General features: G+C 36.2%; 1 protein-coding gene across 1 annotated transcript; it reads right to left on the bottom strand.

Annotated features, from left to right (window-relative positions):
* Nucleotides 1-4173: 4173 nt before the first annotated feature.
* On the bottom strand, nucleotides 4174-42127 carry LOC115439663 (pyroglutamylated RF-amide peptide receptor-like). The gene is given in 8 exon segments (XM_030163537.1): nucleotides 4174-4614; nucleotides 4617-4706; nucleotides 9661-9699; nucleotides 9702-9760; nucleotides 21578-21813; nucleotides 25437-25498; nucleotides 30087-30245; nucleotides 41761-42127. Coding segments are annotated over 8 exon segments (1317 nt in total). The 3' UTR covers nucleotides 4174-4309.
* Nucleotides 42128-60948: the final 18821 nt, after the last annotated feature.

Raw genomic sequence — 60948 nt, 5'->3', positions numbered from 1 at the left:
GCGCGAACCTCCCTTTCCCACAATGCACGTCACGACAAAATTTCGAAGATGCCCGAGTTACCTCCTGGCTCTGTTTGTAAACACATGGTTTGTTTATGGTGGATGGCACTAAGAAACCGTTCACCGTAATTCAAGAGATTCAGGTGAGTAATGACAGAAAGACTTATAGATTCATGATACTGAGGATATGACTGAGATTTGACAGATTTGATGAGAAATTGGTCACAAAAGTCTCCCGCACCTTTAACTTGCTGTTATACAGTCCTTTCCGATGGAGAACTGAAGTCCTGAAGTACCTTTCAAATTGACTTACCTGAAAATAATGGCAATTCAGTGACTGTTTTATTATCTGCCAGCCCACTTGTGTTACTGGGTTACTTTGGTGCTCTGGTGCATTTTTACATAAGATCTCAGGTCGATACGACGGCTTGGATTCAGACTTTCTGAGCTTCGTTTGCATCGGCCTACCCATGACCATCCTTCCCCCTTTTCATTCATTATCCGAACCCGCTTTATCCTCACTAGGGTCGCGGGGGTCGCTTGGAGCCTATCCCAGCTACTTACGGGTGAAATCGGGTACACCCTGGACATTTCGCCAGTTCATCACAGGGCTGAACATATAGAGACAAACACTCTCACATTCACACCTATGGGCAATTTAGATTAACCAATTAACCTATTAGTGCATGTGTTTGGATGGTGGGAGGAAGCCGGAGTACCCGGAGAAAACCCACGCAGACACGGGGAGAACATGCAACTCCGCACAGAAAGGTCCCACCCCCGTCGACTGGTGTCGGAATTGAACCCAGGACCTTCTTGCTGTGAGGCACGAGTGCTCCTCCCCTCTTTTGTCCAAATATTGTTACCATGTAGCAAAAGCCAAATTGCACCTCAGAAACCTATGGGTGGCACCACAGTCCATCCTTATTGTCCAAAGTCAATGGGTTAAAATCCGAGAATTGCGCATTAGTGTCCAAACGAAATGAATCACAATAACAACGCTTCAGTTCCCTACGAGGAAAAAGGAATGAGGTTTGACTCCCATGAAGGCGGTTTGGGTTAATACTGATGTCATGACATGGGGCGATCCCAAACAACTGATTCTGCGTCAGTGTCAGACTGGAAAGGCTCGGTCTGTCTTTGAAACTCGACCGTTTTCACCTGTAAATGTGTGATTTTAACCCATAAAGACCCAAAGACCAACCATCGACCAAAACCATCTTCTGCTATAAACGGTTTAATACCTGTTGAGCCACTAAACCTATTAATACATATAAATATTGGCGTAAAATGCAGTTTGTCGTCTTTTCATGGTCATCAGATATGACCCATTTGGACGTTCAGAGCTCCGTAGTTACCGTGGAAACACAATCATCTTCTACAGCATTGATTCACCAGTAAAACCCATGGAGTTGGGTCAATGACAGTGGATGAAGACACTTATTTTTATGTTTAGCTAATTATATTTTTGCTAAAACATATTTTTTTCCTCATTTTATTCTGTTTTGATGTAACCGTTGAATTTACTGAGTTTATATGAACATCTATATCACAAGTGTCAAACATGCGGCCCGGGGGCCACATCCGGCCCGCCAAAGGTTCCAATCTGGCCCGTGGGATGACTTTGCAAAGTGCAGAAGATATTAACAGTCAAGGACGTCAAACTCAAAAATAATAGCATAATAACCTAGAAGTAATGACTCCGAATGTTCTTCTTGGTTTAATGTGAAAAAATATGACATTATGCCTCTAAATAATGGCAACTCCAATTTCTTCTCTTTGATTTATTGCGAAGAACATTAAACTCTGATGTCTTTTAATAATAAAATGTCAATAACCTGAACAAATATGAACAACCTGAAATGTCTAAAGGAAAATAAGCATAATTTTGACACTATTCTGCCTGTTTTGTGTCTTGGTAGATCTGATCCGTAATGCACATGTAGAAATCAGAAGTTGAGGCATAATATTGATAAAATTTTTGTTATTATTTCATCTTATTTTTCTTCAGAAATTTCAGTTTTTTCAGGTTATTTACATCGTTTTTGTTTGGATGGTTTGTAAAATGTAAATGATTTCATAATTTAATGTGATTTTTTTGCATATAAAAAATTTGCAGTTGTCATTTATAGGCTATTATGCTATTATTTGACTGGTCCGGCCCACTGGAGGTCAAATTAGGCTGAATGTGGCCCCTGCACTAAACCTATCAATAGTTGTAAATAATTGGTGTTTTTTGCTGAAAACGTCATTTTTTCCTCAGTTTTTATGAACATCTACATGATCACCGCATTAAATATAGGATATACGTGATTTACACTGAAAAAATTTAAATAAGGAGGATAATATTACAATAAATGGTGATAAATCACTTAACCTCCAGAGACCCAGGAAAGGTCAGCAAAGTACAAGCTTTTTTTGTTTTTTATAAATAAGTGCCTATACTGGAAACATCAACAGTTTTTTCAGATGCAGTTTTTAAAATTTTTATGGAATGTCATTTGTGGTGGACAGTTTTTCTTTTCTTTTTTTTGTATAAAGTTGTGAAACTCTTGTCCACAAATGTGGACAGAAAACCCATAGCTGGATCTTAGGAGTTAAGAAAGGTGAAATTTATGCCCCATTTCCACTAAGTGGTATCTGCTCGACTCAACTTGACTCGGCCTTTTTGCATTTCCATTACGAAAGAGGTCCTGGAATCTAGTACCTGGTACTAGTTTTTTGGTGTCACCTCCGCCGAGGTTCCAGGACTGGGGACCAGATACTAAAAGGTGACGTATAAACACTGCAGACCACTGATTGGTCAGACAGTCGTCTCTGTGACCCGCCATTTTACAAAAACAGATTCGGAAGTTGACAGTAAATATAGCGGTAGGTTAACACTTTCATGCATAGTGGTCACTCCAGTGGACAGTTATTCTCCAGCTGTTCTCTTGTATTTTCATGGGTTTTGTTTTTTAGTTCCATATCAGCCAACACAGTGGACGCTTATGCACCATCCCATACACTGACATTCATACCATTACTATGACTTTGCTGTTCTAGATTAACCTGATCTGCAGTAACATGTTTGAGTGTAAATCAATTGCTAGTAAAAATTGGGAATATGATAAAATGTGAAAAAAACAAAACAAAAAAAACATCAGATTAGCTGCATTAAAAATGTTTTGATTTTGTATATCACTGTTTTATATTCAAAAATTAAACACATGGTGTCCAGCAGAGTGGACATTTTTGGAACTCCACAAAAAATTATGAAGGTAGATTTGTTTCTTTATTGCTTTAACCAAAAAAAAATTAAAAAATAAATAAATAAATAAAATAATAAAATTCACTTCAATCAAGGAAAAAATGGGTTCAAATGCAATTTTTTGGATCACAGTTTTTTTTTTTTTCATTCAAACACTTTTTTTTGTTAATTTTTTTTTTTTTAGTTAAAGCAATAAAGAAACAAATCTACCTTCATTAAAAATCAATTGCATTGTTTTTTCATGCCTAAACAGGAATAAAAACACTCAGGAAAAAAAATCTCGTCTAAGGTTCTCATAATTCGTGCATGAAAGGGTTAATCCACATGATAACAGCCCACAAAACTATTCCATGGTTTGTCGAGGAGGTTCAGACGTAAAATGCAGCATGAACTTGACGACAAGACACAACGAGCGAGTTTATCAGCAACTCTGAGCAAACGACACAGAAATAACGTGCCACATCGCTATGACGACCAGGTACTGTAAAGTTGGTAGTATCCTGTAATGGAAACGGTCTCCAGAAATAGGACCTGGTAGTTGAGTCGAGCCGAGTCGAGCCACTTCCAAGTAGTGGAAACATGGCAATAGACAAAAACAAAAGTAGCACTGGGTCTTTATGGGTTAATTTTTTTTTTACCATAATCACCATCTCATGGAATTAAGACATATTATCAGTTTGAAGCCCAAAAAGTGTGGTTTGTTATCACAGTTAGTGTCACCATTCCATTGTTTTTGCTGTAAAGCTCAGTGTAGTAGGCGAACTGTGTACAAGTTCATTTTGTAACGTTGACACAGTGTTTCCTTTTCACACCTGCTCCCCATTCTTTTCCTGACGTAACTGCCTCCATTGTCCTCCGTATGTCTTTTCCTTCCGTCCTCTGTGCTCCTGACCAGAATAAAAAATGCGTCTGGCGCTGTAGAGTGATGCGTTCAATCGTTGACCTTTTGAGTCTTTGAATCTGAATCGGTGACACTCCCACTGACGGCTGATCAACCTCCAGCCGGTCGTCTATAGCGTCAATACCTGACGAGAAAATGACGTTAAAACCGACGCCCTCTCATTTGACTTGAGAGGAGCTGGTCGCCGGGAGCTCGGTTTGAATCGTGGAGATTTTTTCCTCCACGATGCCGAGCAAACTTGGTCCGTGCATTGAAAGCAATGTGCCGTTGTCCGCCGAGTTCTGCTTGGAGCTGTTGCCTTCGTCCGATTCGATGAAAGCTTCTCGACTTTGGGGCTTGATAAACTGTACGCTCAGTTTGGGCACCACCTCGGCGCCACCCTGCTGGTTGGGTTTCCTGATGCAGTGGGAGAGGGTGGAAACGCAGCTCTTTTTAAACTTTTCGTTCATGAAGGCGTACACATGGGATTGTTGAAGCTGTTGAAAAAGCCGATGGCCTGAACGACTGCGATGATCATGTTCAGCGTGACTCCGTCGTATTTTGCCTCTAGGTCACCTGGAAGGGAAGGAGAATTAATCCACTTTATTTATTTATGTATTTATTTTCATATTTTATTGGTGATAGTTAACAAGACAATGTGGACAGAAAAACAACAACACATAACAAAAGGAAACTCAAACAAATAAACAAACAAAACAACAACAATGACAGAGTATTGACAAACAACGTCATATTACAATGAAAAAATCAGAAATGTAAATAGCAATATGATAATAATAATGATAACATGATGATAATGATAACAATAAAAATATTACTTTCTAATCCAAAAAAAAAAAGAAAAAAAAAAAAGCAAGGGGGGGGGGGGGGGGCTTGGTTGAAGAGCGAAAGAGGGGAGGGGAGAGAAAGGGGGAGAAAGAAGAGTAGGTGGGAATGAAGGGGAGCAGGGATCCTGGTTTGTCTGTATGTGGAGGTAGAGAGAAAGAATGAAGTTAATGTGGATGATGTAAATTAAAAAATGTTTGTTATGGGTTGGATGTGGTCTGATATGTGATCCTGTACACGGCTGTGGTTTTGGTTACTGCTTTGGTACGAGTTCTGGGTGGACTTTAGATAGTTTGTGAAAGGGTTCCATGTTTCCTCAAAGGCTGATATATTGTTTGTTTTGCAGGCTGTTATTTTTTCTGTTGATATGTGTTCTGAGAGTAAATTTGTCCAGCGGTGATATGGCTGGAGTGTTTGGATTTCTAGTTTTGAAAAATGATTTTCTTGGCGATGGTCAGAGAAATTAGTAATGGGTTATTGTGTTTAGTTGCAATTGTAATGTGTGTCAAGTCCCCCAGCAAACAGAGCGTTGGGGATGCTGGGATTCTGCAGCCCAAGATACACGAGTGTTTCTGTGACTGTTATCCAAAATGAAAGAACTGGCTGGCAAGACCAGGTGGCGTGAAGATAATCATCTGTGTGACCCAGGGTGCACTGGGAGCAGATATCTGAGCTAATCAGCCCCATTTTAAACATTTTCCCCTGAGTGTGTATTCTGTGAATGGTTTTATATTGTATGAGTTGTGAATTTGAATTGGTGGTCATGGAAAAGATGTTTTTATTGATTTGTATCCAGAAATCAGGGTTGGGAGGTAAAGCCAAGTCCTTTTCCCATTTGGTGTTGGGAGTGTTCTGGAGGTTTCTGACAATGAAAAAAGTTTATAAATTTTAATTAATCCACTTTAGCTACGACCAGTGTTCTGCAAGTTACTTCCAAACTGTAATCCATTACAGATTCCTTGTTACTGTTATTTAAAAGTAGAATAGAAGAGAATTTTATTGTCACTGTCACAGGAACAAAGAAAATCGGTTTAGCACAAGGGTCTCAAACATGCAGCCCGCCAAAGGTTCCAATCCGGCCCATGGGATGAATTTGCAAAGTGCAAAAATTCCACAGTCAAGGCTGTCGAATTTATTTTAGTTCAGGTTCCACATACAGACCAATGTGATCTACAGTAAAATAATAACAGCAGAATAACCTATAAAAAATAATGACTCCATATTTTTTTCTCAGTTTGATGTAAAAAAAAAAAAAAAAAAAAAAGATTACATTAAGTCTGTAAATAATGACAACTTCAAATGTTTGTCTTTATTTGAGTGCAAAAAAATAACATTAAATTTTGAAAATATTACATTTACAGACTATCCTGTAACAATAAAATATGAATAACCTGAACAAATATGAACAACCTGAAATATCTAAAGAAAATTAAGCACAATTTGAACTATTTTCTGCCTCTTGCTCAGTGTTTAGTGTCTTTGTAGATCCGATCCATAACGTACATGCAGAAATGATAAGATGAGGCATAATTGTTAAAATTACACTTAATTTCTTAGGAAATGTTTTTTTTTCAGGTTATTCACATCTTTTTTTGTTGGGATAGTTTATAAAAGTAAGTATTTTCATAATTTAATGTTTGTTTGTTTTTTTTGGCACTAAAACAAAAACAAAAATTTGGAGGTGTCATTATTTATAGGTTATTATGCTATTATTTTACTGGTTCGGCCCACTGGAGATCAAATCGGGCTGAATGTGGCCCCTGAAAGAAAATGAGTCTGACACCCCTGGTTTAGCAGCTCAATTCAATTTAGCAGCAAGACACTTAGTGCAAAAGGGGACTGTATAAGAACAATAAAATAAAATACGAATATCACAGTGTTAAGAAAAGTGAACTGGGCAAGGGCTTCAGAATAAAATATTAATACACATGTGCTACTAAGTTATGCTAGAACTCTGAAATGAACAAAATATAGAGAAATAATGTACAAAAGCTAACTCTATACAACAGATGAGAGACATGTACAACAAATAGGATATATACAGGGTGGGGAAGCAAAATTTACAATGAACATTTAGTTGTTTTTTCTCAGCAGGCACTACGTCAATTGTTTTGAAACCAAACATATATTGATGTCATAATCATACCTAACACTATATCCATACCTTTTCAGAAACTTTTGCCCATATGAGTAATCAGGAAAGCAAACGTCAAAGAGTGTGTGATTTGCTGAATGCACTCGTCACACCAAAGGAGATTTCAAAAATAGTTGGAGTGTCCATAAAGACTGTTTATAATGGAAAGAAGAGAATGACTATGAGCAAAACTATTACGAGAAAGTCTGGAAGATACTATTAAAGAAGAATGGGAGAAGTTGTCACCTGAATATTTGAGGAACACTTGCACAAGTTTCAGGAAGTGTGTGAAGGCAGTTATTGAGAAAGAAGGAGGACACATAGAATAAAAACATTTTCTATTATGTACATTTTCTTGTGGCAAATAAATTCTCATGACTTTCAATAAACTAATTGGTCATACACTGTCTTTCAATCCCTGCCTCAAAATATTGTAAATTTTGCTTCCCCACCCTGTACAGGTGCATGTGTTGTGGCTATTGCACTGAGGTAGGGTGAGTATTGTACTATAGGTGGAGGTTGTTCATTCCAGGAGGGGGGGGGGGGGGGGGGGGGTCACACATTTAACCGCTTGTGGGTAAAAACTGTGCTGAAGTCTAAGTAATTCCTTACCTTACAATATTACTGTCTCAGAATTGTAATGCGTTACATGAGTCCTGTAGTACTTTGGAGTTACATACAGAATCTCGTCATAGGTGGTGCGAGCACAGTACAAGCCAACCCCCCCTCCCCCCCGCCAAAGTAAAATAATACCCCCACACACACAAACACACCGATATAAACAGATAGAAGAGCCTTGGGACGCATACATTTACGCCACGAAGTACAGGTGGACGGATAGCTCGGGAAGTAACGCTATGGTGAAGTAGAGTCTGGTTTTGACCAACTCTATATATAAAGTGTCATGAGATAACTTTTGTGATCTGGCGCTATATAAACAAAATTTGATTGATTGTGGGATTTGATTGGTTTTCCCCTGTAAGTCGCTTTGGAAAAAAGCATCTGCCAAATGCATAAACATAAATATAAACATGGTCTACAACAGTGTTTCTCAACAGGCCGTACCACCCCCAGGGGGCGTTGGGACACCGTCATGGGGGCGTATGGAATGAAAGCTGAGAAGGGGGCGCTGAGACCAAAATAGGGGCGTTAGTCTGTATAAGTATCAATATCAAGCTGCATGTTATGTCAGCGGTAAATCACTGTGCCCCCCCACCCGGCAAGAAGGTACTGTTGCGGTACCCTGCGGTGGTAACGTCCGTCACTGGGCACTACTTATGCAACATATATAAGCTTGATCAGACCCACTCCCTGGCTTAGCGGAGTGCTATGACCGCATAATAATATACTTAGGATTTTTTTATTTTTTTTTTCAGGGGGGTCATGATAAGGGTTGCGAAACACTCGTCTACGATGTTTGAATCCCAGCAGAAACGTACATTTTTTTTCACATTCTATATGTTCAAACAGGGGCCCGGGGCACCGAGGACGCCAGTCGATTAATCCATAATCGATAAAGAATTCTTACTAGTCATAGAAACGTTAGCTTACCTTGTCATTGCTGATCACAGGGAGCATGCCTAATGCTAACTAGCTTCTGTAAAGCAGGGTAGCATAGTAATGAGCATACGTCCATGCCATGTGGACAATGGACTGTCTTCTATCGTCTTCACCCATTGGCTGGAACACAACAGGAAATAGAACTTTACAGATGAATTTTCTGATCCCGTTAAGGCAGGGGTGTCAAATAATAACAGTTAAAATAATAGCATAATAACCTACTAAATAATGACAACCTCCAAATTTTTTAGCGTTAAAAAAATCACATTAAATGATGAAAGTATTCTATCCAAAACAAAAAAGATGTGACTAACTGGAAAAAAACTAAAATTTCTGAAGAAAATAAGTTACAATTTGATCAATATTTTGCCTCAACTTATGATTTTCTACCTGTGCATTACAGATACGATCTACCAAGGCACAAAACGGGCAGAAGATTGTTAAAATTGCACTTAAGTTTCTTTAGACATTCCAGGTTGTTCCTATTTGTTCAGGTTATTGACCATTTTATTGTTAAAGGATATCAGAATTTAATGTTCTTCTGCAATAAATCAAAGAGAAAAAATTGGTGGTTGCCATTATTTAGAGGCATAATGTCATGTTATTTTTCTCACATTAACCCAGAAGAACATTTGGAGTCATTATTTTCTAGGTTATTATGCTGTTATTTTTGAGTTTGATGCCCTTAAGTGTTAATATCTTCAGGGTAATTTCTCATTTTGCACTTTGTAAATTCATCTCACCTGTGCCTTAAGGTTTCGCGATCTTGCTGGGGGGTTTTTGCGTTTGAGCAATTCAATTATGGGCAAAAAGTATGTTAACGCAAGCGCTATTGAACATATACCGAGTAAAATATGACTGGAAATGGATTAGTAAAGCCTTATACTACTGTAATCTGTTTGCTGTAATGCATTACTTTTGTAAACAGTTACTCCCAGCATTGGCTACGACTCTATTGAACTAGAACTGACTGTGTGAGGACTTCGATACTTACCGTATTCAAAAGCATGTGGACTGTGTGGAAGGGCCCCAGCAAACGGTGAACAGCAGAACGATGGTGATCATCATTTTAACCGCTCTTTTCTTTTTCCTGTAGATTTAAATCAGACATTAAATCCTGGCATTATTACAAAAAAAAAGGGCACAGATACAGGAGAATGTTTGTGGTCGCCTTAAACCTCCTCAAAGACTACATGAATTTCCATCAAAGTCATTTTATCACCCAGTAACCCATGGAACCACCTCCGACGAGTAGCCTTGTCCTGTATGAGTGTCTTACGTGTACTGTCTGACCCTCTGCACTTCCACTCCACTGTACATATGTATACAGTCGCACAGGTTTTAGTACTATTATTTATTATTATTATTATTATTTTATTATTATTTTTATTGTTTTATTGGATTATTCTGTATTATTATTATTTTTTATTTTATATTGCACTGTCTGGTTTTTTTTGCACTACCCTTATGCATGCACCTTTTTCCTGCACTTTATTCTGTTGTTGCCTTCCCTATTGTGGGATCAATAAAACCTGATCTAATCCAATCCAATGCAATGTAATGTACTCTAATGTAATCCACTGTAATGTAATGTACTCTAATCTAATCCAATGTAATGTAATGTACTCTAATGTAATCCACTGTAATGTAATGTACTCTAATCTAATCCAATGTAATGTAATGTAATGTACTCTAATGTAATCCAATGTAATGTAATGTACTCTAATCTAATCCACTGTAATGTAATGTACTCTAATCTAATCCAATGTAATGTAATGTACTCTAATGTAATCCAATGTAATGTAATGTACGCTAATCTAATCACTGTAATGTAATGTAATGTAATCTAATACCATATAATGTTAATGTGCTCTTATCTAATCTAGTGTAATGGAATGTAACTAATCCAAAGTAATATAATGTATTCTAATATAATTCAGTGTAATGTAACGTGGATCTAATCTAATCCAATCCAATATAATGTAATGTAATTTAAAACCATATAATGTAATACTCTAATATAATCCAGTGTAATGGAATGTAATCTAGTCTAATTCCATCCTTGTAACATAATCTAATCCAATCCAATGTAATGTACTCTAATGTAATCTAATGTAATGTACTCTAATCTAATCCAATGTAATGCAATGTACTCTAATCTAATCCACTGTAATGTAATCTAATCTAATCCAAAATAATGTAATGTACTCTAATCTAGTGTAATGTAATCTAATCCAAAGTAATATAATGTATTCTAATATAATTCAGTGTAATGTAACGTAATCTAATCTAATCCAATCCAATGTAATGTAATGCCATCTAAACCAATGTAATGTATTATACTCTAATATAATCCAGTGTAATGGAATGTAATCTAGTGTAATTCAATCCATTGTAATGAACTCTAATGTAATCTAATGTAATGTACTCTAATCTAATCCATGTAATGCAATGTACTCTAATCTAATCCACTGTAATGTAATGTAATGTAATTTAATCCAAAATAATGTAATGTACTCTAATCTAGTGTAATGTAATCTAATCCAAAGTAATATAATGTATTCTAATATAATTCATTGTAATGTAATGTAACGTAATCTAATATAATCCTATCCAATGTAATGTAATGTAATGTAAACCAATGTAATGTAATATACTTTAATATAATCAGTTTAATGGAATGTAATCTAGTCTAATTTCAATCCATTGTAACATATCTAATCCAATCCAATGTAATGTACTCTAATGTAATCTAATATAATGTACTCTAATCTAATCCAATGTAATGTAATGTACTCTAATCTAATCCACTGTAATGTAAGTAATGTAATCTAATCCAATATAATGTTATGTACTCTAATCTAGTGTAATGTAATCTAATCCAAAGTAATATAATGTATTCTAATATAATTCAGTGTAGTTGATAACGTAATCTAATCCAATCCAATGTAATGTAATCTAAACCAATGTAATGTAATATAGTCTAATATAATCCAGTGTAATGGAATGTATCCGTCTAATTCAATCCAGTGTAACTAATCTAATACAATCCAATGTAATGTACTCTAATGTAATCCAATGTAATGTAATGTACTCTAATCTAATCCAGTGTAATGCACTCTAGTCTAATCCACTGTAATGTAATGTAATCTAATCCAATATAATTTAATGTACTCTAATCTAATGTATATGTAATGTAAATAATCCAAAGTAATATAATGATTTCTAATATAATTCAGTGTAATGTAGACGTAATCTAATCTAATCCAATCCAATCCAATGTAATGCAGTGTAATCTAAACCAATGTAATATACTCTAATATGATCCAGTGGTAATGGGAATGTAATCTAGTCTAATTCAATCCAATGTAACATAATATAATCTAATCCAATCCAATTTAACATACTCTAATATAATCCAGTGTAATGTAATGTAATTTCTCTAATCTAATCCAGTGTAATGTAATCTAATCTAATGTAATGTACTCTAATCTAGTGTAATGTAATGTAATCTAATCCAATATAATGTAATCCAAAGCAATGTAATGTAATATACTCTAATATAATCCAGTGTAATGGAAGTAATCTAGTCTAATTCAATCCAATGTAACATAATGTAATCCAATCCAATGTAATGTATATACTCTACTATAATCCAATGTAAAGTAACGTAATCTAATCTAATCCAATCCAATCCATATGTACTGCAATGTACTCTAATCCAGTGTAATGTAAATCTAATCTAATCTAATCCAATCCAATGTAATTTAACGTGATGCAATGTAATCTACTATAATGTAATGTAATGAAATCCATTCCAATGTGATGTAATCAGATTTAATCTAATCCAATCCATGTAATGTATGTAATGCAATCCAATCCGGTCCAATGTAATGTACTGTAATGTAATCTAATCCAATCCAATGTAATGTAATCTAATCTAATATAACGTAATCTAATCTAATCCAATCCAATGTAATGCAATGTACTCTAACCTAATCCAGTGTAAGGTTAATGTAATCTAATCCAATCCAATGTAATTTAATGTGATGTAATGTAATCTACTATAATCCAATGTAATGTAATGAAAATCCATTCCAATTTAATGTAATCAGATTTAATCTAATCCAGTCCATGTAATGTAATGTAAAGTAATCTAATGTAATGCACTGTAATGTAATCTAATCCAATGTAACGTAATCCAATCTATTCCAATCCAATGTAATGCAATGTACTCTAATCTAATCCAGTGTAATGTAAATGTAATCTAATACAATCCATGTATTTAATGTGATGTAATGTAATCTAACTATAAACCAATGTAATGTAATGAAATCCTTTCCAATGTAATGTAATCAGATTAATCTAATCCAATCCAATCCATGTAATGTGATGCAATCCAATCCAGTCCAATGTAATGTACTGTAATGTAATCTAATCCAATCGAATCCAATCCAATGTAATGTAATGTAATCTAATCCAATCCAATGTAATGTAATGTAATGTAATCTAATCCAATCCAATGTAATGCAATGTACTCTAATCTAATCCAGTGTAATGTAAATGTAATCTAATACAATCCAATGTAATTTAATGTGATGTAATGTAATCTACTATAATCCAATGTAATCCAATGAAAGCCATTCCACGTAATGTAAGCAGATTTAATCTAATTCCAATCCAATCCATGTATGTGATGCATCCAATCCAGTCCAATGTAATGTACTGTAATGGTAATCTAATCTAATCTAATCCAATCCAATCCAATGTAATGTACTGTAATCTAATCCATATTGCTTTAGATCAGGGTCGTCCCAAACATCAGTACACAGAAGGTAGTGTGGGTAGATCATGTGCCATCAAAAACATGTTGTAAATGTTACCTTATCTTGTCCTGTCTGTCATTTGACACTTGGTTGAAATACAGGGCAATCTAATCTGAGATCTGTACTCTTGTAATATAGGGGTCAGGGGTCAGCCGGTGAGATACCGCACAACTCCAGTGAATTAATTGAAGTACTTAAACCTTCCATTTATAAAAATGACCAGTAAGAAAACAAAAACATCCCACTTCTATTGCAGGAATGGGAGGATAACTTATGTTTTCTCCATGACATGTTTTAAAGTGCATTTGTCTGATCTGTCAATCATGAATCATTACTATTCCACAGAAGGGGAATGTGCTGACATTTAGAACTATTCATCCAAACTAACAGCGCTGACCCTCCCTCTGAAAAAGCGAATAAGGAAGAGAAGGGTGAGGGAAACTGAAATAACAGTTATTCAGACAGCTGTCATTTTCCCCAGATGACGATTATTAAGTCCAAACATTGTTCGACCAAGACACTGATGATCATGTGGAAGTCTGTCTGACACTGGAACTGCAGAGACTGTCTGGACTACAGAACAAGGACCGAACCCATTCAATGCAAGTCACCAGACTAGCATACTGACCACAACATATATAGAACTGAACTGGACCATAAGGGTTCACACAGTTACGCAAGGTACGCCAATTATTTGTTTGTGTGTGTGATATATTAGGGATGTAACGATTACCAGTGTTAACGATAAACCGGCGGTGAAATTGCAGACAGTTAGTATTACCGTTTAAATTCTAACTAGAAAAGCACTCTGAGAGCGCAGATCAGTGCCCCCCCCCCGAACACCACCAAAATTTAATCATTTGTTCCTTGTGCCAGTATCAATATTTCCTGAAATTTTCATCCAAATCTGTCCATAACTTTTTGAAAGATCCGGATCAGTCTTTGCCATTTGATAGAACACCCCATTGTAAATCCCTGAGTCAAATTGCATGAGATTTGCACAATTCCCCCATATTGTGATTTCCACCATAAATATTAGTCCCATATTTATTTTACCTATATTTTAAGATTCCTTGACCATGAAAACATACCATTAGCAACTGGATTCATAATTATATCCTTATTAGTTCAGTAGTTATTCACAAAATCACATTTCTCGTAATGGCGGTTTTCTTCTGGCTCTAGCTCCTTAAGTATTAAAGCTACATGAAATCCGGTGGCATACTCCCGATGCGGAACTGACTGAGCTACACGATGGCGCTTGTCAGAAATTTCTACCTTTAATGTTAAGGCACAGTAGGCCAAAAGTAAGGGCACCCCCATTTTTTTAATATAATTGAGATAAAATCCGCCTTCTGGATCAGATCCGGGATCAGCCTTTGAAATGTGATAGAGGACCCCATTGTCAATTCCTGAGTTAAATTTCATGAGTTTTGGTCAATAATTAAGCGAGATATTTGGAACGAAAATTTTGGCCCCATTTACCACAATGTTAACGAAAATTTCAAAGTGATCCAGAATCCAGGATTTCTTCCGGATCACCCCCAAAAGTTAATCATTTCTTCCTTATGCCATTTCCAACAAACCCTGAAAATTTCATCAAAATCTGTCCATAACTTTTTGAGTTATGTTGCACACTAACGGACAGACAAACAGACAAACAAACAAACCCTGGCAAAAACATAAACTCCTTGGCGGAGGTAATTATCATGATAACCGCGTTTCAGAGAAAACGCCTACGTAAAGATCTGCTTTTGTCAAATATTTGCAGTATAGTTTTAATTTATTACAATTTTACTTGTATATACCTAATATTTGCAACTAATATTCACTTTTAAAGTCTTTGAAAAGGTTCGTTAAGCATCTTTGTGTTATTTATGCAATAATGATGTACATTTTTCAAATTGGATTTTATATAATTTTTTGTGTTTTCTGGCCTTTTGTGTTTTGTTAAAGTGAAAAAAATAATAGGCAGTTGATATAGATGAAGTTGTGCTGAAAAAAAAGATACCAAACATGGGTATAGTAAACATTTGTTTATATAGATATAAAGGGCAAATCAAAAGAACTGAAAAACAGACAAAATAGGCTCAAAACCACTAAGGGTTAATATTTGAATGTTTCTGCAACAGAAGGTACATTGTACCATTATTTTATTTGTTTTTTTGTTGTTGTTTTTTTCAAAATACAATTTGGTTAAATTATTTCAGTGTGTGTATTAGTACTTTTTGAACATTTTGAGCACAATTTCAACAATATCACGATAATAAGGATAACTGATAATTTTGGTCACAATAACCGTGATATGAAATTTTCATATCATTACATCCCTAGTATATATACAGTCCTGGAAAAAATTATTAGACCACCCTTGTTTTCTTCAATTTCTTTTCATTTTAATGCCTGGTACAACTATAGGTGCATTTGTTTGGACAAATATAATGATAACAACAAAAATAGCTCATAGTAGTTTAATTTCAGAGCTGATATCTATCCATTTTCCATGGTTTTCTTGATAATAACCAAATCACTTCAGTTCTTACATTAATAGCTATAGCATTGTACTGACAAAACACAGTGCACACTTTCTTTCTGTCTGTTTAGTCACAGTGATACACACAGGAGTTTAGTACGGATCGCATAACTGTTGTTTTGATGACTTTGAATGGTCTAAACAATTTTTTCTGCGACTGTATGTGTGTGTGTGTGTGGTGTTTGTGTATATGTATGTATGTATATGTAAGGGTAGAGACTGCGATTGGTAGGATCGGCGATTCTACCAGTAGAACACTCCGAGTCAGAGTCTCTACTGGTAGAAACTCCGATCCTGCCATAGAAGGGTTAGGGTTCGGATTGGAGTTTCTACCAGTAGAGACTCTGATCGAGTTTCTAACTGGTGGAGACTACGATCAGAGTCTCTACTGGTAGAATCGCCGATCCTACCCTGACATATATAATGTATATAAATATAAATAAATACATAAATATATGCAAAACTGAAGAAGAAGATTTTAAAAGAAACATCTTGCTTTATGGGTGGACACACCAGGAAACGCAGTCATTTTTAATTTAGTACGGGATAGAGGGGTATATATAATGATAAGATAATAATAATATAAGAATAATAGATAATAATAATACTGAATATATCTGTAAATCACACTATATTTACAGTCATCGGCATATTTATGGAATGACTTCTCGTGTCATCTTGCGATAATAAATAAACAAATCATCGCATTTGTGATTTAATGGAAAAACCGACATTACGTACTTCTGTTTTTTTGACATTTTTAATATTGGTAAAGTTTTGCGCAGATGTCCAATGAAAAAGTGATTACTGACAACCTCCAAACATGCCTTAAACCCATAAAGACCCAAACATCCCCACTGACCAAAACCAGTCTACTGATCTAAACTGTTTAATACCTGTTGATCCACTAATCCTGTAATACAGGTAAATATTGGTGTAAAATACAGTTTGTCGTCTTTCATGTTCATCAGATATGACCCATTTGGATGTTGAGAGGCTCCGTAGTTACCATGGAAACACCGGCATCTTCTACAACATTGATTCACCAGTAAAACCCATAGAGTTGGATCAATGACAGTGGATGGAGACACGTATTTTTACAATCAGTTAATGATGTATTTGTTGAAAAAGTCTATTTTTCTTCCGTTTTGCTGTTTCTGATATATAAATAAATAATAAATAATAATATTCTTCACTGCAAATTGCGAAGCAAAGTGGCGCACCAGTTGCAGCAGCCCGACGTCCTTAATCATCAATCGAAATCTCGTTTGATGTACTCTGTGCTATATGTACACTGCACTGTCAAATGACAATAAAGAAAGCTGTAATAAACCTCAATTTTAGTCTGAGTTTTATGAACATCTACATGATCAGTGAATTAAATGCAGGAAAATACATGATTTTTACTGAAAAAAAATGCAAAATTCTATTGGAATTGTTTCTAAATAGGTATATGGAACAGGAGGGATAAAAATAGTAGTGTCTCAAATACCAGTCGGGGTTCTTGGAATTAAGAGAGAGTAATACATGTGAGTGGATTGAAGTGAGGACGAATGCAAAGTCTAGATGGACTGGGATTGTGGGTATGAAATTATGGAATGGACCTTATGATGCATTTAAGGTCATCCACTCCTTTGGCGAAGTTTAAAAAAAAAAAAAAAAAAAAGTAGTACCTTCAGTTTAAAATTATTCAGAATAGTGAATTGAGATGGTAGATATGTTTTTGTTGCTGATTTTTTTAATTTTTTTTAAATTTTGTTATTATGGTGTGAATGCTCGATGCTGTACACATTTAAGTTGATATATGCAGTGTATTAGTTGAAAAGGACAGGCAAAAAAATAAGCTTTTGCTTCTAGCCTATTCCTTTTTGGTATTTATGTTTATTATGATTAATGTACTGAGTACAATGATTGATGTACAACCAAAACTCATTCATTAAACAAAGGGATAATATTACAATAAATGGTGATAATTACTTAAGAAAGGTTAAATATAGAGAAAAATCTACACTGAACAAAAATATAAAATGCACGACTTTTGTTTTTGCTCCCATTTTTCATGAGCTGAACTCAAAGATCTAAAACTTTTTCTATGTACACAAAAGGCCTATTTCTCTCAAATATTGTTCATAAATTTGTCTAAATCTGTGTTAGTGAGCATTTCTCCTTTGTCCTTTGCTGAGATAATCCATCCACCTCACAGGTGTGGCAGATCAAGATGCTGATTAGACAGCAGGATTATTGCACAGGTGTGACTTAGGCTGGCCACAATAAAAGGCCACTCTAAAATGTGCACTTTTACTGTATTGGGTGGTCCAGGGGGGTCAGAAAACCAGTCAGTATTTGGTGTGACCACCATTTTCCTCGCACAGTCTTCTTCATGAATTCTCTGAAACAGCTTTGGAGATGGCTTATGGTGTAGAAATGAACATTCAATTCACAGGCAAAAGCTCTGGTGGAGATTCCTGAAGTCAGCATGCCAATTGCATATTCCCTCAAAACTTGTGACATCTGTGGTATTGTGCTGTGTGATAAAACTGCACATTTTGGAGTGGCCTTTTATTGTGGCCAGCCTAAGGCACACCTGTGCAAAAATCCTGCTGTCTAATCAGCATCTTGATATGCCACACCTGTGAGGTGGATGGATTATCTCAGCAAAGAAGAAGTGTTCACTAACACAAATTTAGACAGATTTGTGAACATATTTGAGAGAAATAAACCTTGTGTGTACACAGAAAAAGTTTTAGATCTTTGAGTTCAGCTCATGAAAAATGGGAGCAAAAACAAAAGTGTGCGTTTATATTTTGTTCAGTGTATTGGGAGCTGCCATAAAAGTAGCGTTGGCTCTTTATGGGTTAAAACTGCTTTTGGAGAACCTTATGTATTTTTGATAATATGCTAATTTTCTGAACTCTCCTATTAATATGAGAAGATTTCGAGAAGCCTTAAGCCTCCTGAGGAAACACTTCTTAATACAAGTGGAACCACAGTGTTTTAGAAAGACACTAAGAAAACCTGTCTACATTATAGTGTCTTACTATTCCACTGGAGGCCATCGAGATTCATTTGAAAAAGCCTTGAAAACAACCAGAAGCACATTTCACGGTACTTACTAATGCATTAGTCGAATAAATATGTAAGGAAACGACTACTTTAGCCATAATCTGAATACTATTATGGTTTGTTTCTGTAAACAAACATCCTTCATGTGTAATGAAGGAGCAAAAACTCTAAAGACTAATATCCCCCTGAAGGCTGTTGGCAAGAAACCGACAAAGTCTTAGGAATCCCAGAGAGCACTTAATGCACAAATAATGATCTGAAAGACTGTATTTTTAGAAACCAATGGTCCAATGGATCATTTCCAGAGAACACAATGTACTCTCATGCTTCACCAGAGGATGTTCGTACCCACCTAAAGAGCCTTAGTTCATTGGCTTTATCCAAAACATGTGAGGGACAGGGATGATGATCTGTCCAGAATGTCTATTTTCGGTGCACGTAATAACGCCGAACAACTGGTTACGTATCGGATTAGCTTCGTACGGTGTTGATCCAATGTGTGACTTCATGTATTTTTAATGTTTAGGTTGCGATGACAGTAAAGGGTGTCATCGCATGTTTGATTCCTCCCAGGTTCTATTCCTCTATTATACACAAAATTTTCACAACTTCTTACCTGTATCCACTGGACCCCCTCTGCTCTTCTATGGCCCCCCCATACATGCTGGGCCCCATGAATTTGTAACGTTTACCCCCCCTTTACGTTGCCCCAGTAAATGGGGACATTTGCAAATTCTGATGCTGCCGACAGTTCGGTTCAGGTGAACGTTAGTGCCAGTAATGTAGGATAAAGGTGGAAGAAAACTGTCACAACCTGCTGTTATTTACATTTGCCGCATTTCCACTATGTGGAACTGGCTCGACTCGGGTCGGCTCGACTCGACTCGGGTACCAAGTCCTATTCCTGGAGGCCGTTTCCATTACAGCACAGGTGTCAAACTCCGGTCCTTGAGGGCCGGTATCCTGCATGTTTTAGATTTCCCTCTTCCTTCCACACCTAGTTCAATTAATGATCAGCTCATCATCATGCTCTGCAGAAGCCTGATAACGATGTAATGGCTTCCAGGTGTGATGGAAGAGGGAAACATCTAAAACATGCAGGATACCAGCCCTCGAGGATCTGAGTTTGACACCCCTGCGTTACAGGATCCTACTGACTTTACAGTACCTGGACGTCATAGTGATGTGGCACGTTACTTCCGTGTCATCTGCTCAGAGTCACTGATAAACTCGCTCATTGCGTGTTGTCTCGTCAAGCTCATGCTGAATTTTTACATCTGAACCTCCTCGACAAACCATGGTGTAGTTTAACAGCCTGTCATCATGTGCCTTAACCTACCGCTATATTAACTGTGAACTTCCGCATCTGTTCTTTGTAAAACGGCGGGTCACAGAGACAACTGTCTGACCAATCAGTGGTCTGCAGTGTTTACACGTCACCTTTTAGTATCTGCTCCCCAGTTCTGGAACCTCAGCGGAGGTGAGACCAAAAAACTAGTACTGGGTACCACATTCCAGGTCCTTTTTCGTAATGGAAACGCAAAAAGGCCGAGTCGAGTCAAGACCATGTAGTAGAAACACGGCAATTAGTTGGTTGTCCCCCCCGAGGAAGAAATTTATTGAGTGGATGTAGGGATGTAAAAACCAGAGGGAGGGTCAATCCCCCCCACCCCCCAACAAATCGCACCCTGCTTATAAGTACTGGTTTTCACACTGGAAGAGCCCACTCCCACTCACTACTCTGAATATTTTCCCATAATACTCAGCAGTGTGTAATTTCTGTGCTTAAAAGAACACATCGTTTACCAAATCTCTTCATACCTCAGTATTAGGGCTGGGTGTATCAACCTATATTTCGATAGTATTGATACCAAGGTGAGTATCGTATTGGATCGATACTAGCGTGATGAGACTGATGCATTTGTTGCAGTTTCTCTTCTATACGTCCAGCAAATGACTCGAATTTCCTCAGAGTTCATGCCAGTGTAGCTTCTCTCTAAGTCTATCTGTGCAAACAGCACACCGCTTTCTCTGCTGCTTTCTCAGGCACACTTTGCACCCCCCCCCCACCCCCCCCACCCCCCCGCTCTGTTGGAGAGCAGAGACAAAGAGAAGTGCTGTGTGGAGCTTATTCACTGCTGCTGACAGGGAAACTGCCACATGTGATGTGTGCCATAAAGTCATTTACCACTGTGGTAACACCACACATTTAAAAGAGGAACTATTTTATTATTTTCATTCTGTTAAATTGTTTATTGCAGTTAGTTGATAAAAAAAAAAAAAAACATGTTTATTTACCTAAAATCTTTGTCCTGTGTTTTATCATAATCATAACTAAGTAAAGGCAAAATCACAGAATTATTCAATGATCACAACATTTCAAGTAAAAAGCATCAGTATCGGTGTTACTAGCCTTGTATTTACTTGGTATCAGATCGATACCAAAACTGCCAGTATCACACACCCTTATTCAGCATCAGTATACCTGGATATTTTATTGATCTCCCTGTGGTTCATGGTGTTGAGAACCGACGAGTCGCCCACTCGCTTGCGGATCCACAGTTCAATGCCTATTCGAGTGTAGAGGAACAACATGGCGGCCAGAGGAAGCAGGAACAGCGCCACCATGATGAAGGTGGTGTACGCCTGCCGATGGGTCAGGGAGCTCCAGCTTTCCTGACAGCAGACGTGGTAGTGATCATACAAGAAGTCGTACTTCACCTAAAAAACAGAGGGAGAAAAGCTTTTAAAAAAAGGGGATTCCGATTCTTAAGTAAATGTAGAACAAAGGGGTCAAACATATGGCCCATATATATATATAAATAACAGACACCTTTGGCAAAGGAACAAATTTTGCCTCATTTTTTTCATCAAAAATGCTGAAGCAAGAGTTGGGGGGTACTTGGCTAAAAAACATACATATTTTAGGGGGTACTCCACTGTAAAAAAGGTGGTTAGGGAAATGGATTATTTAAAAAAAAAAAAAAAAAAAGAAAAAAAAGGTAAATTTGTTATTTAACAACAGGTGCTACTACTTTTTCCACATAGGGCCAGTTAAGTTTACGCATCTTTTCCTTTAATAAATAAAATTATTTTAAAACTCTGACATTTAAATCTGAAAAATGTGCAAAAATGTCTGAAATCAGAAAGGGAGCAAATACCTTTTCACATCAACATATGTGTTTCTGGAAAGTGTTTATAGCGTCACTGCCATTAAAGCCCTGAGGCTGTGATAAACTTGACATACCAATTACTCCTGTCAGAACGTATTTCTATTGAAAGGGTCTGAAATCACTCAGAAAGCACTTTGCCTGTGAATTCAATCACTTTTTTTTTTCTTTTTAATCACTACCTTACTGCCAAGTGAATATATGCTGTTTTTCCACGTGTTCAAAGCCTTTCATGAGAAAAAGTACCAAAGGTTTAACATCAGTCTATATTTAGTGCAGAAAAAATACAAGTACGGAATGATGTAGTTACAGAATAACACATTAGTTCTGAAATCCAGTGGAATAAAAGTATAAAGTAACTCAAAGGTGACAAAGGTAACTTAAGGTGATAAATGGTAAATTTAGCAGAAAATATTCAACCATTGCTAATATATAAATCCAATAATGTGTTTCAGAGAAAACATTTGGGATTGTGTATAATCTGCAAGAACAGAGACATTTGTTCCTTTACTGTAAGTGGCAAGAACAAGAATTTCTGGTCAGGACATTTCATATGTCAAGAAAAACTCCTGGGAAGTTTTTTTTTTCTTCACATTAATCCCGCCCATTTCAAACTTCTGACCAATCACGTAATAGTTGTTAGACACCACATGGAAAAAGAATTCTGCCCAGATGATTTGTGAGTCTGTACTTGTAGAATAGAGTAGAGTAGAATAGAATAGAATAGAATAGAATAGAATAGAATAGAAGTGCAACGAAATTTAACCCATAAAGACCCAGTGCTACTTTTGTGTCAGATTCCAAGTGAATTTTTCTCTCTATTTAATCTTAAGTGATTTATCACAATTTATTGTAATATTATCCTCTGTATTTAGCATTTTTTTGTGTAAATCATCTATTTTGTATTTCCGATATTAAATTTACTGACCATGTAGATCAGTGTTTTTCAACCATGGGGTCGCCTGGAATTAAAATGGGGTCATCTGACATTTCTATTAATTGATAAAAAATTTAAACTTACTAATTAAAATTTACATTACATAACCTAAATGTTGCCTAAAATTAACATTTATTTGCAACATATTATAGCAAACTATTATACGATCAAAAACAAATGAATTTTAGCCAAAAAAATGTCTGTTTTGAATGTCTGGGGTTGCCTGAAATTTCTAATAATTTATAAAGAAAAAATTTTAAAATTAAAACTTACTAATAAAAATTTACATTATATAGTGTAAAGGTTGCCTAAAATTAACGTTTATTTGCAACATAGTATAGCAAACTATTACATGATCAAAAACAAATTAATTTTAGCAAATAAAATGTCTCCATTTTGAATGTTTGGGGTCACCTGGAATTTCTAATAATTTATAAAAAAAAATAAAATTAAAAAATTAAAACTTACTCATAAAAATTTACATTATATAGTTTAAATGTCCTCTAAAATTAACGTTTATTTGCAACATAGTATAGCAAACTATTACACGATCAAAAATAAATTAATTTTAGCCAAAAAAAATGTCTCTGTTTTTAATGTCTGGGGTCGCCTGAAATTTGTGATGTTAAAATGGGGTCACAAGCCAAAAAAGGTTGGGAACCACGGTAGAAGCTCATAAAAAGCTCAGAGTAAAGTTGAAGCTCCTTATATCAAAAACAGAGAAAAGTGAAGAAAGTGACCTTATCGGCAAATATATCATTAACCCTGTAAAGCCTGAACCATTAAATCATTGACAGAAAATTTCAGTTCTTTGAAACTGGAGCCTTTATTGGTCCTTCTCAACAACCAAAAAAAATGTTTTTCAAATATCAGTTTCCATGTATGAGTTTCAATTTTGTATCATTTGATACTTCGAGTCTCAACGCTCAAATATTATTTTTGAACAAACAAAAACATAATATAACACAAACATGTCTAACAAATTAGTAATTCCTTTTCAAAATTGTCAAAGCTCTGCCTCCTTCCTCATTAATGACAGTCTTGTAGTGTCACTGGAAAGGCCTCTGGTGAATGAATTCCTCCCTCTGGTGGATTATCTGTGTATTGCTTGTATCTAATTGTATACATCAGGTTTTTCAAGAAAAAAAATATCACACTGATCATGTAGAGGGCTTCAAAACTCATGTATCAAATATGACGTTTGGTGTTATAGGGTTAACTGAATATAAAAACTAGTGTTTCCATCCACTGTCATTGACCCAACTCCATAGGTTTTACTGGTGAATCGATGTTGTAGAAGATGATGATGTTTCCACGGTAACTACGGAGTCTCTAAACGTCCAAACGGGTCATATGTGATGACCATGAAAAGACGACACACTGTATTTTACACCAATTATTGACATGTATTAATAGGATTAACGGATCAACAGGTATTAAATGCTTTGGTTGTTTGGGTCTTTTTGGGTTAAAAGTGTCTTTCAGTCTGTTCATCATATATAAAATCTACTATAAATATACAAATAAAAGCAGCTAAAATAAATAAATTAATTAAAAAAAAACAAGCACAAACTGTTATTGCACTGATCCTTTATAAAACAAACTGTACATCCAGTTTTATTTGTATTTATTTATATTGTTTTATTTGATATTGGTTTATTGTTCTTTTTTTTTTTTTTTAATGCACAGCTTTTTATGTTTTTAGTTTATTCTTTTATTTATTCTTTTGTTTAGGTTTTAATTATTCTTCTGTACAGCACTGTTTGTTTTGTACAGTCGTTCTGTGTCTTTTAATCTATTCTTGTATTTTACTTTTATTTTGGTTTTTATTTCTTCTTCTGAACAACACTTTGGTCCACTGTGGTTGTTTTAAAGTGCTTTACAATTTCAGTTGGATTGGATCAGGTGTGCTTTTCTGTTTTGAACTGTTCCTGAATCTGTTGGTCCTTATATTCATTGTTTTGCATCGTCTGCCTGAAGTGATAAAACGAGCTAACGTGACAATACTTGGACTCAAAAACAGGATTTTGGTGGTTTCACATTAGGGATGGCTATGCTAGGAAAGTAAAATGAGTATTTCTTTGCATGCCTTGATGTTTCAGCCGCTGTGATCGACTTACACTTGCACAAAACAAAATAAATTAGAGTTCCCTGGCACTTTATTAAGTTTTTCAAATATAGCTGAAGGAAGCAGTGGAGAGGAAATGTGAGACGTTGAGCTGAAAGGTGCTTCTTACTTTTAGCTGTTGCACAAAGAGCATTGGCGAGCCCACGATCACAGAGGCGATCCAGACCAACCCTGCAGGAGGCAGACAAATGAAGTCAGTTCAGTCCTGGCAGTTCTCAAATTAATCCTTTTTTCAGTTCAAGACAAGAAGAAACGCACGGCAACCAGTGTGGAGCTAAAACCACTGAGAAGTCATAGAAGTGCCAAGTTAATTTGCCCTTTTATGTAATATCTGTCATGTTGAGTGTCACTGTAGTTTCTCCACGTCTGTTTCATGGTAAATGGTAAATGGACTGAACTTATATAGCGCATTTTCTACACCTTAGCGCAGGGGTGTCAAATTCATTTTGGTTCAGGGGCCATATTTAGCCCAATTTGATCTCAAGTGGGTCAGATCAGTAAAATAATGACTTAATAACCTATAAATAATGACAAATCCAAGTTTTTCTTTTTGTTTTAGTCCAAAAAAAACCCCTAATTAAATAATGAAAATATTTCTATTTTACAAAAAAGATGTGAATAACCTGAAAAAACAAATTTCATTTAAAAAATTTGTGCAATTTTAACAATATTATGCCTTGACTTATTATTTATACATGTACACACATGTGCACACAATGTTACATAAACATTTAGTAACAGGCAGAATATTGTTAAAATTTTGGAGTTTGAACTAAAATTTGAACAATTTCTACAATATTACACCTCTTATTATTAACACAACTACAGATCACAGTGGATCCATAAATGCATAAAACATTTAGTAACAGGCAGAATATTGTTCAAATTGCACATTTCGGGTTGTTCACCTTTGTTTTTATTTATGTATTTATTTGCATTTTATTATGAAAGACTAGTTTTGTAAATGTTAATATTTTCACAGTGTAATGTTATTTTTTTCACTTAAATTTTTTCCACATAATTTTTCACAAAGAAAATTTGTCGTTGTCATTATTTATGGGTTATTGTGTTGTTATTTTTACTGGACATCACATTGTCTGTATGTGGAATCTGAACCAAAATGATTTGGACCACCTGGACTGTTCAGGTTCATTTTTGCACTTTCATCCTGCGGGCCGGAATGAAACCTTTGGCGGGCCAGATTTGGCCCCCGGGCCGCATGTTTGACACCTGTGCCTTAGCGCTTTACAATTCCTCACATTCACCCATTCACACACACATTCATACACCAGTAGGCAGCTGTTGCCATGCAAGGCGCTGCCAGGTCCTACTGGGAGCAATTTAGGGTTCAGTGTCTTGCTCAAGGACACTTCAACACTTGGACAGTCAGAGCCAGGATTCGAACCGCCGACCCTTCGGTTTCAGTCAAAGGATGACCCGCTCTACCAACTTAGCCACAGTCGCCCGTCGTATCTGTGTCTTAAGGCGAGGACACACCAACCTGATTTTCGGCGGTCGGGTGTCGTCGGGCAGTCTGGTGAGGTCGGTGACATGAGTCTGTTTGGTGTGTTCCGTGAGTTCGGGCCATCGTTAATGCCATCACCAGTCTTTTCGGCTGATTCAACATGTGTAATCGGCCACTACCAGTCGTTCAGTCGGACGAGTCTGATTGGTGGAGGGATAGTCCTTGACTAGTGAATAAGCGGACGAGCAGTTTCCATGTGAATCCACCTACGCCAAGGTACTTCACACTATTATTGTCTTCTATAACAGGCCGTTCACTGCTCATATCATATCTGAATGAGTGCCAGTTAGTGTTGACTATGGATTTCATTCATTCCATTCTCCTCAGTTTTTGTCTTTCTTCTTCCACAGGAAGAAGCCTGAGAGCTGACAACTCCAGTATCTTCTTATTACTAGCCATCTGTTCAATAAGTACAACAACCCTTCTTGACTACTCAAAACTCTCAGCTGACAACAACTGATGACAGCAAGCTCTGTGTTTTCGTCTAGAGAGATGTTCCGTCATTTCCGGTTTTACATCTTGTGCAAGTGCAGAACGTACGCTCAAGTCGGTAGTCGATATAGTGTGTTCTTCACAATTTTTGACCGTGTCAGGGAGACGAGAGCCAACCGATCAGTCAGGCTACCTTTTCTGGTGACGGTCAGCAGTCGGGTTTGTGTATCTTCACCTTTATGTGACTTAGACTTAGGTTAGGTTCAGACTGCTGGGAAATGTGGCCCAAATCCAACCCGACAGCCGATCATTGCCAGAAAAGGTAGCCCGACTGATCGGTCAGCTCTGGCCTCCCCGACACGGTCAAAAAAGTGTGAAGGACACACCAAATCGAGTACCGACGTTAGCATATGTTATGTGCTTGCACAAGACGTAAAACCGGAAATGACAGAACATCTCTCTCGACGAAAACTCAGGCTGTTTCTTAATACCAAGAACGCAGAGTATGGTCTTGTGAACTCAGCAAGTACGGTCTTGGTAAGAATGGTCCCAGAGTATGTACTTCCCAAGAATGCAAGTCTATCTGTAACTGGAACGGCTATGTGCTTGTGAACTTTCCTCCCTGTCTCTGCTGTATTTCCACCATCTGCTCCATAATGTATTTCCCTCAAATCACCACAATGTCACTCGATTTAATTTCAATAGATTTGTACCAGTATTTACATGTCATTTATACATTTTGCATATTTTTCTAAACTGTAGTACATGTCGTTGGTTCAGCCAGTCACAGCCGGCCCGGTCCCGCTTGGGTCCCGCTCAAGCCAGTACGAACTGCATCTTGTGAATTATTTCCCAGTCAAATCTACACAAGTCACCAACCAGTGCATCCTTGGTTTAAGCTAGCTGACAAGAACAACCTCCGGGTATTCCATGCGTTCTTGGTTTATGCAAACTTGCGGATGGAACAGTACTTAGGCCATGACTGATGACGTTTCACAAGAATGGAAGAACAGACAAGAACACGTTGAGAAACGTCCACAGAACTCACTATCATCAGTCATTGTTGTCAGCAGAGAGTGTTGAGTAGTCAAGACGGGTTGTTGTTGTTGTTGTTGTTGTTGTTGTTGTTATACTGGTTGAATGGATGGCTAGTAATAAGATGATACTGGTGTTGTCAGCTCTCTGGCTTCTTCTTGTGGAAGAAGAAAGGTGAAAACTGAGGAGAAATCGCACTATGCTAACAATGCTAACAGTGTTCACTTCATGGAATGAATGAAGTCCATAGGCAACACTGACTGGCGCTCATTTAGATACGATATGAGCAGTGAATGGCCTATTATAGAAGACAATTATAGTGTGAAGTATCTTGGCATAGCTGGATTCACATGGAAACTTCTCCTTCACTGATTCACTAGTCAAGGCCTATCCCCTTGACTAGCACTTCCGTTGTAGTGACTGGTTATGCAGCGTTTTTTGTTTGCTGATATTTTTCTTGGTTCTTTATTAGCAGAGCATTTGATGATTATGCTCTTGTTTTTGTTTCTTGCAGCACATTTTTTCATTTGCACCACGTTCCTCTTTTTGTACCTCATTTTGACTTGTGTTTGAGTTTGTGAATTTGTGTTGTTTCTGTACTTGCAGCTGTTTTCTCTGAACTGAGGCGCATTGGGCCATTGCAATCTGTTTGGCCCCTGTCAGCCACCGTAGTAGAGTGATTTTTGTCTGTTTATGACTTTATAACAGTTGTTTTATTGTATGAGTTTACTTTTTAGCAAGTTCTGCTCAGATGTTTTATAGCAAGAGGAGGTAGATGACAATATCCAGTAACACATTAAGGTTGAAATTTTGGATTTCCGAGTATTTCCATGAGTGCCCTATAGGGATGGGAATTGAGAACTGGTTCTTTTTGAGAACCGGATCCCAGTAGCTCAATTCCTGGGAATCGTTTGCCTGCCTGCTAAACGATTCTGCTTATCGATTCCGCCTTCGTTGCGCAAGCTTGATGACATCATGCGTACACTGCGTTGTTTTGGTCAGAACGTAGCTAATATGGTGTTGAGGCAGAAACGGTCCAAAAAGACGACACCAGGTCCACTGGAACACTGTCAAAGCTTCCATTTCTTCAAAAGGGTGGAATCCCTCCATTCTGCTCAAACATTTGTCCACAGCATGTGATTCATTTACAGGAATGTCACGTATTTGATTCGCTACTTAGTGACGCTTGTGAATCTAGCGGCAGAGTGAACCCCAGGCCGTCATCCGGGCCTGGTTCCGGTTCCGGTGCGGGCAACAAACGTTGTACCCCCTCAAATACAAGTTTCCGAAGGTAGGGGAAAGAAAAATGGGGTCCACGACAACGGGAGACGAGCCAAGTCGAAGCAGTTCCACGCAGTAGAAATGCAGCAATAGAGGAATTAGGAAAGCGTCTTTAGTTTCATTTTCACTGTATGCCTACCCCCCACCCCCCCCCCAAACCGGGCCCGGCATCATCTGTTATTATTTGTACATATTGTATATGTCATATTTTCTGTGCAGAGATGGAAATATAAAAGACAGTTAATGCAAACACACACCGTTAGGACTCTTTTACTCCCTCACACAATGAGAATCAATAAGAGAATCAATAAGGAATCAGAAACGTTAAATTCTTATTGATTCCCATTCCTAGTGCCCGACATACATATATATATTTTTTTCTTTCTTTCTTTTTTTTCTTAAACTTGTCTTGTCCAGCATCATAACAGCAGAATGAGTGCCCTATAAATGGTTAAAAGTACAAAGACAGACTCTAGTAAACAGTACCTAACATCTTGTACGCTCTTTGGGACGAGTACTGCCTCCTCATCTGCAGCGGGAACACGATCCCCTGGTATCTCTCGATGGCAATGCAGGTCATTGTGAGGATTCCTGTCACTATGGCTGTGGTTTGAACAAATGGAACTGTCTTGCAAACCAGAACACCTGCAGAAACCAAACACACATATTACTTCTGTAGTTACATCAAATCCCTTTTTTACCGACCGACGACAGAACGTAAGCAGAGCCAAGGTCATTTCCTGCCTCATTAAGTTGCTAATGAAGCTCTTACACTGACACCTGCTAAATATGTGACCTGTATGAACGCACTCATTCACCCTTTTCTAATTATAGGTGAAGTTTGATTGGACCAAATGCTTGAACTGGGCTTGCTATTGCTATGGTAGAGTACACGTCAGCTATGAAGACGTGGACATGGATGTGAAAATAGACTCAGTCAAAGCCGTTAAGATACCAGATGTCCACGTGGTACTGGGTTTCTGCAGGTATCAGCAAATCTAATTGAATGCTTTTTTATGCCCTTTTTTTTCAACATTCTTTTTATTGAAGTCAAGATAAACCAAAGTGGCAGTCATACAAGAAAAAACAATACTTTTAGATTTTCTACATAACAAAAAACACAATACCCACCCCACTCCCATCCCTCCCCCCACCCCACAAAGTCCCGGGCAATGCATCCCCATCTAAGATTAATTAAATAAATAAGCAAAACACAAACGCTTTACTGTCAACAGGCTTTAACCAGGTTCTGAATGGTTCTTCCTCCGAAACTTGCATTTTTATTTATTTATTTTTAACACATATCTTTATTAAAGTTTTAACACATTACATATCTTTTCTGACATGAATTGGCAACACTGTGTGGGTCTCCCCTGAACATCCCCTGAATCCCCTGAACATCCCCCCCCCCCCCCCCCGAATTTTGCAACAGCGGTGAAAGTAAATAACAAAAAATAATTGACAGACAATATAAGTAATAGTGACTTGAATACTTCTCAACATCCATTTTTGTACATCTGATACATAACACTGGGTTACAAAAAAATGTTTTTTGCAAGTTGTCTAGGTTTTTTCAGCTGAATTAGGACCATTTTGCACCACTAAATCCAAAAATGACATCTGTTTTTCTCAATCAGGTCAGGCTTTTTTGCTAATTTGAATTTGAAAAAAATTGATCTTCTCACAAAATTGATTACATTTTTGTGACTCTATCAGTTGATTTTTTTATATACTTCTCACCCAAAATAGGTTTTAAGAGAAAAAAAAATCATTTGATCACTTGATTCCTGTTAGGTACAATGGTGTATTCACCGCAGATGTAGCAGAATACGTCAGGCTTATTTTTGCAAGATCTTCTAGTTGAAGCCATTTCATTCACCTGTAATATTAAAAAAAAACATTAATCATAAATTGGCAAAAGTAAAATCTTCAGTACTCGTTTATTGCAAGAAATATGAAAGAATTTTATATCATATGATGTGAAAATGCCCATAAATGTCAGCAAAAATGTTAAAAAGCCAATATGTAGCATAGTTCAGAAAGTTGACCTGATTGAGCAAAATTAATGTGATTTTTGGATTCAGCACACCAAAATGATCCTAAATCAGCTCAAAAAACTTAAACAATAAATTTGTTGTTGACCAGTGTAATCAAACATCGTTTAATGGCATGGTCTCATTTTGTACGTTATGATGATGAGATATCAGGCCTTGACTCAAAAATTTTTTTAGAAATTAATTCCATATATTGTGGAAAATATGAGTTTTCCATTTAATTGTGTTGAAACTTGCATTTTCCCATTTTTTCGACATTTGCTAATATTCCCTCCGCTCTTTCGCCACAGTACATTGCATTCCAAGCATCCAGTGTTGATGACTTCATTTATCGGTCACAAACAATAGCCAATTAAAGGGTTTGCCTGTCAGTCATCACACTATACTTGTGATCAAAATTATATAAAATGTTTATATAATCAAAATAAATCGTGAATAACAATACTTTTTTTCTATCAAGTGCGTTTAATTTTTAATGACTTTTGATGCTTTTTAGTGACCTGCATAAACCCTGTGGTATCTGCAAACACTCTTAGCATAAATAATAAAACTGGAAATGATGCTTTAATGCACACTTTAAAGCAGGGTTGTCAAACTCATTGTAATTCAGGGGCCACATTTTGCTAAATTTGATCTGAAGTGGGCCGGACCAGTGAAATAATAACATAATAATATGTAAACAATGTCAACTCCAAACTTTTGTCTGTGTTTTAGAGTGAAAAAAAGTAAAATTACATGATGAAAATCTACAAACTATCCTTTAAAACAATGTGAATAACAGAAACAAACTGAAATTTTTTGTACCGCTGTCGTAACAAAATAATTTCCTGCAAAAGATCAATAAAGTGTCTGTCTGTCTATCTTTAAAAAGTAAGTGCAATTTTAACAGTATTAAGCTTCTGTTTATCATTTACACATGTTCATAACAACTTACAGATCACAGTGGATCTACAAATACACAAAACATTTAACAGTCAGAATATTGGTACAAATGCACTTCTTAAGACATGTTCATTGTTCAGGTTTTCATTTACAAAGATAAAAATGTATAGTTGTCATTTTTTACAGGTTATTATGATAGTATTTTACTGATCTGACCCACTTGAGACTGAATTGGTTTGAATGTAGAAGCTGAATTAAAATGATTGTTAATGTGTCAGTGTAATTTTTGCATTTCACACATTCATCCCACGGGCCAGTCTGGACTCTTTAGCAGGCCGGATTTGGCTGTTTGACACCCCTGCTTTACAGTCTTTACCAAGAAAAACATCAGACTTTCTTTTCTGCCTTCATTTCTAGGGGCTGCAGTGACTACAGTCAGTGTTTGCCTGTTTTAAGATCAGTCATCTAGATCATGTCCTCACCTGACCCCACCCACAGATACTCAGTTTACTGCCATACAGGAAGAAAAGTCAGAAAATGTAGACTTGACAAGCTTGAATAAAAGAATTTGTATTCTTTTTTTTTTTTTTTTTTTTTTTTTTTTTTATCAGAAAGTTCCTCAAATCATCTCATTCAAACTCGGTCAATTTGAAAAAACTCACTGTTTAATTTAAGTAAAAAATAAATTGATTAAATTGATTAAAGTTGCTAAAATAGGAGAATAAATTTAGAGAGAGAGAGAGAGAGAGAGAATATTTGAGAAACCCTTTAACCCTTGATGTGCCAGAGTTGTATTCAAAAAATATACAATTTTAATATCAAGAATTCAAAAAACTCTAGCTTGGAAGTGGTTAGAGATAAGTCATACTGTAAAACTACTTTAGCAGTTTTAAATAAGCCATTCTACACTCAACAAAAATATAAACGCACCACTTTTGTTTTTGCTCCCATTTTTCATGAGCTGAACTCACAGATCTAAAACTTTTTCTATGTACACAAAAGGCCTATTTCTCTCAAATATTGTTCATAAATTTGTCTAAATCTGTGTTAGTGAGCATTTCTCCTTTGTCCTTTGCTGAGATAATCCATCCACCTCACAGGTGTGGCATATCAAGATGCTGATTAGACAGCAGGATTATTGCACAGGTGTGACTTAGGCTGGCCACAATAAAAGGCCACTCTAAGATGTGCACTTTTACTGTATTGGGTGGTCCAGGGGGGTCAGAAAACCAGTCAGTATTTGGTGTGACCACCATTTTCCTCGCACAGTCTTCTTCATGAATTCTCTGAAACAGTTTTGGAGATGGCTTATGACAGAGAAATGAACATTCAATTCACAGGCAAAAGCTCTGGTGGAGATTCCTGAAGTCAGCATGCCAATTGCATATTCCCTCAAAACTTGTGACATCTGTGGTATTGTGCTGTGTGATAAAACTGCACATTTTGGAGTGGCCTTTTATTGTGGCCAGCCTAAGGCACACCTGTGCAAAAATCCTGCTGTCTAATCAGCATCTTGATATGCCACACCTGTGAGGTGGATGGATTATCTCAGCAAAGAAGAAGTGTTCACTAACACAAATTTAGACAGATTTGTGAACAATATTTGAGAGAAATAAACCTTGTGTGTACACAGAAAAAGTTTTAAATCTTTGAGTTCAGCTCATGAAAAATGGGAGCAAAAACAAAAGTGGTGCGTTTATATTTTTGTTCAGTGTACATAGTGAATACTACTACTACTTATTATTATTATTATTATTATTATTATTATTATTATTATTATTATTGTTGTTGTTATTACTGAACATTGACTTCTAATGGAGTACAGTGTTTTCCTCTTTCACTTCAGTTAACCCATAAAGACCCAGTGATACTTTTGTAGAAGTTCCCAAATGAATTGTTCTCTAGATTTAACTTTTCTTAAGTGATTTATTGCCAGTTATTATCATATTATCTTCATGTCTATGCATGTGGTGATGTCAGCTTAATAATTACCTCTATACAGGGTGGGGAAGCAAAATTTACAATGAACATTTAGTTGTTTTTTCTCAGCAGGCACTACGTCAATTGTTTTGAAACCAAACATGTATTGATGTCATAATCATACCTAACACTATTATCCATACCTTTTCAGAAACTTTTGCCCATATGAGTAATCAGGAAAGCAAACGTCAAAGAGTGTGTGATTTGCTGAATGCACTCGTCACACCGAAGGAGATTTCAAAAATAGTTGGAGTGTCCATAAAGACTGTTTATAATGGAAAGAAGAGAATGACTATGAGCAAAACTATTACGACAAAGTCTGGAAGTGGAGGAAGCAACAAAAAACGTACCAAAGCTTTTATTAAAGCTCTCAAATCCAAAATCCGAAAGGATCCAACCAAATCCATGAGAAAAATGGCAATTGAACTTGAGGTAGACAACAAGAGCGTTAGAAATGCTGTAAAATATGATTTGAAGATTTAAATTCTCATGACTTTCAACAAACTATTTGGTCATACACTGTCTTTCAATCCCTGCCTCAAAATATTGTAAATTTTGCTTCCCCACCCTGTATATGTGCCAAGTTTGAAGTAAATTGAAACAAAATTGATGTTTTTATAGACATTTGAAATTTTGCACATTATAAGTAAATGGGGGGGGGGGGTTTAAAAAATTCATTAAAAAAATGTAAACTTTGACGTATTTTTCCCAAAATGGAGTCACTGGCAATCTATAAACACAATTTAGTATGAATTGAAGCAACAGTTTTGCTGCTAGAGTGTTGACAAACAAACAAACCAAACCAAAATCAGTACCCCTTGCCTCTCTTTCGGGGAGGTGAGGCAAAAATCATTTGGAAATCACCCTAAAAGTACTTCTAGGTCTTTTTCACACATTATGGGATGCTTATTTCTGACCTAAATCGATAGCTGAGTCAATAGGAAAGGCCATGTCAGCGCTCATAATCCCACAGGTGCTTCTTTTCCCTCTGGATGCCTCAGTGCACACGTGCAGGAGCGTCTGTTTGGAGAATCTTCTTTAAAAAAAAAAACTGCAGATGAATTTTTCATCAGACGTATCTCTGTCAGATCACGTCTCCTGAGACTCAAAGCAAAAAAAAGGCTGTATTTTCTCAAGTGATTAGCTGTGGGATCAGCCCTTCTCTTCCCTCTGCAGAAGGCCTCAGTGTTTGCTCTGAATAGAATACTCATTATCACAGGTTGGGTTGTTTTCCAGTCACTTGAAATGAAGCAGCACTGAGTTCTCACCTCCACACCATTCATTACAGCCCATAATAGTGCCCTGATGTGTTAATAATCCACTATTTACCATCAGTTCCTATTTTCTGCTGTTTCATTAAGTCTTATTTCCCACAGTGCGTCAGCTCTTACGCTTTAAGCTATTTCTAGTTGCTTTATTGAATCTAGAAGGTTGGAATTAAATCTTACCTTCAACAGTTACACATATGATGTAACAGTAGTGTTTATGATTAGGGGTGTAAGAAAATATTGGTTCTGCAATATATCACGATATTTCATTTCACAATCCTGTATCAATATTAGGGCTGTGTATTGGCAAGAATCTGGCGATACGATACAAATAACAGTGCTAGGATCACAATACAATATATCACGATTAGGGGTGTAACGATTACCGGTATAACGATAAACCGCGGTAAAATTGCAGATGGTTACTATTACTGTTTAAATTCTAATTAATTAACTAATCTGTATTTGATTACTTTTACTTACAATTTTAGGGGAAAAAACCCTATGTAAAGCTATGCTTTTATGTCAAATATTTGAGTATAGTTTTAATTTATTACCATTTTGATTTTCTATACCTAATATTTGGAACCAATATTCACTTTTAAAGTCTTTGAAAAGGTTCATTAAGCATCTGTGTGTTATTTATGCAATAAAGTATATACATTTTTAAAATTGGATTGTATATATTTTTTGTTTTTTTCTGGCCTTTTATGTTAATATCGTAGGTTAAAGTGAAAAAATAATAGGCAGATGATACAGATGAAGTTGTGCTGAAAAAAAAGATACCAAATATGGGTATAATAAACATTTCTTTATATATTATATAAAGGCAAAATCAAAATGACTGAAGAACGGCCAAAATAGACTCAGACCACTAAGGGTTAATATTTGAATGTTTCTGCCAAGAGAAAGTACATTGTACCAATTATTTCTTTTTTTTTTTTCAAAATACAACTTGGTTAAATTATTTCAGTGTGTGCATTAGTACTTTTTGAACATTTTGAGCAAAATTTCAACAATATCATGATAATAATGATAACCGTGATAATGTTGGTCACAATAACCGTGATATGAAATTTTCATAGTGTTACATCCCTAGTATCAGTGCATCCCTAGTTATTATGCTATTATTTTACTGAAGATCATATTTGTCTGTATGTGGAACCTGAACTAAAATGAGCTCTACAGCCTTAACTGTGGAATTTTTGCACTTTGCAAATTCATCCCACGGGCCGGATTGGAACTTTTGGCGGGCCGCATTTGGCCCTCGGGCCGCATGTTTGAGACCCCTGCTTTAATCATTCCTTTTCACACCTTACCGATGTTTGCAAAACTCAGAAATCTGCTTCCTTTTTTATGTGATTTATTATTCATTTTGTTAGTTGAAAATGAAAAGAAACAAGCAGTCACTTTTTCAAAAGAGATATTTTTGTGCGAGAACACAATGAATAACTCAGTATTTGTAAGGTGTGAACACAACAGACAACGCGTCCTCTTACAAAACTTGGAGGGAAGGGACTTGTGACATACTTTACAAAGATCCCCATTTCTCTGTGATCACTGAAGCAAAAAGAATGGGGTTTTCTGCAAGATGTAGGTCATAAGTTATAGTTTCATGCCCTGAAATTGCATTTTGATGGATTCACTATTTTTAAAGTTATCATTGCATTTTTTTAAGGGCATACGGTATAGGAAAATACATGATTTACACTGAAAAATGTAAAATACAGAGGAGAATATGATAATAAATGATGATAAATCACTTAAAGGTTAGATATAGAGAAAAATTCACTTGGGAAGTGGCACAAAAGTAGCACTGGGTCTTTATGTGTTAAGTGTAAAGTGATTTGCAGCCTCTGAACTGGCTCTAAAAGGTTTGTTTACAGATGGGATTAAATCTGGGATGCAAAAGTAGTGTTTCTGATGCATTTGCAGGCTATTATTGGTCCTGTATTCCCATATGAGGCTATTTTACTGAGTCTAGTGTCTTATTTTACGCACATGTCCTTGAGTTTAAAGCACTTTGCAGCCTCTGTACCAGCTCTAAAAGGTTTGAACACAGCTAGTATTCAATCTTACCATCAACATTTACACACATGATGTAATAGTGTTGATGATGCAATAATAAGATATTATTATTATTATTATCTCCGCCCCAGGAAGTTTTGTGATCACTTTGCTTTGTGTGTGTGTTATCTGTTAGCAAGATAACTCAAAAAGTTATGGACGGATTTTCATGAAATTTTGGTGGTGATCGGGGGTGGGGGGGGTGCCAGTATCAACATTTCCTGAAAATTTCATGAAAATCCGTCCATAACTTTTTGAGTTATCTTGCTAACAAACAAACAAACAAACAAACAAACAAACACATGCACGCACACACACACAGCAAAGCGATCACAATACCTCCTGGCAGAGGTAATAATAAATATAATGTAACACTAATGTTTATGATGCATTAATAAGTTATTATTGGTCCTGCATTCCCATATGATGCTGTTTTACAAGTGTCTTATTTTATGCACATGTCCTTGAGTTTAAAGGTCTTTGCAGCCTCTGTACCAGCTCTGAAAGGTTTGATCACAGCTAGTATTCAGCCTTACCTTCAACTATTACACACATGATGTGACAGTAGTGTTTATGATGCATTAGTGGGCTATTATTTAACATGCGTCCCTTTAATGATGCCATTTTACCAAGACTAGTGTCTTATTTTAAACACATGTTCTGAAGTTTAAAGCACTTTGCAGCCTCTGTACCAGCTCTAAAAGGTTTGATCACAGCTAGTATTCAATCTCACCTTCAACTATTACGCACATGATGTAACAGCAATGTTTATGATGCATTAATAGGCTATTATTGACCATGCATTCTGTTTTGATGTTGTTTCACTGAGTCTAGTGTCTTATTTTACGCACATGTTCTTAAGTTTAAAGCTCTTTGCAGCCTCTGTACCAGCTCTAAAAGGTTTGATCACAGCTGATTTTCAGTCTTACTTTCAACTATTACGCAGATGATTTCACAGTAGTATTTATGATGCATTAATAGGCTATTATTGATTATGCATCCTGTTTTGATGCTGTTTTACTGAGATTAGAATCTTATTTTACGCACACGTTCTTAAGTTTAAAGCTCTTTGCAGCCTCTGCACCAGCTCTAAAAGGTTTGATCACAGCTAATATTCACTCTTACTTTCAATAACAATGAATATGATGTAACATTAGTGTTTATGATGCATTAATATGCAATTATTGACCGTGCATTCCCATGTGATGCTGTTTTACTAGTGTCTTATTTTAGTCACATGTTCTAAAGTTTAAAGGAATTTGCAGCCTCTGCACCAGCTCTGAAAGGTTTGATCACAGCTGGTTTTAAATCTTACCTTCAACAATTGCACATAAGATCTGACAGTAGTGTTTATGATGCATTAATAAGCAATTGTTTAACATGCCTCCCTTTAATGATGCTGTTTTACTGAGTCTAGTGTCTTATTTTAAACACATGTTCCGAAGTTTAAAGCCATATGCAGCCTCTGCACCAGCTCTAAAAGGTTTGATCAAAGCTGATATTGAAGCTTACTTTCAATAATAATGGAAATAATGTAACAGTAGTGTTTATGATGCATTAATAAGTTATTATTGATCGTGCATTCCCATGTGTTGCTTTTTTACGAGTGTCTTATTTTACGCACACGTTCTTACATTTAAAGCTCTTTGCAGCCTCTGTACTAGCTCTAAAAGGTTTGATCACAGCTAGTATTCAATCTTACTTTCAACTATTACGCAGATGATTTCACAGTAGTGTTTATGATGCATTAATAGGCTTTTAATTAACATGCGTCCCTTTAATGATGCTGTTTTATGAGTCAAGTGTCTTATTTTACGCACATGTTCTGAAGTTTAAAGCTCTTTGCAGCCTCTGTACCAGCTCTAAAAGGTTTGATCACAGCTGATTTTCAGTCTTACTTTCAATTATTACGCAGATGATTTCACAGTAGTATTTATGATGCATTAATAGGCTATTATTGATTATGCGTCCTGTTTTGAGGCTGTTTTACTGAGATTAGAATCTTATTTTACGCACACGTTCTTAAGTTTAAAGCTCTTTGCAGCCTCTGCACCAGCTCTAAAAGGTTTGATCACAGCTAGTATTCACTCTTACTTTCAATAATAATGAATATGATGTAACATTAGTGTTTATGATGCATTAATATGCAATTATTGACCGTGCATTCCCATGTGATGCTGTTTTACTAGTGTCTTATTTTAGTCACATGTTCTGAAGTTTAAAGGAATTTGCAGCCTCTGCACCAGCTCTGACAGGTTTGATCACAGCTGGTTTTAAATCTTACCTTCAACAATTGCACATAAGATCTGACAGTAGTGTTTATGATGCATTAATAAGCAATTGTTTAACATGCCTCCCTTTAATGATGCTGTTTTACTGAGTCTAGTGTCTTATTTTAAACACATGTTCCGAAGTTTAAAGCCATATGCAGCCTCTGCACCAGCTCTAAAAGGTTTGATCAAAGCTGATATTGAAGCTTACTTTCAATAATAATGGAAATGATGTAACAGTAGTGTTTATGATGCATTAATAAGTTATTATTGATCGTGCATTCCCATGTGTTGCTTTTTTACGAGTGTCTTATTTTACGCACACGTTCTTACATTTAAAGCTCTTTGCAGCCTCTGTACTAGCTCTAAAAGGTTTGATCACAGCTAGTATACAATATTACCTTCAACTATTACGCACATGATGTAACAGTAGTGTTTATGATGCATTAGTGGGCTATTATTTAACATGCGTCCCTTTAATGATGCTGTTTTACCGAGACTAGTGTTTTATTTTACGCACATGTTCTTAAGTTTAAAGCAATGTGCTGCCTCTGTATCAGCTCTAAAAGGTTTGATCACAGCTAGTATTCAATCTCACCTTCAACTATTATGCACATGATGTAACATTAGTGTTTATGATGCATTAATAGTCTATTATTGATCATGCATTCCCATATGATGCTGTTTAATGAGTGTCTTATTTTACGCATATGTTCTGAAGTTTAAAGCTCTTTGCAGTATCTGCACCAGCTCTAAAAGGTTTGATCACAGCTAGTCTTCAATCTCACCTTCAACTATTACGCACATGATTTCACGGTAGTGTTTATGATGCATTAATAGTCTATTATTGATCATGCATTCCCATAAGATGCTGTTTTACGATTGTCTTATTTTACGCACATGTTCTTACATTTAAAGCTCTTTGCAGCCTCTGTACCAGCTCTAAAAGGTTTGATCACAGCTGGTTTTAAATCTTACCTTCTAAAATAACACATATGATGTAACAGTAGTGTTTATGATGCATTAGTGGGCTATTATTTAACATGCGTCCCTTTAATGAATCTGTTTTATGAGTCAAGTGTCTTATTTTACGCACGTTCTTAAGTTCAAAGCTCTTTGCTGCCTCTGTACCAGCTCTAAAAGGTTTGATCACAACTAGTACTCAATCTGTGATGCTACAGTAGTGTTTATGATGCATTTGCAGGCTATTATTGATCGTGCATTCCCATATGATGCTATTTTACCGAGTGTAGTGTCTTATTTTACGCACATGTCCTTAAGTTTAAAGCACTTTGCAGCCTCTGTACCAGCTCTAAAAGGTTCGATCACAGCTGATATTAAATCTATGATGTGACACAAGTGTTTGTGATGCGTTAATAGACTATTATTTTCCATTTGTTCCTATTTGCTGCTGTTTTACTCGTGTCTAGTGTCATATTTTACGCATATGCGCTCTTAAGTTTAAAGCAAGTTTGAACCTGCGCATTGGTTCTAAAAGGTTTGATCACATCTGGTTTTAAATCAATAGTTTTTATGAGGCATTAAAAGCTATTATTAGTCATGCATTCCCGTTTGCAGCTGTTTTATGCATTTCTAGTTGCTTTTCTTTTCGCGCGTAAAATCCAAATTTGCGACTCACCTCCGAACCATTCCGATGAGATGTTCTGCAGCAAAGTGAAAGGTATGCAGAAGAAAGTGATGAGCAGGTCACTGAACGCCAGAGAGCAAATGAAAATATCTGTGGCCGTTTGGATGGCGCGTTTCTTTAAAATAATGTAGATGACCAGACTATTCCCAGCCAGAGCCAGCACGAAAATAACCACGTACATGATCACGAAGGTGGTTTTGGCGCTGTAGGGTAACTCTGGGATGTAGACGAGCGGCTGGATATTGTAAGTGTTGATAAACTCTTGTCTGCTCAGGTTGTAGTACTGAAGCATCTCCTGCAGCACTTCAGGGGTGATTTTAGCGGATCCCTGCTCGGAGTCTGTGGAGGCTGCAGCCATCCTGATCACCAGTCTGTTTCCTCTCCAGAAAAGAAGGGATTTTCAGAAAGAGAGTTTAAAAAAGAAAAGAAAAAAAAAAAAATCATAAAAGTTAATGTGCGTGAGTGTCCGTGTGGATGCTGCAGTGCTTCCTCCTCCATCCGGTTCAAGCTGAACCTGCAGCTGCTCATCTGCACACATGAGTCTATATAAGAGTGAGCAATGACTGACAGGCTCCTGCACGAGCCCCATGTGCACATTACACACCACAGGGGTGGGGGGGTGGGGGGGGGTGTAGTAGCTCTAAGTCTAAGTCTGCTCTGAGTGTACAACATGAGTGGTCCCTTTATTACCCCGCCCCCTGAAGAGGAGGTAAGGGGTATGGTTTGTGTTGGTTCTGTTTGTTTGTTTGTTTGTTTGTTTCTTTGTTTGTTAACACTGTAGCAGCAAAACTATTGCTTGAATTCATACCAAACTGGGTTTATAGATTGCCAGTGAGCCAGAATAAATGTGATTACATTTTGGGAAAAATAGGTCAAAGTTTAAATTTCTTATGAATTTTTTTAAATCTTTGTTTTTTTTCCCATTTACTTATAATGGACAGAATTTCACGTCTGTAGCAGCAAAACTATTGGTTGAATTCATACCAAATTGGGTTTTTAGATTTCTAGTAACCCAGAATAGATCTGATTACATTTTGGGAAAAATAGGTTAAAGTTTCAATTTTTTATGATTTTTTAAAAAATCTTTGGGGTTTTTTTCCCCCCTGTTCACTCATAATGGGCGAAATTGCACGTATCTGTAGCAGCAAAACTATTGGTTGAATTCATACCAAATTTGGTTTATAGATTACCAGTGACCCAGAATAGATCTGATTACATTTCGAGGAAAAATAGGTTAAAGTTGAAATTTTTTAGGAATTTTTCTAAATCTTTTTTTTCCTTCTACTTATAATGGGCAAAATTTCAAATGTCTGTAGCAGCAAAACTATTATTTGAATTCATGCCAAATTGGGTTTATAGATTGCCATTGAGATTACATCTTTGCAAAAGTAGGTCAAAGTTCAAATTTTTAATGAATTATTAAAATCTTTTTTTCCCTCCCATTTACGTATAATGGGCAAAATTTCACATGTCTATAAAAACATCGATTTTGTTTCAATTTACTTCAAACTTGACAATTATTTAGACTTATTTATTGATTTGGTTGGAAATAAGCATCCCATAATGCGTTAAAGACCTAGAGCTACTTTTAGGGTGATTTCCAAATGATTTTTACTCCGCACCCCGAAGGGGAGGCAAGGGGTATTGATTTGGTTTGATTTGTTTGTTTGTTAACACTCTAGTACCAAAACTATTGGTTGAATTCATACTAAATTGGGTTTATAGATTGCCAGTGACCCAGAATAAATGTCATTACATTTTGGGAAAAATAGGTCAAAGTTTCAATTTTTTATGAATTTTTAAAATCTTTTTTTTTTTTTCCTATTTACTTATAATGGGTGAAATTTCAAATGTCTGTAGCAGCAAAACTGTTGGTTGAATTCATACCAAATTGAATTTATAGATTTCTAGTAACCCAGACTAGATCTCATTACATTTTGGGAAAAATAAGTCGAAGTTCAAATTTTTGTGCATTTTTTTTTTTTTTTTTTTCTCCATTTACTTATAATGTGCGGAATTTCTTGTCTGTAGCAGCAAAACTATTGGTTGAATTCATACCAAATTGGGTTTATAGATTACCAGTGACCCAGAATAGATCTGATTACATTTTGGGAAAAATAGGTCATAGTTTACATTTTTTATGAATTTTTAAAAATCTTTTATATTTCTCCCATTTACTTATAATGGGCAAAATTTCAAATGTCTATTAAAACATTTCATTTCATTTCATTTATTAAGATCCCCATTAGCAACTGAATCATCAGTTGCTGTTCTTCCTGGGGTCTCCTCTGCATTACATTACAATTTTAATTATTTACATTAATCTTACCCCCCCCCCCCCCCCCCACACACACACACACACACACACACACACACACACAAACAGGACATATACAACAGCCCAATGCAATAAAAATAAATAAATAAACAAAATAAGTACTATACATTTGTACTCCTTCACCAACTAATAGCTGTCTGATACAAATCATAAGACATCTTTCAATATTATCAATACTCTTTCCATTTCATGCCTGTTGTGTAAACAAGAAAAGTTTTAATTTCTTTTGAAAACAGTTTGTTATTTTCCAAAAACAGACACCCTGGCAATCCATTCCATGCAACCATGGCCCGATAAAAAAACAGTTTTCTGTACCTGATTTGTTCTGCCTAAAGGGAGAACAAATGTTTCAGTTTACTTCAAACTTGGCACACACATAGACATGATGACATCAGCTGGATCAGTGCCAAAATAAACTACAATACACGCGACTCCACTGTCATTCATCCAACTCCATGAGTTTTACTGGTGAATCAATGTTGTAGAAGATGACGGTGTTTCTATGTTCACTACGGAGCTTCTGAACGTCCAAATGGTTCATATCTGATGACCATGAAAGGATGATAAACTGCATTTTACACCAATTATTTACATGGATTGATAGAATTAATGGCTCAACAGGGATTAAACAGTTTAGATCAGTAGATGGTTTAAGTCGGGGATGGATGTTTGAGTCTTTATGGGTAAATATAGCAAAAAAAAAAGGAGTATTTATACCACAGGGCAAATACCTATAGAGCAGGCAGATAAAGTAGAATTACTGGGCACATTAAATGAACGCTGAACATATTCATAGTACAGTGAAGAAGATGGGTAGTGGTATCTCTATGGTGAGGACATGTCTTTATGTCCCCTCAAACACTGGGACAGGTGACTAAAGCTCTAATTTTATGTCACCTGGATTATTGTGCACCTGTCATCTATGCATTGTGCACACGTCATCTGTGCATCTAAAGGTAAACTGAGGAAATTGTAAATAGTACAGAACAGAGCTGCCAGCTTAGTCTTACACTGTCCCATAAGAACAGGCACCGTCAGGATGCACCATCTACTGTCATAGTTAACGGTACAGAACAGGCGCGTGTTCAACAGTTACATTTTTCAGTAACACACTCTTTTCTACTCAACCTGTTTTCTTTTACAAATAAATTGTCAGATGCAGTCAAGTTCATTCTTATTTTACTAGGTCAGCTGGTGATGGACAGGTTATGTTGCCACATCCAAAATTTCATTCATTTCACTTTCATTTTTTTGTTTATTTGGTGCATTTACAGAATATAAGCAAATTCAAAATTCCAAATTAATTCATCTACACTCGAAAACAAGTGAGAAGAAGAAAAACTTATATAAGACCTCCGCCAAGGCAGATCAGTCCCCACCATCACCACTAAAATTTAATCATTTCTTCCTTGTGCCAGTATCAGCATTTCCTGAAAATTTCAGCAAAACCCTCCCCCCCAATCACCACCAAAAGTTAATCATTTGTTCCTTGTGCCAGTATCAATATTTCCTGAAAATTTCATCACCCCTCCATCACCTCTAAAATTTAATCATTTGTTCCTTGTGCCAGTATCAATATTTCCTGAAAATTTCATCACCCCCCCCATCACCACCAAAATTTTATCATTTGTTCATTTGTTCCTTGTGCCAGTATCAACCATTCCTGAAAATTTCATCACCCCCCCATCACCACCAAAATTTTATCATTTGTTCCTTGTGCCAGTATCAACATTTCCTGAAAATTTCATCAACCCCCCCCCCCCCCCCATCACCACTAAAAGTCAATCATTTGTTCCTTGTGCCAGTATCAATATTTCCTGAAAATTTCATCAACCCCCCCCCCCCATCACCACCAAAATTTTATCATTTGTTCCTTGTGCCAGTATCAACATTTCCTGAAAGTTTCATCAAAATCCCCCCCCCCCAATCACCACCAAAAGTTAATCATTTGTTCCTTGTGCCAGTATCAATATTTCCTGAAAATTTCATCAACCACCCCAATCACCACCAAAATTTTATCATTTTTTTTCCTTGTGCCAGTATCAACATTTCCTGAAAATTTCAGCAAAACCCTCCCCCCCAATCACCACCAAAAGTTAATCATTTGTTCCTTGTGCCAGTATCAATATTTCCTGAAAATTTCATCACCCCTCCATCACCTCTAAAATTTAATCATTTGTTCCTTGTGCCAGTATCAACATTTCCTTAAAATTTCATCAAACCCCCCCAATCACCACCAAAAGTTAATAATTTGTTCCTTGTGCCAGTATCAATATTTCCTGAAAATTTCATCACCCCCCCATCACCACCAAAATTTTATCATTTGTTCCTTGTGCCAGTATCAACATTTCCTGAAAATTTCATCAAAATCCTCCCCCCCCATCACCACTAAAAGTCAATCATTTGTTCCTTGTGCCAGTATCAATATTTCCTTAAAATTTCATCAACCCCCCCCCCCAATCCCCACCAAAAGTTAATAATTTGTTCCTTGTGCCAGTATCAATATTTCCTGAAAATTTCATCACCCCCCCCATCACCACCAAAATTTTATCATTTGTTCATTTGTTCCTTGTGCCAGTATCAACCATTCCTGAAAATTTCATCACCCCCCCCATCACCACCAAAATTTTATCATTTGTTCCTTGTGCCAGTATCAACATTTCCTGAAAATTTCATCAAACCCCCCCCCCCATCACCACTAAAAGTCAATCATTTGTTCCTTGTGCCAGTATCAATATTTCCTGAAAATTTCATCAACCCCCCCCATCACCACCAAAATTTAATCATTTCTTCCTTGTGCCAGTATCAACATTTCCTGAAAATTTCAGCAAAACCCTCCCCCCCAATCACCACCAAAAGTTAATCATTTGTTCCTTGTGCCAGTATCAATATTTCCTGAAAATTTCATCACCCCTCCATCACCTCTAAAATTTAATCATTTGTTCCTTGTGCCAGTATCAACATTTCCTTAAAATTTCATCAAACCCCCCCAATCACCACCAAAAGTTAATAATTTGTTCCTTGTGCCAGTATCAATATTTCCTGAAAATTTCATCACCCCCCCCATCACCACCAAAATTTTATCATTTGTTCCTTGTGCCAGTATCAACATTTCCTGAAAATTTCATCAAAATCCTCCCCCCCCATCACCACTAAAAGTCAATCATTTGTTCCTTGTGCCAGTATCAATATTTCCTTAAAATTTCATCAACCCCCCCCCCCCAATCCCCACCAAAAGTTAATAATTTGTTCCTTGTGCCAGTATCAATATTTCCTGAAAATTTCATCACCCCCCCATCACCACCAAAATTTTATCATTTGTTCATTTGTTCCTTGTGCCAGTATCAACCATTCCTGAAAATTTCATCACCCCCCCATCACCACCAAAATTTTATCATTTGTTCCTTGTGCCAGTATCAACATTTCCTGAAAATTTCATCAAACCCCCCCCCCCCATCACCACTAAAAGTCAATCATTTGTTCCTTGTGCCAGTATCAATATTTCCTGAAAATTTCATCAACCCCCCCCCCCCCATCACCACCAAAATTTTATCATTTGTTCCTTGTGCCAGTATCAACATTTCCTGAAAGTTTCATCAAAATCCCCCCACCCCAATCACCACCAAAAGTTAATCATTTGTTCCTTGTGCCAGTATCAATATTTCCTGGAAATTTCATCAACCACCCCAATCACCACCAAAATTTTATCATTTTTTCCCCTTGTGCCAGTATCAACATTTCCTGAAAATTTCATCAACACCCCCCCCCCCCCCATCACCACCAAAATTTTATCATTTGTTCCTTGTGCCAGTATCAACATTTCCTGAAAAATTCAGCAAAATCCGCCCACCCCTCCATCACCTCTAAAATTTAATCATTTCTTCCTTGTGCCAGTATCAACATTTCCTGAAAATTTCAGCAAAATCCGCCCACCCCTCCATCACCTCCAAAATTTAATCATTTCTTCCTTGTGCTAGTATCAGCATTTCCTGAAAATTTCATCAAACACCCCCCCCACCCCACCCCAGTCACCACTAAAAGCCAATCACCACCAAAAGTTAATCATTTGTTCCTTGTGCCAGTATCAACCATTCCTGAAAATTTCATCAACCCCCCCCATCACCACCAAAATTTTATCATTTGTTCCTTGTGCCAGTATCAACATTTCCTGAAAATTTCATCAACACCCCCCCCAATCACCACCAAAAGTTAATAATTTGTTCCTTGTGCCAGTATCAACATTTCCTGAAAATTTCATCAACCCCCCCCCCCCCCCCCCCCCCCCCCCCAATCACCACCAAAAGTTAATCATTTTTTCCTTGTGCCAGTATCAACATTTCCTGAAAATTTCATCAACCCCCCCCCTCCCCCAATCACCACCAAAAGTTAATCATTTTTTCCTTGTGCCAGTATCAACATTTCCTGAAAATTTCATCCAAATCCATCCATAACTTTTTGAGTTCTCTTGCTAACAGTCAAACAGGCAGACAGACGAACCCTGACAAAAACCAAACCCCCGCTCTAACACTTGGAGGAGATAATAACATTTTAAATACTCACTCCTGTCCTTAGACTTTAAGCCAGAACGATGAATAAAATCGGCCTATACCAAATTTGAATGAATTAATTTAACAGTATTAACATTACATAACCAAAATGTGTGTGAAAATTAGAAACAAAGTACATTCCTGATGGTGTTACCACGGGTTACAGTTAACCGTCAACTTACATTATAATAATTACAGACCAACAATGGTACGAAAAAAACAAAAAATCCACTAAAACCAAATGCTTTAAAGAGGACAGTTATTTACGATGCCATCAGTCATTGGAATAATTACCCCCTCAACATGCATAAATTAATTGGTACATCATCTGAGAAGGCACTATTTAAATATCAGAGCAGGTTCTGTATGGAGGGGAAGTCTGTATGTTATTTTATTTTTTATTTTTTTGATCAATGTATTTTTTATTTATCAACAAAAAGTACAAAAAGCAACAAAAACACTGCGACATATGTAAAAACAATTGTTAGTCACAAGGTTTATTATGGTCAATGTATCATGAATGTCCCCATTGTTTGTTTTGTTTTGTAATGTACAGAAAATAAGCAATAAAAAAAAAAAAAAAAAAAAAAATATATATATATATATATATATATATATATATATATATATATATATATATATATACATATATAAAAGAAACCTCAACTCAAAATGAAATCCATGTAGAATCCTCCTTCAGTTGTAGTACCGCTGATAACCACAGGGTGTCTCTAAAAAGCCCTGGCTTCCATAGGCTTCCATTGAACCTCTTTAAAAAAAAAATACTGTCATTTATCTGGGTTTTTTTTTTTGTTTTTTTTTCTGGGACTCAATCTGGTCTCATTAGTTTTAATTACAACCGTTATAAGCGACCTGCTGCTCTAGTTGTAATTTCTCTTCCTGTCAATTAGATCTCGGGGTTAATAAATGGCTGTGATATCCGTTGTGTCAGTCTATGATTGACAGGTGGGTATCACAGCTCACCTGCAGAGGCACACATTCACACTCGTATTTATTTAATACAACACATTTTTATGACCTACTCTTGTGGTTAATAGGCTCCACTAACAAGACTCTAAAATCACCCTGTTATGCACTGGATGATGGAATTTATTATTTTACTGCCGCACGAAGCAAATGTTTAACCCTTTATCGAGCAAGTGACTATTTTTGGTCATTTCTACAAACATTACAAGACAGTGACAGTAACATTTTTTTTTTTTTTTAAACAATATCTTTATTGAACTTTATGTTACACAATAATTAACAATATACTCAACATAAAGCAAACAATAAGCAACATATTCCCCCCCAAATAAATAAATGAATGAAAAAATAAAAATAAAAAAATAAATTAACCCTTTCATGCATGAATTATGAGAATGTTAATCAAGATTTGTTTTCTTTATTCCTCTTTAGGCATTTAAAAAAACAATGAGATTATTATTATTATTTTTTTTTTTTTTTTTTATGAAGCTATTTTTCATGGAGTTGCAAAAATGTGCGTTTAATTTTTAAAGCAACGAAACGTGTATTTACTGATTTACTGTGTGAAAAGTATGAAATAAAAACATTAAATGCTGCTAATTTGATGTTTTCTCGCATTTTAACATACACTACAAACAAAAAGTTATGGATATTTAAAATTTTCGGGGCTATTTTTTTTTTTTTCAGTTGGGAACGCTTTTTACTTTTGTTTTGTGTGTGAATTGAATTGAAACAAATTGTTTTAATGACCAGACATAGTTTAATTTACAAATGGCAAAAATGACAAAAAAAAAAAGACAAAAAAAAAAACCCAAAAGAAATATCCTTAACTTTTATTTGGTAGTGAACTCCAATACAAGTCAACGGTGGCCAAGAAGTGCAACAGACCAAAAAATGATCCACTATAAGAAAAAAAGAGAACAGCCCAAAAAATGATCCAGTAGCCCAAAACATTATCCACTATGAGAAAAAAAAGAGAACAGCCCAAAAAATTATCCACTATAAGGAAAAGAAAGAGAAAAGCCAAAAACTTATCCAGTAGCCCAAAAAATGATCCATTATATTTTTGTAAAATAACTATTTTTAGCATATTGACCTCCACTTCCGGTGGGTTGCTTCGTTAGCATTAGCCACATTAGCTGAAGGCCTTAAAAATTTTCAGCCATTGCTTTTATTTTTTGTGGTGGCCTTAATTTTAAAGCAAGAGACCTTTTGGGTAAACAGCGCCCCCTAACTGAAAAGGTGGATGATGTTTTTTTTTTTTTTTTCTTAGAGTGGATAATTTTTTGGGCTGTTCTCTTTTTTTTCTTATAGTGCATAATTTTTTTGGGTTGTTCTCTTTTTTTTTATAGTGGATAATTTTTTGGGCTGTTCTCTTTTTTTTCTTATAGTGGATAATTTTTTGGGCTGTTCTCCTTTTTTTTTTTTTCTTATAATGGATAATTTTTGGGTTGTTCTCCTTTTTTTTTTCTTATAGTGGATAATTTTTTGGGCTGTTCTCTTTTTTTTCTTATAGTGGATAATTTTTTGGGCTGTTCTCCTTTTTTTTTTTTCTTATAATGGATAATTTTTGGGTTGTTCTCCTTTTTTTTTCTTATAGTGGATAATTTTTTGGGCTGTTCTCTTTTTTTCTTATAGTGGATAATTTTTTACGCTGTTCTCTTTTTTTTTCTTATAGTGGATAATTTTTGGGCTGTTCTCTTTTTTTTCTTATAGTGGATAATTTTTTGGGCTGTTGCACCTCTGGGCCACCGCACTAGTCACTTCATGGAGATAATATACCAAAAAAAAAACCAAAAAAACTTTTGTCGTTAATTAAAGTCCAATAACGATAACAAGGAATTGATTTACACTCGAACATGTTAGATTTGGTTTATCAACAACAGCCAAGTTACAGTAATGTTATCAATTGCAATGTATTGTGTATTGTGTCAGCTGATATGAAACTAAAATAACAAAATCCATGAATATACAAGAGAACAGCTGGATAATAAGTGTCCACTGGAGTGACCACTATGCATGAAAGGGTTAAATAAATAAAAATAAAATAAGCATAAATAAACAGCATACAGCTCCATAAATCAGCACCACTGTCAAAATTAATTGGTCTCATAACATCTGAGAAACTCAGTTAAAGGTGACCATATTTTCACAAACCCCCCCCCCCCCCCCCCCGATTTGAAGTAAAGCACAGCTGTCTGGAAATATACCCAACACACACCGCTTTGTTTGAAAAGGCACTGTCACATAAACGATCTTGGAAGTAACAGGTTTGTTCATGAAATGTATCTGATTTAATAAAAAGCCTCTACAAACCTTTCACTGAAATGAATAAAAATCTCCATTTTGCACTTTCAACACCCACCACTCACACATTCAGTGATTGTAGAATTCTAATACATGATGGTAATATGAGAAGACAGGGTTAGAAAACCTTTTCACCTCTGTCATGGATGCTTTTGTTAAGCCTCATATCCTGTCTTCGACGTCACATGTGACCTTAAATCAGAATCCTGGTGGTTTTTCTTTTATAATAAAGCTGTTTCTCATACCTGTGAATGGGTTTGTTTTGCCCGTGGCTGAAACACTGAGATTTGACACAATTCTTTTTTTTTTTTTTTCAGCTCTTGGAGTGACGCACTGGTCCAGTTGGCGATGACTTAACTCTTTATCAGGCAAGTGACTATTTTTGGTAATTTCCACATACGTTACAAGACAGTGACAGCAACAGTTCCAGTGAGTCAACAATCTCAGGTCCAGTGTGGTCTACAGGGTCTGGAAGGTCCACCTCTGCATGAACAGTGAGTGGACCTGGGGCTCGTTTCTGCACTAACTCGTTAAATTGTTAAGCCCAGCGCAACGCAAAATTCATCCATTTAACTCATTTTGCGCTATCCCGTTTCTGGGCTCACTCTTTGTTTGTTAACAACTAACACAACGCAAAATGTGTTTGTGCGTTAGTTCGTTAACGCCAACGCAAAGTTAAATGCACTATCCTGTTTCTGGGCTAGTTCATTAAAAGTATGTGCACGTAATGAGATATGAGCGTGAGTGATATGACCGTTATTCTATACAATCTGTTCGTCCTGTTGTTCGCTGTGGTTACATCCAATAGTAACTGTTCAGAGTCCTGTCAAAGTCACCAGTGCAGAGTAAGTGGGTCATCCTTATATGTCCAGCTGGACGCACGATATATATGTGTAGTAATTCAGTTCAGTTCAGTTCAGTAAAGGGGGGGGGGGGGGGGGGGGGGGCATGCAGACAGCTGAGGGGGTCCATCTATAGTCAGATGAGGGCGAGGAGGTCACAGATCCGGGCTCACAGATATCCCATAATAGTTCTTCATTCTAACCATAATGCTGTCAGATCACATGACTGGAAACACTGGGAGCAGAGGCGTTCATTCTGGGTTAAAAAGTGAACGCAGCTGTTGAGCGCACCCTTCAGCACTAATAGTGAGCTAATGAAGGTTTAGTGAACACAACAAGCACAGAAACGGATTTTGCGTTTGTTAAGCCTCTGCGTTCGCCGACCCATCGTTCGCTCACTATTTGTGTTCAAGGTGCGCAAACGGCTGTGTTCACTATTTAACCCCGAAATGAGCCCCTGCTTTGTTAGGTACCCTGAAGTAATGGTACTAATGTAACGAATGATGTTCAAAGGGAGAATGTGGATGTGGACAGATGTGTGGATCAGCACTTACATTAGTCTAATGTTCTAAAAGTGATGTTCAGATTTTCTAAAATACATGTTCCTTTCACCTTACATGTGTTTTTCTTGTGTGTGTGTGTGTATATATATATATATATATATATATACAGGGTGGGGAAGCAAAATTTACAATATTTTGAGGCAGGGATTGAAAGACAGTGTTTGACCAATTAGTTTATTGAAAGTCGTGAGAATTTATTTGCCACAAGAAAATGTACATAATAGAAAATGTTTTTATTCTATGTGTCCTCCTTCTTTCTCAATAACTGCCTTCACACGCTTCCTGAAACTTGCGCAAGTGTTCCTCAAATATTCGGGTGACAACTTCTCCCATTCTTCTTTAATAGTATCTTCCAGACTTTCTCGTAATAGTTTTGCTCATAGTCATTCTCTTCTTTCCATTATAAACAGTCTTTATGGACACTCCAACTATTTTTGAAATCTCCTTTGGTGTGACGAGTGCATTCAGCAAATCACACACTCTTTGACGTTTGCTTTCCTGATTACTCATATGGGCAAAAGTTTCTGAAAAGGTATGGATAATAGTGTTAGGTATGATGATGACATCAATATATGTTTGGTTTCAAAACAACTGACATAGTGCCTGCTGAGAAAAAACAACTAAATGTTCATTGTAAATTTTGCTTCCCCACCCTGTATATATATATATATATATATATATATATATATATATATATATATATAATATTAGGCCTGTAACGGTACACATACCGAACCGTTTTGGTACACAACTGATCGGTTCGGTACACAGCTGTACTGAAATGGCACAGTATGTTGAGATAAAGAAAAAGGAACGAAAGACATTGTTTGATGCGGAACTTTAAATCCATGCAAGTTCCACACGGACATAATGAAGGACGCGCACATTGACCCAAAATATGAAAGAGCAGCTGATATAAGGTAAAAAAAACCAAACAAACAAATATGATGTGAACCTGGAAGGAGGAGACTGAAGACCCTCCACCATCAGTACAGTCCAGTTTGGATCAGTTCAGGTTCAGGTGAAAGACAACAACGAGGAAAGAGACGTTAATAAGACTGACATTGTTTGGCCCCTAGGAACTACGGTAGTTCTAAAACACTGAGACTAGCTCTGTCTGTCTGTCTGTCTGTCTCTCTCTCTCCCTCTCTCTCTCTCTGTCATGCACGCTGTATAACAGAGGAATTGAACCTGGAGTTGGACCTTGAAAGTATATAAAGTTTCACTTTCGTTTCACGCCAGCGTTAGTTACATTCGTTATGGACCCCTCCACCCGCCCGGCTCCGACCAAAAAAAAACCAAAAAAACCCCCCATCCCCCCGACAAATCGCACGCACGTACACAAAGTGGCCTAAACAGTTTGTTCTCTGTCCTAAAATAAATAATTTGGTTAATTTTTCGTTGTCAAAGTTTCTCTTCAGTTTGTTTCAACAGAATACCAGTTTGTCCTCTTGTTAATGTTGCACTTCATGTGGAATTTTTTTGTAATTTTTCTGCAGAATGTGAACTGACAGAACTGTGATTAGATTTTTGTTGTTTGTTCAAAGCTACCTTTCTGGGAAAAGTGCAATACTAATGTTTAAAATACATTTAGTAATATTAATAATTCATTTTATTTTCTATTTGATTTATAGCAGCAGAATTATATTCCTGTTTTTCTATATTCTATTGTGTCCAAAAACTGGGGGGAAAATTTTCAAAAATTCATAAATGTATTAAAGACATTTTGAAGGGTTTTCTTTCTTCCTGTACCAAACCGAAAAAAACTGAACCATGGCTTTCAAAACCGAAAACATACAGAACCAAAAATTTTGTGTACCGTTACAGGCCTTATATATATATATATATATATATATATATATATATATATATATATATATATATATATATATATATATATATATATATATATATATATATATATATGCTTACTTCTTGGACTTAAATTTTTTTTTTTGTATAAATAACCTGTAACCAATAACCAGTATAAATAACCTGTAAAGTGAATGTATTATAATGTACAGACTGTTTTTTGTGGCAGATTCTGTAGCTTGTTGTAGATTCTGAGACAAACATTCCTTTTCAGTAAAACCAATTTTCTCATTAATTCACAGACTGTCACATTTTGACCCAAGACTATAACTTGGAAACAACATCTAACCTGTATTTTCACTTAGTTTTTCTTTATTAGTGACTCAAACCTGGTAAAGCGTCACTGTTATTATTCTGGAGGTACTTTACATGTAGACCAGTTTAATAGAGGACATTTTTGGGCTACAAATAGTGTATGGTTTTAGGTTTAGGGCAACCTCTGACTGTTCTAGTGTTAAATAAACTCTTCAAACCTTTTTGAATAATCTGAAAATTACACAAAGCTTCAAACCAATGAATAGTCGTCTTTTTAGTGGTTCTATACGTACGATCCTGCTCCATAGATATAATGATTTTATAGAACATGATGCATTACTGTAGGTTAAATTCAGCACCTGCATATAAAATAATTCAAATGAGTTCAGCCTCAACACCCACAGCCGCGTAACCTATCATAACAATGTGTTGGAATTAATTGAAAAATATAGTAACTGTGACAGTGTTCTGAATGTGAGGATAAATTGAACAAGTGATGGTCAGAGAGCTACAGATGGAGACTGGTTATTATAATGCAGATCACATTTCTTATTTTAACTCTGCATGTGAAGACGCCTTCAGGGTCGGGCAGTCTGCGGTTCAAATATCTGCCTGAAACATTGAATAATACAGCAGGGTAGAAGCATAAATTATATGACAATCCAGAAACATAACACACGTTTGGAAAAAAGAAAAAGGAAAACAGAGCTACAGGCATCCTCATAATGATCTGTGTTAATAGATTTATTTAGTTATTTTATAATAATAATAGTAATTATAATAATAATTATAATAATAAATTTTAATTGAAAAGTGCTGTTCATGGAACCCAAGGACACTGTACAGCATAGAATAAAAGACAATAAATACAAAACAAAGAAAGAGAAATTAAGTCAAAAAAAGAAGAAAAAAGAAAAAAGTACGACAGCGTATTAGGGTCACATAGAGAAAATGAAAACACATGTCACTACAAGAATAAAGTTGTCATATTTTCAGACTAAAGCCAGAATATTATCAGAATAAAGTCATAGATAAAAAAAAAAAAAACCCTCATAAATTAATGAAAATAATGTTGTCTTCATAAAGCATTAAATTTGATGTCCACAGGCATTAAAAAATTAAATACACTTGATGGAAAAAAGCATTATTATTGACGTTTTATTTTGATTATATAGACATTTAATAATTTTGATCGGAAGTATAGTGTGATGATTGACAGGTGGAACCCTTTAATTGGCTATTGTTTATGGCTGATACATGAAGTCATCAACACCGGATGCTTGGAATGCAATGTGCAAGAAAAATTTGGAGTTGACATTGATTATATATTATTATTATTATTACTATTATTATTATTATTATTATTATTCTTCAATATAATTATATAATATATAAGAATAATGAATATATCTGTAAATCAACACCATATTTACATTCGTCGCAATGTTTATGGAATGACTTCTCGTGTCATCTCGTGATAATAAATAAACAAATCATCGCATTTGTGATTTAATGGAAAAACCGATATAACGCACTTCTGTTTTTTCGACATTTAGTAAATATCGGTAAAATTTTGCTCAGATGTCCAATGGAAAAGCAACCAGTGTTTCAAACTGCAGTGGGAACAAACTGAAGTTAAGGCTTTGCAGTAATGTGACTTTTATTTGATTCTATTTGACACTAGTCTGTTGTCTATAAACACTGCCCCCTACAGGTTTGGAGCACTTCTGTTGTACTGACTGGTTATGCAGCATTTTTCGTTTGCAGATGTTTTCTTGGTTTGCATCGCTTCATTATTTGCAGAGAATTTGATGGTTATACATGTGGTTTTGTTTCTTGCAGCGCATTTTTCCAATGGAAAAATAATTAATGACACGTCACAGGAACAACAAGTGACCTTTCTAAGAAGGCTACAGGTTGGAGCTGAAACATGTCAAGGTGAAAGAATTAACTTTTTATCCATTTGTCTGAAAAATAAGAAAAGGAAGTCTGGAGGAGGAACTGTTCAGAACCTGGTTAAAGCCTTGTCGATGGTAAACTGTCATAAAACTGTATATGAAACTGTATCTGCAGTTGGACATGGGCATTAAATTTGTTTAAACCCTCCGGTATCCGGGTGAGCTTTTTAGGCACACTTTGCACTTTGTGTTAAAAAACTTCATTCAATTTTTCACAATTTAAATGAGGTTAGAATTCAAAAGTTGTTCATTTTTGCATGATCTTTAAAATTCTGGCCACCAACTAAAATGTGCACATTGTAAACAAAAGAAAATTACAAGACTAGCATCTGTCTCCCACATGTGCCTAAAACGCACTATTTCTTCCATTAGAACCACTGTTTTTGAGCCAAAAGCCATTAAGGCATAAATCCTGCTTTTACTGATATCTGGGCTTCATTTGAGAGGTGAGGGTCTAAATTAATTTATTAATGTTGTTAATGTTGCTGTTAATCATTGACATATGCCAGGCTGCAAAAATCAAATAATATTTAATCCAATTTTTATGTAGTATTGAAAAAAAACCCAACATATTTTGTGTTTTTTTGCATCAAAAAATGTAGTGACATCATGATGAAAAGAGATGGTTTAAAGGGTTTTAAAAAATCGAAAATGAATGATTATTTGATCTGTATGATTAGGGCAGACCGTGATTTACAAAAATAAAATCAAATTTGAGCAGAAAAATAAATCAATACATAATATTTAATAGTTTGATTTATAGGTGTGCCATTTGGGCACACTTGGTGACAGATGCTAGTATTTTTGAACATTTGACCTAATGCCAAAAATGATAATGTAAATTAACCAATGTTGGAGTTAATCATTGACATATGCCAGGATGAAAAAATCAAACATGTGATCCACTTTTTATGTAGTGTATTGAAAAAAAATTAATTTTTTGTGTTTTTTGCATCCAAAAAAATGGTTTGTTTACATTACAAACCCGGCATTTAAAGGGTTAAAAAATGTGACAATTATTGAGTATTTGGTATTTTTATTTACGGCTCAAGTTGATGAAATAGAAATAAGTGTAAAAGAATCAAAAACAAACTGTATGAAAATTTTTTTGACATTATTCCACAAGTGTGCCAAAAAGGCACACTTGATGGTTAGTAAGGGCCTTGGTGGACGGGATACCGGAGGGTTAAAGTGACATTAAAAAGCGCATTAAATTAGATTTGCTGATACCTGCAGAAACCCTGAGTGTAGTTTTTAGATGTTTATTCCCAAGCAAGGATGAGGTTATTTTTAAACCAACCACCTGAGGGAAATTTATCATGATAGATCCTACCTCAAAGTTTTCTCCAGTGTTTTTTGGGGATGTGCAGAGCCTCTGAATGTTCCCATTAGAGCTGATATGTATGTTCTACTGCATCCCCCCTGAGCTATCAGTGTGACCAGGCAGTCAAAGTTAATGGAATCATGGGAACAGCAGGTTTACGTCACAGTGAAGCAAGAGCTTTTCTGTTCTGTCCTTCACGCACCCATGCTTCTTCAATTTCACATCCATGAAGAAGTTCTAGATGTGACTCTTGATACAACACTAACTCTGCTCTGCTAATAGTGGCTTTAACCCTTTAACCTCTGACATGTCTGTGGTGAACGTTCCGAATGTAGGATTTATTTAAAATATTCATAAAAATTCCACAGTTAGCTCTATAGGAAAAAATGTCCAAATGTGCTGATAAACTAGACCTTGTTCTTTCCATAGACATCTGAGCATGCTCAGTACACCCCCCCACTGCCTGTGGTAAGGGGGGGGGGGGCAGAGCAGTGAGTGAGACCGACTCACTATAGAAATAGACAGTTAAGGTTTTTTTTTTTTTTTTTTTTTTTTAAAACACCATTTTCCTTTTGAACCCTCCAGTTGCTGCAAAGCTATCTTTATTTTCATTCTGGCAAAAATTGAGAAGATTTCTACAACCTGTTTCAATTCCTGCTTAATTTATTACGTTTTATAACTAGTCACGTCACAACATTTGCACATATAAGGTAGTGATGTCATCTGGATTTTTTTGCTCCCAGTGCGATCCGATTTTTTTTAGGATTAGTTTTGCCGATACCAATTTGATACCAACTTTTTGCAATGAAATCTTGATCTAAATTTGCAGTCATTATTTATAGATTATTATACTATTGTTTTACTTGAGATCACAACTGGGCTGAATGTGGAACCTGAACTAAAACAACTATGACACCTTTGACTCTTAATAACTTTAGTATAATTTTTCTACTTTTCTAATTCATACTGTGGGACAAATTAGAACCTTTGGTGTGCCGGCTCTAGTCCACAGGCTGTATGCTTTCCACTGCTGTAGCGCGTCTATGGACAGGTCCGTCCAGGTATTACATGGGGGTGCATTCCATGTTGCTCGTTAGTGATGCTCAGATCGGCGGGTTACTCATAGGCCAGGTCAAAAGAATGTTGGTTTATTTGCGGCAGAGGCGATTTCTCACAGACTGCAAGGGAAGCTCAGCTTCCCCTAAAATCACGAAAATTAAATGGTTAAATATGTTCGGTTGTGTTGACATTTCATTGACTACAAATGTGTTAGAACACGTTCATCTCACAGACGAGTTCATTCAGAATCAGCTTTATCACAAATCAACAGACTCCATGTTGTTCACTTCTCATCCATTCCCGTTGCGCTTTTTTCTCATTCGATCTCTGCTCAGTGCATTTGTCCGTAGACGCTCAGCGTCCACGCACTTCAATGGGACTGAGTGGAACAGTTTTTTTCATTGCCTCAAAACTGGACGGTAATTGGATAAATGCCACAATGCTGTCCCGCCCCCGGACGCTCAGCGTCTCTGGGGGTGAATGGAGCTGTGGGCGGAGCTCGGCTGGGCTGGACGCTAGGCTTCCATGTGCTGATTGGAGGATGAGTCGAAAGGCTGAATCCTGTTTGATTGACAGCTGTTTTCAGATCTACTCCTTCACTGACACAGTTCAGTTTAATACTGTCGCACATTCTGCTGTGAAATCGAGAGAGAAACCACTACGAAATTACTTGTTCATTTCTTGCACTGTAAATAAAACACACACATTGTACTTCCTTGTTTCAATTTAACATAATTTCGACGTTTTCTTGTTTACTTGGTATGATAAGGTCACTGACCATTTTCTTAAAAAGGAACAGAGGGACGAATTTATGTTTGAGCATCACTGCCGAACCATATAGTGACAGTGAAACTTAGACGTTTTACTAATTCCTCTAAGCCTCCTGCTGATGTGCAGCTAATTTTCCTTTTCCCTACCTTTGAAAACTTTAATTTGAGGGGCAGGTTCTTTGTTACCCCCCACCACCACCACCAGAACCAGGCCCAGATCAGCCCGATCTCGTGACTAGATCTGATCCATCATCTAAAAAATGCCAGATTGTCAGCAGATACCAATCTTTAGATCACATTGGGACATCCCTAATATAAGGTCAAGACTTCCGATGAACATTTCTCCGAGTACGACAT

This window comes from Sphaeramia orbicularis, chromosome 19 (genome assembly GCF_902148855.1).
Source record: "Sphaeramia orbicularis chromosome 19, fSphaOr1.1, whole genome shotgun sequence".
Lineage (NCBI taxonomy): Eukaryota > Metazoa > Chordata > Actinopteri > Kurtiformes > Apogonidae > Sphaeramia > Sphaeramia orbicularis.
The sequence above is the reverse complement of the archived record's forward strand: the minus strand, read 5'-3'. Positions and strand labels throughout refer to the sequence as shown.